This window comes from Epinephelus lanceolatus, chromosome 5 (genome assembly GCF_041903045.1).
Source record: "Epinephelus lanceolatus isolate andai-2023 chromosome 5, ASM4190304v1, whole genome shotgun sequence".
NCBI lineage: Eukaryota > Metazoa > Chordata > Actinopteri > Perciformes > Serranidae > Epinephelus > Epinephelus lanceolatus.
The window spans coordinates 26483242-26555330 of record NC_135738.1 but is presented as its reverse complement, the minus strand read 5'-3'; the positions used below and the strand labels follow the sequence as shown (position 1 = coordinate 26555330).

The 72089-nt window shown below is 42.5% G+C and overlaps 3 protein-coding genes across 6 annotated transcripts in view; 2 read left to right on the top strand and 1 right to left on the bottom strand.

Annotated features, from left to right (window-relative positions):
* Positions 1-17897: 17897 nt before the first annotated feature.
* LOC117262499 (genetic suppressor element 1-like) lies at positions 17898-67937 on the top strand. 4 transcript variants are annotated; one of them, XM_033635498.2, is made up of 16 exons: positions 17898-18016; positions 48272-48451; positions 51025-51224; positions 54140-54306; positions 54430-54633; positions 56656-56814; positions 57716-57999; positions 59920-60229; positions 60322-60929; positions 61057-61169; positions 61262-61541; positions 63375-63488; positions 63580-63960; positions 64167-64466; positions 64826-64929; positions 66038-67937. In XM_033635498.2, the coding sequence occupies exons 1-16, from the start codon at positions 17980-17982 to the stop codon at positions 66173-66175; spliced, it is 3579 nt and encodes a 1192-aa protein (XP_033491389.1). In that variant the 5' UTR covers positions 17898-17979; the 3' UTR covers positions 66176-67937. The 4 variants fall into 4 exon arrangements, with proteins under 4 accessions (XP_033491389.1, XP_033491391.1, XP_033491392.1 ...); XM_033635500.2 differs by lacking the exon at positions 17898-18016 and adding an exon at positions 36663-36794; XM_033635501.2 differs by lacking the exon at positions 17898-18016 and adding an exon at positions 37734-37860.
* A 2389-nt stretch (positions 67938-70326) lies between these two features.
* LOC117261633 (dynein light chain roadblock-type 2) lies at positions 70327-71441 on the bottom strand. The gene is made up of 4 exons (XM_033634025.2): positions 71370-71441; positions 71004-71079; positions 70730-70897; positions 70327-70597 (listed from the first exon to the last, which is right to left on the bottom strand). Exons 1-4 carry the CDS (start codon positions 71385-71387, stop codon positions 70554-70556), a joined length of 306 nt encoding a protein of 101 aa, XP_033489916.1. The 5' UTR covers positions 71388-71441; the 3' UTR covers positions 70327-70553.
* Positions 71442-71451: 10 nt separating this feature from the next.
* The window catches only part of psmd7 (proteasome 26S subunit, non-ATPase 7), a 5237-nt gene continuing 4599 nt past the window's right edge, over positions 71452-72089 (top strand). The window contains exons 1-2 of the mRNA XM_033634023.2: positions 71452-71618; positions 72040-72089. The exon at positions 72040-72089 is cut by the window's right edge and continues 42 nt beyond it. Coding sequence (XP_033489914.1) covers positions 71545-71618; positions 72040-72089 — 124 coding nt within the window. The 5' untranslated portion in view covers positions 71452-71544. The remainder of the gene's footprint in view (positions 71619-72039) is intronic.

Sequence of the window (72089 nt, the reverse complement as noted above, 5' to 3'; positions counted from 1 at the left end):
ATTTTGTGTCTCTGGTTGTGTTTTGTCTGTGGTTGTCCCTTTTTGTTGTCATTTTGTGGTTGTTTTGTGTCTCACTGAGGTAATTTTCTTTCTCTTTGAGGTAATTTTCTGTCTTTTTTGGTTGTTTTGTGTCTGTGGTTGGCCTTTTGTTGTTATTTTGTGCCTGTTTTGTATCTCTTTGCAGTAATTTTTTGCCTCTTTGTTAATTTTGTGTCTCTTTGTGGTCGTTTTGTGCCTTTTTGGTTGTTTTGTGTCTGCGGTTGCCCCTTTTTGTAGTTATTTTTTGTCTCTTTGCAGTTCCTTTGTATCTCTTTGTGATCTTTTCTGTCTCTTTGTGGTTGTTTTGTGGCTTTTTGAGGTAATTTTGTGCCTTTTCACTGTTTTGTGTCTGTGATTGCCCCTTTTAGTTGATATTTTATGGCTGTTTTGTGTCTCTTTGCGGTAATTTTGTGTCTCTGTAGTAATTTTGTGTCGTTTTGTGGTTATTTTGTTTCTCATTGAGGGAATTTTGGGTCTCTTTAAGTTACCTTTGTGTCTCTTTGGTTGTTTTGTGTCTGCGGTTGCCCCTTTTTGTAGTTATTTTTTGTCTTTTTGCAGTTCCTCTGCATCTCCTTGTGTTCTTTTGTTTCGATTTGTGGTTGTTTTGTGTCTTGACACTATGGGCCCCTGGGCTTGTGCCTAGTAGGCCTGTAGGTCAGCACACTGTAGCTCTCTTAAGTGTACATTAGCACATCCACAAGTGACGTATTAATCTAATGCTCTTCTTCAGACTTAGCTGTATGTACAAAGACACCATTGTTAAATACATTTGCTCTGGTCACATGATTGTGATGTGATGGTCCCAGTGAAAAGCAAAAAGTTTTGCCAGGATTATCACATGACAGTCATGTGACCGTCACATGAATTTGCATGATATATTTAAAGGGTAAATCTTTGGGTGTAGATATCTGTCTAGAAAAGTCCCTGAACAGTAGAAACTGTCACATTTTGTCATCATGGTTAACATATGCAATGTTTTACACTCTCTCTCTTTCTCTTTCTCTTTCTCTCTCACACAGACACACACACACACTCTGGAGATAGTTACTATTGTGTGACTGTGACCTCCTATCATTGTGTTCAGAGTTAGTGAGGTATGACTGGTCATCGTTCATACGGTGCACACACTCTGACTGACTGAACTCACATGACATGTCAAACAGAGCGTAGTGTGTGTGTGTGTGTGTGTGTGTGTGTGTGTGTGTGTGTGTGTGTGGCGTCTCTTTCTCTGTGTGTCAGGATGATTGTTACTCACAGGAGACATATGCTTTTCAATTCATCACACTGAGGTGAATATGTCTTTTACAGGACACATTGTTGAAGTATGTGTGTGTGTTTAACAGGTGTTGTCCCTGCTGCTAAAAGGGCTCCATCTGGGCGTGTGGCTGGGAAGTCCCCGGCTCTGACCTTTGACCTCATCTGTAAACCGGGTCGGCAGGTGCTAAGCGCAGGGCAAAGGTCAGGAGGTCAACCACTGCACAGTCGAACACAATAACATTATCGAACCCTCTCATACCACAGGAGCATGGCAGTCCATACACTTTTCTATCTATCTGAAGTGTGTGTGTACTCACTGTGTGTTCCAGTGCATGTTTGTGAATAAGTGTGGGTGTGTATGTGTGTGTTTGAGCAGAGTGGAGTAATCCCTTTAAATCTCTTTAGCTGTTCTGATCCATACTTCAGAGCACGGGGGCAGTATGGACAGCAGCTGTCTGTCAGGGATGTGTGACCCCGGCAGCAGCGAGGGTTCACAGGGAGTTGACGTAACACCGGCTGACCTCTGACCCCAGCTCAGAGGATGTCACACACACTGTTTACTGTAGAGCTAAAGCAGACCTCCTGTTACTCTGTACAATCCCTCCAACTCTCCCCTGTGTGTGTGTGCAAGTGTTTGTGTGTGTACTCCTCTTGTGGGCATGACACTGAAGTGAAAAGACAAGTGTCACTGAATCATTATGTCAAGGGAGAGGGAGCCAGAGAGACAGTTGGGAGGAGACAAACAAGACAAATGAGGAGTGATGAGTGAGATGTGGGTTGAGGTGTAGAGGTGTTGATGTGTGTGTGTGTGTGTGTGTGTGTGTGTGTGTGTAAGAGTGAAAGAGCAAAAAAAAAAAAACAAGGAGCAAGGAGGGAGGGAAGATGGAGATGGAGGCACAGAAGATGGAGGAGGGGTGAAAGAAGGCAATATGCAAGGGACAGAAAGAAAGGAGACATCCTGACCTAAAATGAAGGTTGATTGAAATGAAGGTATTTTCAGATTTTTTGAGGTGGGGTTGAATGTGATACTTATCCATAGTCAGTGCGTTAGATACAGAAGATGTTTGCCTTTGCGCCAGGCACTCATTCCAATGGGAAAGCCATTAATGGCTTCAGTGCCTCATCTACGCTGTAGTCAGAGCCACCAGACTCCATTGACAAAAGCATTAATTTTAACTGTTGCTTCGATCAGTGAGATCGTTTGTGTTATTGTGCGACTTTGGTGAACCCAAACTAAGCCTTTTAAACACCAGAGACACATAGTAACTCAATGAAAATACCTGTTCAAGGCAGTGGTAAACCAGCAGCTCCTGTGTTCAGTGATGTTAAATCATTGGTTTTCTCAGTGGAGTCTGGCCTGGCCGTTGGAAGGTGCTGTCTGACAGTAAGGTAAAGCAGTGAAAATATTCTAAATATAGCTTATACCTAAACTCTAAACTCTAGCCTGCTTCTCTAAACTGGGGGAGTGCTGACCACCGATTTATTTCACTCTTGAAAAACTTGCTGAGATCTACAAACACTGCCAGATCTCTCCAGCAGTGTTTGATGCGGTAAGAAACAGAAGCAGTCAGATGTAAACAAGCTCACAGTTTATCCAGATTATTTAAACCACTAGCTCCCGCCTTTTTTATTTTGACAATGTTGTTGTGAACCAGCAGCTTATGGGAGGATGCTTGCTTCAGGTATTTGATCTCTCTTTCTATTGATCCTCCCAACACAAATAAACCTTGTTACAAGTTTGAAAAGACAGTCAGGGAAAAGAGAGCACACTAGAGTAGTTCCAGTAAAAATGGAACTAAACAGAAACTTCCTCTACCTGGTCTGTATGCCATTGCAGTTACTTGATGAGTTAAAAGAAAAATACAAATAGGCCTCTCAGCAACACGCAGTTCGTGTCCTCACACAGATTTCATGTACTGCTGAATGCTGAAAGATGGTAATGACGTAATGAAAAACCTGCAAACATTGTAAAATAATATAATAATATAATATAGTTATATTTGGTAGTGGTGGTTCCCTGATATTTATATCAGTGACCTAAGCCACTTTCTCCGTGCCTGAATTGTGGGTAATCCCACATTTACAGAGGACAGCTATCTGTGGCAAGCATGGGCGGATTATGAGTCAACAGGCCCCTGGGCATGGAGACGCAAAACGCCCCACCACCTCTCCTACATAGAAGCAAGACACACAGACTTTGTGGTGGTTTTGTCTTTTGTTGGTGTTGTTTTGAGTCTCTTTCCAGTTGTTATGGATATATTTGTGGTTTTGTGTCCCCCTGTGATCATTTTGTGTCTGTCAGAGGTTTTTCTTTTGTGTCATTTTGTGTCTATTTGAGGTCAGTTTGTTGTTTTTGTCATTTTGTGTCTGTTTTAGGCCATTTTTTGTAGTTTCATCTCTTTTTGTAGTCATTTTTTGTGTCTTTAAGGTCTCTTTGAGTTAATTTTGAGGGTTTTTTGTTGTTTTGTCCTTCTTTAAGGTAATTTTAGGGTCTGTTCGACATCATTTTATGTCTCTTTGAGGTCATTTTGTATTTCTTTTGTTATTTTGTGTCACTTTGTAGTCATTTTGTGTGCCTTTGGGGTGTTTTTGTGTCTCTTTGATTTTATAGGGATTTTTTTTGTTGTTGTTTTGTCTCTATTTGAGGTCATTTTGGATCTCTTCAACAGATCAGATTATTTTGTAGGTTTTTTTGTGTGTTTCCCTTTGTAGTCGTTTTGTGTGCCCTTGAGGTTTTTTAGAGTTATTATTTGTGACTCTTCACAGTTGTTTTGTGTCTGTTTGAGAACAATTTACGTCTCCTTCAGGTCATTTTGTGTTTCTAATAATTTTTTCTTTTTTTTTTTTTGTGCTCATTTTTTGGTTTCCGTTGTTTTATTTTATTTTTTTATTTTTCATTTTTGTCTGTTTGTGGCCATTTAGAATCTCTTCCTGGTAGACGTGTGTTAATTTGAGTGACAATTTTGCAGGTAAAGGCCAGGGGAGGGGGTCCTGGTAGGCCCAGTCAGTAATAAGTCATAAGTAATAAGATAAGATAAGATAAGATAAGATAAGATAAGAAAAGACTGAATTTTATGTCTGCTGAGGGAGATTGCTATGCAGCAGTTGCAATATAAAGTCCATCTATGATGGCAAGTACAGCAGGTCAAAGTTGATCCTGGAAGTCTGTGATAAATGTAATTACCTAGCTTGCCTTAATTCTCTCTTTCCAGGAGCTTCTGTTTCAGACCTGTATGCTCATCTGAATGCTTGTGCTTCTTGACTTGTTTTCAGTGAGTCGTGTATCCAGATCTCAGCTGCTAACCTGGTGAGTATACGTTGTCATTGTTACAGACAGCAGTGACGGACAAAACTATGACAATATAACCCAAGCTGTAATAAAATAATTCTCCTTTAAAACACGAGCGCTTGTGTGTATTTGTGTACGTTAGTTCAATACCTACAACATGGGTCAGTGTCTCCCAGTGTGCTGTGGATCAATGGCTGCCAGTGGGATAGAGCGCTTCATTAAGTGCTTTTTCATGTCCCATGCTGCAGCTCAGTAATGTGCTGCTGTCATCCAAACATACAGAAAAAAAATGGGCCTGAAGACATACAGTGACACATATGCAAATACACACACACAAACACACACTCTCAGTCATCATGTCTCCTTTTCTCTCCTCCCTCAGTGTGTTGCTCAGTGTGTGAACTCTCAGTTACAACACAGAGCCTTGTTTCTGTGCTGCATAAATTGATGCATTCTTGTAATTTTTTTTCCCCCAATACAGCTCTGCTCCACTTGTGTGTATTCTACCAGTGCTACACTGTTGTTGTTGTTGTTGTAGTGTGCCTTATCAGTGCTAAGCCTTTCCCCCCTCTCCTCCTCTCTCTTCATTTGCTTTCCTCTAGGGCTGATGTGATTTAAGGCTGTGCTTGAAGACTGAGGACTGGGCCGTTATCTGCCCGTTATTGATGCGAGCTGTAACTCTCACTGTCCACACTCTACAGGCAGACGGAAAGAGAGGCAGCTCACTGCTGCTTTAGAGGGATGGGCGGGCGGATGAAAAGAAACAGTGGAGAGATAATGCCAACAGATTGATGACTTTCCCTGTAATGCTCAGACTTCAGACGGCGTGGCTTTTTCATGGATGTATGTAAAAACAACAGAGTGCACGTTATAGAAATTTCAGTTCTCCCATTATTTCCTCCACCCTGAGCTCTGCCCTCTCTTTTCCCTACAACCCTCCCTCCTCTGTCCTTCCTATGTCATTTCCTTTCACCCCCTCCCTGCCCCCCCCATCTCCATCTGTACATTATGTAGATGTCAATAATTTAGCACGAGATTCAAGAATTCAGTGCTTAACAACAGGTTACGATCTTTGCTATAAAAGCCATAAAATATGCGTTTGTGAATAAAATATGATTCTGTCTCTTTTCAAAGCAGCTGAAACCTGTCAAGATTGCCATTTGTTTTCTGACAGTATCGCGGTGAAGTGACAGTTCAAAAGCGGGGGTTTGTCTTTATCTTGGCAGGTTTTCAATCTTTGCTCTATTTCTGCACACCGCAGAGCATTATTTTGTATCCATTGTTTTGTAGACCGTCTTTCATCTCCAGGGCTTTGTTGTTTTCTCACTCTCTCGCCGTCTCTCGCTCCTCTCCCCCTCTTACATCGTGACTTCTTCTTCTTTTTTTTTCTTTCCTACTCTTTTACAGTTTCATCTTGTATTGTACAGTAACAGTAACACTGGGCTTGAAGCACATAAACAGCTAACACATCCCACTATAAGTGCCCCTCCAACCTCCAGTCACCTGCCTCACACAAACCACCACAGCTCCAAATTCACTTCCTTCTCCTTTTTCCGCATCCTTCCTTCCTTCCTTTGCTTTTCCTCCCCTCCGTCTCCTCCTTCTTGTCCTCCTCCTCCTCCTCCTACCCCCTCTACCCCACAGGCCTGGAGATCTTTCCTTTGTTCCTGACATCTGTTTTGTTGGGTGATTAATTGAGATGAGCATGTGGGGTGAAGGCCTGTAGAGGGGGAGCTCAGACCCCCCAGGTAATGTGCATGTGTGAGTGTGTCCGTGGACGTGTGTGTGAAGGTGTGTATGTGTGTGTGTGTGTGTGTTGGCAGTGGAGCTTGAATAATCCTTGATCTGGTTAGTTAGTGCAGACTGCCAGGGTTTCCCAAAGAGCCTTGGAATATGAAACATCTGAATATCTGTTATCTTGATAAAATGTTTCCCCTCAATAGAAAAATCTCCTCAGTATTTCCTCAGCGTTTTAATTCAGCACTGGTGCAAGATATTAAGTGACAGCTGACTGACAAGTGACAGCACCGGTTACACACAGCAGCATGTCAGATATCCCAGGAGGCAGAGCTGTGATTTTCAGAAAGTCATGATTCAGTGTAACGACCATAATGCATCAGTCTAACACATCTGTCTGAAACCTACATCAGATACACGCTGGTAAGTAGAGTGACCTTCAAAGGGATTCTCAGCAAATAACTGATCTACAAACACAGTGGAGATGTCTTCACACTGATAATTAAGACATAAGTTAAAAAATAATGCATTAAAAAACAACAACAGGAAATATAAAATGATGGCACACAGTTGGCACAAATAACACCTTTTCTTATTAACCATAATAAGCACATCATTTGACTGGTTACATTCTGCCTTTACTTCTTTTTTCTTTATAATAAAAAAATATTTTCAACTAGGGTAGTGATAAAAACACTAATTAAAGCAAGTTTGAACAATGAGAAATAATAGTTATGTGTTCCCAAAGTCAAGATATCATCTTAACTCTGATAATGCAGGTCCATGCGGGTGTTAGATACTCAAGAAAAAACGCTGGGAAACAGAGACAGAGGTTACATATGACCATTTGCAATTAGTAGGTCTTATTTTTATTGTTGATTAATCCGCTCATTATTTTCTCAATAATAAATTAATAAAATATTGAACATAGGGAGAAAATGATCCAAAGATCTAATGCTAATGGTTGGTCGGTCTGCAGCAGGGGTTTCACCTACAGTTCCAGCAATGCAGGTCAACTTAATGTGTTCATCAGTGAGTGATCCTCACAGTCAGAACATGCTCGAGCATTAATAGGCATGATGGCATGGAGCGTATGAGCATCAGAGTAAGAGAAAATTAAAAGGCAAAAGCCATCCGGGGTGCAGTACAGAAAAAAAAAGACATAATATGAACTTTACAATGTGCACATACCCTATTATTTTATATTTTTGTTATCTGTTATTATTGTTTGTTTGCTAGGTTGTTTATTTGTGTTGATTTCTCATTAGCTCTTGTTCTTGTTTGTTATGAATACCTGGTGAAGCTTGCCTGCGGTTCTGACTGTGCTAGGTCTGGTGCTGCTGAAGGTCAATTTTCACAATAGCTGCTGAATTTCTATAAATTAACTGATTGATGGTGTTTTTTCTGTTTAATAAAAATGAGTAAAAAAAACAATAAACATAGTTTTTTTTCCCTGTTAAAGGTGTTTCTTGGGAGAGTTTTTCCTTTTCCTTATAGAGTCCTAAGGACAGAGGGATGTCGTATGCTGTAAAGCCCTCTGAGGCAAATTGTGATTTGTGATATCGGGCTTTATAAATAAAATTGATTGAAACTGATTGAGTAAGGAAATTAAAAAAAAGAGTAATTGATAAATCAAGGCAGCTCTTGTGATTACATCACTTATGACCTGGGGATACAATTGAAAGCTCTGGAAAACACTAATGAGTTTAGAATATCTTATTACTATAATATCAATTGTGTCTGATGCCTCACCATAAATCTTCCCTTTTACTATAGATGCATTACTGAACGGGCCTACAGGGCACAGACCCAGGAGTCCAAAGTGTCAGGGGTCCCCCTTCATGTCCCATGCAGACTGTCACTTTAAGAGACACGTACAGACCTGGAAGAGACTCAAAATGACTATAAAGAAACGACTGCAAAGAGATACTAAATGACTACATAAAGACACAAAACAACTACAAAGAGACACAAAATAATATAAAAGAGATAGAAAACAACTACATGGAGTCACAAAACCACTACATAGAGACACAAGATTACAGAGACACAAGACAACTACAAAGAGATACAAAACGACTACAAAAAGACACAAAATTACTACAATGAGGCACAAAGCAACTACATAGAGACACAAAATGACAACAGAGACAAAGCAAAGAGATACATAGGACTACAAAGAGATACAGAATGACTACATAGAGACACAAAACAACTACAAAGAGACACAAAAAAATAAAAGAGATAGAAAACAACTACATGGATTCACAAAGCCACTACAAAGAGACACAAGACTACAGAGATACAAGATGACTACAAAAGAGATACAAAACAACTACAAAAAGATACAAAATGACAACATGGAGACACAAAACAACTACAAGGAGATACAAAAAAACTACAAAGAGATACAAAATAACTACAATGAGACACAAAACAACTACATAGAGACACAAAATGACTACACAGAGATACAAAATGACTACATAGAGACACAAGACTACAAAGAGATACAAGATGACCACATGGAGACATAAAAAGACTACACAGAGATACAAAAGGACTACAAAATGACTACAAAGAGACACAAAAAGACTACACAGAGACACAAAAAGGCAAAAAGACTACAAAGAGATACAAAATAACTACAAAGAGATACAAAAAGACTACAGAGAGATACAAAATGACTACATAGAGACATAAAACAACTACAAAGAGACACAAAATGACTACAAAGAGATACAAAAAGACTATAAAATGACTACAAAGAGACACAAAAAGACTACATAGAGACACAAAAAGAGAAAAAGACTACATAGAGACACAAAACAACTACAAAGAGACACAAAAAAATAAAAGAGATAGAAAACAACTACATGGATTCACAAAGCCACTACAAAGAGACACAAGACTACAGAGATACAAGACGACTACAAAAGAGATACAAAACAACTACAAAAAGATACAAAATGACAACATGGAGACACAAAACAACTACAAGGAGATACAAAAAAACTACAAAGAGATACAAAACAACTACAACGAGACACAAAACAACTACATAGAGACACAAAATGACTACACAGAGATACAAAATGACTACATAGAGACACAAGACTACAAAGAAATACAAGATGACTACATAGAGACATGAAAAGACTACACAGAGATACAAAAAGACTACAAAATGACTACAAAGAGACACAAAAAGACTACAAAAAGATACAAAATGACCACAGAGACACAAAAAGACTACATAGAGACACAAAAAGGCAAAAAGACTACAAAGAGATACAAAATAACTACATAGAGACATAAAACAACTACAAAGAGACACAAAATGTCTACACAGAGATACAAAAGACTATAAAATGACTACAAAGAGACACAAAAAGACTACAAAAAGATACAAAATGACCACAGAGACACAAAAAGACTACATAGAGACACAAAAAGACAAAAAGACTACAAAGAGATACAAAATAACTACAAAGAGATAAAAAAAAGACTACAAAGAGATACAAAATGACTACATAGAGACATAAAACAACTACAAAGAGACACAAAAAAAATAAGAGACACAAAACAACTACACAGAGACACAAAATGACTACAGAGATACAAAAAGACTATAAAATGACTACAAAGAGACACAAAAAGACTACAAAAAGACACAAAATGACCACAAAGAGACACAAAAAGACTACATAGAGACACAAAAAGACAAAAAGACTACAAAGAGATACAAAATAACTACAAAGAGATAAAAAAGACTACAAAGAGATACAAAATGACTACATAGAGACATAAAACAACTACAAAGAGACACAAAAAAATAAGAGACACAAAACAACTACACAGAGACACAAAATGACTAGAGATACAAAGACTATAAAATGACTACAAAGAGACACAAAAAGACTACAAAGAGATACAAAACAACTACAAAGAGACACAAAACAACTACATAGAGATAAAAAAAGACTATAAAATGACTACATAGAGACACAAAAAGACTTAAAAGAGACACAAAATGACTACACACACACAAAACAACTACAAAGAGACACAAAACAACTACATAGAGATAAAAAAAGACTATAAAATGACTACATAGAGACACAAAAAGACTGAAAAGAGACACAAAACGACTACACAGACAAAATGACTACAAAGAGACAAAAAACAACAATAAAAAAAGATCATAACAAAGATAAAGTTTGTGTGTCTTGGTCCTATGTAGCAGAGGTGGTGGGACCCTCTGCATGTCTGTGCCCAGGGGCCCATTGTCTCATAATCTGCCCATGCTTTTTATATCTCATATCTCTTGTATCTTTAGGAGCAATACAACACACATTCTTAAATTTGTTATTACTGTAAAATAAAAAACTATTTGCAGCACCTTTATCCTGTCAGTTGACTAATGTGACTACAAATTATAAAACACAAAATTCATTAAAGACAAATGTGCCATGTTTTGCAACAAGAGCGTGCTACTTCTTTCTCGTCAGTATCATCTATTCCCCCCTCCCTTCTTATGCCACTTTGTGCTCACACTTCCTGCAAATGATCCTCAAAAGAATTAGATGTGAGTGTCGGATGTATTAATGAAGTCATTTAGAGATTCTGATTGAATTTCTTGAGACAAAATTTCATGATTTGGGAAGAAGGTATCAGAGCAAAAAGGCCTGAGGCTTAGTCTGTATCTGATGTAGTGATTTATGATCCTTTGAGGTCACAAAGCATCACAAGGGACAGACGCAGGTTTAGAGGTTTAAAGGGCGGGTCAGAGGTCAGGGGTCACCTCGATGGTCAGGGCAGGGCAGGGAAATGTGCTGAGAGAAGTTCAAAACTCTCCTGTGGAGCTCTGGTCATGTGATCCTGGTCGTGGGGGTGTATTTTGTTTCCCAGGGGAGCGTAATCGATGTGGCACCACGGATGGTGGCACAGTGAGGGTGGGACCTGACTGACCCAGAAGGGCTGTAGGATGGAGGAGGAGATACATACAGGGATAATCACTAGATATCACCATCTGGGTAGACAGAGCGGGGCCAAACAAAGCACACACTGCAACACATGTCGCTCACACTCACACACAAACAAACACACACACACACACACACACACACACACACACACACACACACACACTAAAGACCAATATCACAGCAGCAGGCTAATTTCCCACTCAGCATGTGTGTCAGTGTGTGTGTCTGTCATACTTGCAATGGACAGATGGACAGGATAGACAAATGGATAGGTAGATAGACAGATAGATAGATAGATAGATAGATAGATAGATAGATAGATAGATAGATAGATAGATGAAAATAGGTACCAACATTGTCTGATTCACTCCAAATGTCTGCACTGAACACAATTCCACATAAGCTTGAGACCATTGCAGGATCACTGTTACGGCTCAACGTCAAATGTCAAATGACTGGAGGGGCCACAGCAAGTTAAGACATGTCTATAGAACAACAAGACAGAGACAGAGACGAACATATGGTGTGCAAATTATTAGACAGCAGAGATTACAGGATTAAAAGTCAAATGCAGTTACTAATACCAACTAACTTTATTAAAACCATGAAGATTTTAATATATAATAGCAAGTGCTGTGAATGGCGATGTGTCGTAAAATATGGAAAGGATAGACTACCTCAGGAACTTGCTTCATTTCTTAGAAGCTAGCCTGAACTTGACGTCAGGACTTCAGCTCTCTATAGCCCATTTTATGCTGCCTATTCAAGGTGGGAACTTATTATTGTTATTCTGCCTTGTTGCTCTGTATATGTGTATGTGTAAGGTACAATCCTGGAATGGGGGACAGCATTTTCTTGCAGCAGAGGTACTAACAGCGCTGAATCGACTTTTGCGTAAAAGGAACAGGACCATGGACAAAATGGGCGTAATGTTTTGACGATATGTTATGAGTGGAGCCCACCACTGGGAGATTTATTAAGCAGCTAGCAGCAGTTAGCAGCTAACTCAAAGAAGAAGTACAGAAACCAAAAATTTCCACAAATTGGGAAGACAATGAGGTTCCATTGTTACTGTTTAGAAAGCACTGCCCAACACTGTTATGTTAGATGTCACGCCCGTCACGTACCTTTTACTTCCAGAATGCTAGCATGCTATCTAAAATCACACACAGAGATGCCTGTGCCAGAAAAACAAACACATGAAAATCAGCGGGAGCTATCTGAAATGACAGATCCAATGTTCAGGAAGAATTTAATAGATGTGTACTTTGATCTTTTGGTTTGGCCCATGTCCCATCCACTAACATGGTGGGGGAGGGGTCTATGACCTATACTGCAGCCAGCCACCAGGAGGCAATTAGGACGGTTTGGCTTCACTTTTGGGGAGCTGTCATATCGTCCATCTTTATATACAGTCTATAAAATTACCCAGGTCAATGTTCAATACTCCAGTGCACCTTAAAAAGAAAAGAAGAGAGCATGTTTTAGTGTCTCAGGAAGGTATTAGGCAACCGCGAGATGTCAGAACCAAAACACCATTCTTACAAAAGATATTTACTCATTTGTTGTTCTGATAACGATGGTGATGGAGAGCGCTGTCTGTCACACCAGGGGAGCAAAGAAGTCTTTATCCAAAATGGAAGCATTTATTATTTGTCTGAACTTACTTATTCAGTTCGTTCTCCTGTATGTAGACAGACAGACAGACAGACAGACAGACAGACAATTTGAATTTCAGAAATGACCTTATTAAAAATCAATTAGTTATGTTTCTCTTCATATCATTCAAAAACATTCAGTCGTACCATCTAGAGGACGTTTTATGTTAATTTTTTCCCATGAACAGAAACATCAAGCATAAAAATATCTGACTGTATGTGTATGTAGACATATGCCGACACACATACACATGCTTCATGCCCATGAACACTCACAGAAACACACACACACACACACACACACACACTCACAGGACCGCTTGTCACAGCAGCAGGCTAATTTCCCATTCAGTACGTGTGTGACTGTGCTCTGCTCATACTTGCAAACGGACAGATGGACACGAGAGAGAGAGACAGAAAGAGAGGGAGTTTGGAGGGGTGGAGAAGTACAGTGAAGCCCTGTGGCTCAGGCCCATTAACAGTCTTGATTTATGCTGCTCTGCATGCTGTGGTGGGACAGCGTCAGCTTGTGTGTGTGTGTGTGTGTGTGTGTGTGTGTGTGTGTGTGTGTGTGTGTGTGTGTGTATGTGTGCTGATTCAGGGCTTCAGCAGGCCACACTCTGGTAATACATGTCTATGTGAGCATGCATGAATGGCGTGTTTAGGATAGTTTCGTGGCCAGACAGGCACCAGACAGCCTGAGTCCAGAGTTTAGCTTGAGGGTTGGAGTTAGTTTTTTTGTGGGAGTGGGGAAACACAGTGACAACTCCCACCCATTTCATCCTCATTTGCTTGCTTACATATGGAGGCTGACACCAACACACACTGTGCACTACACAGACAAAGACACACAGACCAAACCAATCTAAATCCGCCATAGCAATCCAAACCTCAATAAGACTGCAGTTTAGGGAGTTATTACTGAATGTCTGAGGCTGTGTCATAACTTTGGAGGAGACAGGCCTGTGATTGCACTGCCTTTTGGATCATTTGTAAGTGTTTCTGTAACAGACTAATGCCGATGGTGGTGTGGATTCGGTTTCATGTCCCGACAATTCCTGTCCTAGCAATTTTAACTTCTTTTCTCTCTCTCTCTCTCTCTCTCTCTCTCTCTCTCTCTCTCTCTCTCTCTCTCTCTCGAGGTCACAGTGAACCCATCAGTGTCCAATTAAATCCCTGATGGTATGGAAGACACTGAGAGGCTGATGAAGAGGAGAGGAGGAAATGATGAGAAGGATTGGTTGAAAGAAGCGTCCTCGGGTTTCTCTATACAATATGTGCATAATGACTTCCGCTGACAATTATCTTTGATCCAACACAAGCCTACCCCTACCCCTCCACCCTCTCCACATCCCACCATCCATCCCCGTCACTTTATCCTCTGCTCTGCCCATCCTCGATTCACCATCTTTTAATCTTTTCCTCTCTGGCGATGATGCCCGTCCTCTGTCGTCTCTTTAAACGTCTTTTCTGAAACTGCCTCGGTGACTTCAGGAGTGACAAATATATTTACTATTTCTCTCGTCAACACATGCTCATGCACACACACACACACACACACACACACACACACACACACACACACACACACACATATATATATTTATATACATACATCCCCTCCTATGTGAGTGGATATAGAGTGACTGGGTAATGAGGCTCACTCACTCGGGGTCAGTGACCTCACCAGGGCTGAGATGAGGATTGGAGGGGGTGTAGAGAAAACAAGAGGGGAGGGAAAAGCAGGAATCATAGCACAGAGGAGGAGGGCTTTCTCATTTTTTTCCCATCATTTCTCTCCCTTTATTTGTCATCTTCTCTGTGTTCCTTGTCAGCAGCTAGAGTGCTGCATGGACGCAGGGGAGAGCAGGGGGAAGTAGCAGAGAGAGAAAATGTTTAAGTGCTGATGGCAGCCCCTGGTTGCTGCTGGGACCGGGGTGTCAGCTCTTATTCTGCCACAGCATGCATCTGACAGGCAAATGATAGAGAAAGAGCCAGGCAGGAGAGGAGAGAAGGGGGGGGGGGGGTGAGAGAGGGGGGTGGGGAGGTTGTTTCTTGTGTGTGTGTGATGGCGTCTGTTTTGAAGACAGAACACGAGCCCCGATGAGGAAAAGGAGGGCTGTGTGGGATGGTTAAAGCTGGTATTTCATTGACCGCATCTCTTTTTTTCCCGCTCCTCTGTCACTCCTCGGTGATAGATTGAGTTATACTGATCCCTGGGTGACAGGCACTCCCTCATGTTTCCCTGGCGATGAGGTCAGAGGTGGGCGCTCGTTATTGGCTGCTGTCTGTAATCATCGCACATCGTGCTGTGTGTTTGTTGGCCCTCCTCCTCCTCCTCCTCTCTTGACCCCGGCGACCTGGCTGTGTGCATCAGAGCGTGACCCCCCGGGGCCAAAGGGTCTTGACTGTCTCGACCCCAGAGGTCAGGGGCCTGTGCAGAGTGCTGGCGGGTTGTCTTTGTGTGTGTATGTGTGTTAACAGCTTGAGCAGATCACACAGAAAAGAGGACACATATAATAGTTTGATGATTCAGACTCAGGAGCGAATGCAAGAAAATCACAAAAAACAAGTTGTTGTTTTTTTATGACACACACACTCACCCGCTTCAACTCCCCCTCTCCCCCTCTCCCCCTCACCCTCCCCACCACCACCTCTCCATCCTCTTTGCTGTTTCCTCAGTGTTCTTTATCTCTCCTCTCCAGTCTGCCCCCACTGTCAGTTTGTGGTTCGCTGATGTTTCACAACTGCTCCCACAGTCTGTGTGTGTATGTGTGTGTGTGTTTGTAAGGCTTTGCACGCCTGTACACATCTTTGTGTCGCACGTGTGTTTATGTTTATACCCGTGTGTGTATGTATTGTATACAGTGTGTCTTGCAGCAGTCTCTCTGCATTGATTCAGCTGTGACAGACGGGGTTATAGATAGCTCTTAGACCCCTCGTGATCAATCTTATCACAAGCACTCTTCCCCCTTCACAACTCAGAGAGAAGATGGAGAGAGGTAAAGAAAAGAGAGGAGAAGAGTTGTAAATAAAATGAAGCAGAAGAGGAAGTAGTGCGGATGTAGAGAGTAAATGGGAAGAGAGGGGTGAAATAACTGAGGCAAAAAATCTGTCTGCGTCCTTTTACATTCTTATCCTTGAATGTGTGTGCACATGCACTGAAACAGACACTGTGTGGCTTTGTGGTTGCATGCACACCATATGTGTGAGAGAGGAAGTGACAGAGAGAAATGAGGGCTACTGTGTGGAGATGGAGACAGTGATAGAGCAGCCAGGTTCCCTCTGGGCCGCCATGGACATAGAGAGACAGAAACCACGAGCGGCTAAAAGACGTTCCAAAACGGCACTGTTGACTTTCTACCACCAACGAGCAACACACCATAGAACCACCTCAAATAATTGCTCCTAATGGCAATCCCCTGTGATGCAGCTTGGTTTGGTGCTGTGTGTGTGTGTGTGTGTGTGTGTGTGTGTGTGTGTGTGTGTGTGTGTGTGTGTGTGGGCAGTGGTTCCTGGCTCCAGCTCTAACGTGGCTGTGATAGAATTGGGTCTCAGTGACAGTAGATGGGACGTTAGCTCGCCAAGAGTGGACAGTAATTGATGGAAAGCCCGGCTAACGTGATGTGTCAGACATATGAGGCCTGTCTAATCAATGGGAGCATGTGACCGGTTTTGGGGCTATGTGATTGTGTGTGTGTGGATGATACAGTTATGCTGGTCACATCACGGTATGCACCAGCGTGTCTGCGATCCAAAGCAGCAGACTGTTGATTTTCAGGACTGGAGGCTGGAAAGAGGAGAGGAGGAAAAAGAGAGGAAAAGAGGAGGAGATCTGAATGAAGCAGATGCTTAAGGGCAGGTTTTAACCCCCCCTCTTCCCTTCCTCCTCACTCCACACACACATCCACGCACACACTTTTTTCCTCCCCTTCACTCTCCCTTCCTCTCTCTCCCATGATGAATCAGCTGTCACTCAGGCACCAGTCCAATCTACTGATAATGAGAACTGCATCAACACCCTCTCGCCTCTCTTCCTCCCTCTTTCTCCTTCTCTCAATCTCTTTTTACTCACACATACACACACACACACGTACACACACACACACGCCAACTAAATCATCCTTCCTCCTCTCTTCATATTTCACACAAACGCACACACAGACACGTGTGCGCGACACACTCACATAAACTCATTCATCTCTCCCTCACTCATCCGTCTTATGATTCTCCTCCCCTCTTTTTTCCTTCCTTCCTCCATCCCTCCCTCTTTTCTCCCCTCCTCCTCCTCCTCCCTCCTCCTTCCTCCTCCTCTGTGCTCGCTGAGCTGAGCAGTCAGTGGTGGGACTGAGGCAAAGGAGGGAGGATAAAGCAAGAATAGAGACAGAAAAGAGAACAGAGGCACAGAAAAACAGATCATTATACAGCAAACGAGCAAGAGGCCGCTGAATGAATAACAAGGAAGGGATTACAAAGCGCAGGACTAAAAAAAGGAGAGGACGCCGGCTGAAGACTCTCTCTCTACTCTCTCTTTCTCTCACTCCCTCCCCCCCTCTCCCTATCCTTCCTGTCACCCTCCCAACTCTCTCAGAGGCTCTCCCTCTCAGGCGAGCTCCTCAGTAAAAGATGGCATGAGCACACTGTCACCTATCCTCAGCGTGTGGAGCATTTCTTCTCCTCCTCGTTTCCTCTCTTTCTATCACTTTCCCCTCTGCATCCTCTTCCTCCTCTCTGTTCTTCTCTGATCCCTCCACCTCTTTGCTCCACACGGGTTCAGTCCAGAGGGTGAAGAGGAGGGGAGGGAGGTAGACAGAGGCTGACCTCTCCCCTCCTCCCTCCTCGCACCTGCAGGGCCCAAAGAGAGCCGGAGCAGGGAGCCGTCTGATGACTTACACCAACAACGAGCTCCTTAACCCAGCCGACCACAGCCCGATCCCCTTGCCCGCCCCCACCCTGCCTCCCGTGAGCCAGACCCTTCTTCTGTGAGTTGGTGGAGGAGTGATCCAGGACGATGTTTGGATTAAAGACTCCACACTTCTACCTCCCAGGTAAGACCACTTTTATTCAGTATCTAAGTCCATCTGTGCTGTCACACTGTATCAGACTGTGTGCTGGTCACATGGCTGCACAGAGTGAATCTCCCTTTCATTCAATCATTGCCTCAAGGCATAATTAAGAGCTTGATTGATGTCACATTGATTTACAATCTTCTTTCAGATAAGGAGAGTTACCCTGTGTTTCTGTGATTGTCACAGATACTGCAGCCACTGTGATGAATTATATTCTTGTCATAAAATTCATCATTTTGGTCACTCTAAAATGAAAATTTCCCAGCAACTGTTATTGCTAATATTTCTTACAGGAACATTTTTATTTGCTCGCTCAAAATAAGCATGCATTTAGTTGTGTATTTTCTTTTTGCTGCTATTGTGAATCTACAATTTGGACATTTTCTAGATTGCAATATCTGTAGACACCATTATATCTTGAATTTGTTTTGCCAGTTTTCTGGAAGTTGTTGCAAAACGTATGGATCTTTTGTTAATTTGGATGTATGCTTTAAGCAGTGACCACAATTCCAACTTATAAGAAAAAGAAACCGAGCTGAAATGATAAGTCGATTTCTATATTTGAGCAGTTAAGCCACAGAAAAGAAAAGGCAACTATTTTGATAATGGATTCATCATAATTTTTTAAAACAATAAATGCAAATGCTGGTTTTCTCAGTCTTCAGTTCAAGTCTTAAAGACCAGACAGTTAATTGAGTCATGAAGACAAAAATCTACCGTTTAATCAATAATTTTAAAAAAGTGAAGTGCAGCCCTGAACATGAAATAATTGTCGGGTGTCATCACGATCAAGGGTGATCTTTAACAGTGGGGTTTTCTCTGCTTGACTGTCTGGCTTATCTCTCCTCTGCTTTGGAGCTTTTGCTGCCTCCCATTAGCCAAACAGCCTGAGCTTCTTGCGTCTGTAGTCTTTCAGGCGAGTGTGTGACATACAAGAGAGTGCAGCCAGTGTCAGCGTGGAGGCAGGTGTGAGGTTACCTGAGAAAGGTGCTTAAACATGCCTGATGGCAGGATGACAGAACGACACCGAAAAGAGAAAGGAGGGGGGAGGGAGAGGTCAGTGAGAAGGCAGTGTATTATGAGGAGAAGGTGAAAGAAAAGGTGTGTGAAGTGGGATTCTTTTTTTCATTTAGACAGTGAAGGAAATGATGCGAATGATAATGTTTGAAACAGAGCACTTCTCGCATGAAGGCAGAGCTTCGCAACGTGTCTTTCCCCCGACCCCTAACCCTGATCTCTGACCTTTTAGTTGTCTGGGCCAGACTGTGGTAAATGATTAAAAACCCAGCTGTGGCAAAAGGTGAAAAGTGGGGGAGGGAGGGGGTGAGAGGAGTGAGATGGAGAGAGAAGCAGGGAGGGATTGATGGGGGGAATTAGAGGGTGGAGGGCAGATTAAACAATGTTCTTTGCCTTGTGAATCTTTCATGCTGGTTTTTGAATTATACATCTGCTTTCATAAATGATTGAATCACAGTGATTATGTGGTGCTTTGTCATTGTTTGTATGTTTGTGTGTGTGTTTTCTATTTGCGTGTGCGTGTGGATGAGAGAGGAAGAAAATCTCTCTGTGCATGCGTGTAAATGGGTTTTTGTCATAGCTGGCACCTTTATGTGTGTGTGTGTGGTTGCGTGCACCTGTCTGTTCTGTTTGTGGCTAGAAAGGTGTGTGTGTGTGTGTGTGTGTGTGTGTGTGTGTGTGTGTGTGTGTGTGTGTGCGCTCTCATCATTCACACACTGGAAGATGCCCCAGCCCCCCTCCTGGTCCTAACTGCCGTTGCTGTGGAGACAGTGTCAGCCACACGCTCGCTCCTCAATGATCATTTGACAATGTAGGGGGTGAGGGGTAAAGGATGTGTGTGTGTGTGTGTGTGTGTGTGTGTGTGTGTAGCGATTACTGTGTGATTAGTCAGGGTAGAAGGAGTGGAGCAGAGTAAGGATGAGACAGGAATGGAGATTAGAGGCAACAATACAAAATCAGGTTAATGATACATATTATCTATATAAAAATCTTTCATAAAACCATCAGCGGGAAAAGAAAAAAGTGTGAGATAGGAGACATGAAAGAGTGTGTGTGTGTGTGTGTGTGTGTGTGTGTGTGTGCTACATTTACGCATTGTTACCCAGAGCACACCATGACCTTAACACGGTATCATAAGGAAAAGAAAGTGGCATTTTGCTATCTCCTACTCTCTGGACCCCCCGGTGATGTGCACCACACACATTACAGCAGTTTACCGTTTCCTCTCGGTGACTTGTCAGTCAGAAATTGTATTTTTTAAAATCAGAATGTTTTCCCAGGAGGAGGTGCATCAAGGCTGCTGGGAGTTTGCAAGTTATTAAATAAACAAAAACATTTTTACCGTGTTTAAAGGATAAAGCTGGCAATATTTTGTATTTTTTCTTGTTGTCAACAAATCCCACGAAAAGACCAAAACCAAACCTGCCTTGGTTTGTCTTTCAATACAATTTCAACCTATTTGTGGCACTGAGCCACAGACATTGAAGACGTCAATCTTTAAAAACGAGTCACAAATATACACTCTTAGATATAAATGTCCTAACTAGAAATGTAGGTTATAGGGTTCTTCAGCTTGTCCCCATAAGACAAGGGTCGGCAACCTGTAGCTCTGGAGGTGCATATGGCTTCTTTAGTCCCTTTCCAGTGGCTCCCTGTGGCTTTGACCAAAAAATATAAAAATTAATTAAGTTTTTTTTTTTAAAAAAAAAAAAAAAAAACATTTTCATTTTCAATTTTCATTGTTGTAGGTTGTCTAAATTTTTCCTCTGAATTTTAGGCTACCTTCATTTTAAAGCTCAAATATATTTTGCAGCTCCTGGCAGATTATTTATTTATTTATTTTGATAGTAAAGTTTGCTGAACCCTGCCAAAGGTGAAGCCATTTTGATTCCTGGTAGATCCTCTTACAAAGGTTCCACCTGAAACCCTATCAGAGGCTTCTAGAAACCTCTAAAAACAGTAATGGACTACATTACCTACAGATCTAATCATGATTTTTAGTTTAACAGGTCAGCCTGGGGTCAAAGGAACAACATCCAGCAGCGTTGAGCTTCCTGAAGATGCTGAAGGACCGGGGCTGATGTGGTCCAGTGCAACCCACAACACCCATGGTTCACAGTCATGTTTTTAGAGGGTAAAGTTTCGTAAAATCACAACTACAGCCTTTATTATTTCAATGGGGCTGTAGAGCTGGGAACAGAAACTCTGTTCCAATTATAACTGAATACAAAATGCCAAGTAGCAGGTATTGTAAAAAAAAAAAACAATAAAAAAGAAGAAAGTATTTCCGCGGACCATGTGGTATAATAACACTACCACTACTACTACTGATAATAATAATAATAATAATAATAATAATAATAATAATAATAATAATAATAATAATGCATTTTATTTATAGGCGCCTTTCAGAGTACTCAGAACACCTCACAAGACACAATTAAAAAAATGAGCAACAATTTATCCATAGATCATAAAATCAAACAATTCTGTAATATACAATAAAAATAATAAAATGATTAGACAAAAATCATAATATAAATATTAGGTATAAAATCATCATCATAATGTCATCATCAGTGCAGGTCACTGTATGTGTGTCTCCATTAAATCAGACCGAATATGCCAGCTTGAGAAGGTGTGTTTTCAGACGGGATTTGAAAGTGGAAAGGGAGTCAACATGGTGAATGTCATGGGGGAGAGAGCTCCAGTGGTCGGGGGCAGAATGGCTGAAGAACAGCTATTGTATCGTCTCTAATAATCCATTAGAAACTTCTTCCCTTAGTGGAACCCTTTCGTCTTAAAAATTTCTCTGTATAGGACCTCAGTCCTTCAGGAGGAACCTTTATTTCTAATTTTAAAAAGTAAGTAATTTGCTAAAACAGCTTGACACTGTGGTTGTTAACAAAAGTTCTCAAAGGTGGAGTAAATAGTGTATTTCTGGGGACTATTTTCTGCTGTAGATTAACACACAGTTGGGCCCCTAGTGAGCATTTACAGCAGCAGGACGACTGATTCAGAACAGTGGTCTTCATTATAAAGGAACATGTCACCTAGACAAAAAGAGAAATAAGGAATAAATCACCAGATTTGTCCTTTAATGTTGTACACAGGGGTCCAGCAGGCTGAGATAGTTCATCTCCAGCCCTCACAATGTCATCAGGTCAAACCAAGCTCAAATGTCTGCATAAAGACTGAACACTGTGACATTTGTGTTTCTGTCCATGTATGCATTCACTCACGCGCGCACACACATTATCCACGGCGAGTCAATAGGGTGAGAGAGCCGGGTCGTTGACGTGTGTATTAGCCTGCCATATTTATTGGCTGCTGTGGTATTTTCGGGGGTTGGGTAGCTGTGTTCGACTTGACCTCTGCATTGATTTCCATGATATGTGTTAGAGTTACAAGGACACTGTGGCTTGTGATTTATGGCAGATGTCACATGAACACACACACACATGCACAACACACACACTTCTCACTCAGCCTCAGGCTGCTGTACTGTGAGCGCGGCATTTGATAACTTCACTCTAAATATTTTTCCTGCATTGCACAGCAGCGGCAGCAGTTCTACGTACAACAAATAAATACTCGTTTCTCGGGCTGCAGAAGAGTAATGACTTCAGCAGAAAATGCTTGTGAATGTTCAGGGAGCTGCTGAAGTGTCATTGAGGAAAAAGGGGGAAAAGATAAAATACAGTTGAGAACAGTATAAAATAACTCATAAAAATCAACACAATCAGTCGTTGATGATATCCAGGATGGTTAATTGATTTGTGTAAACTAGTCCTAAAAGCCTGTGCTGACTGAGAATACCTCTGTGGTGCATCAGCATCCTTTAATTTGACTCTCTTGTTTCCCTTTTTTCCTGCTTCCTTTCACTTCTCACCTCCTTGTCTTTCATATTACCTTGGTTAAGATGCCAGGTGGGCTCTGCCTTGTACGTCAGCCTCTGTGCTGTGGTGGAGCCAGAATTCAATCTCCGCTTCTGTGTCTTTATTTTAAGTAGGGCACGAGGTATTGTGTGCATATGTATATGTTTTTAGTGGGTGGAGAAGCCGCTGGCACGCTAACACGTGTGTGTGTGTGTGTGTTTGGCCATATTTCCATTCTGTATGTTTGTGGAGTCTTTGTGTGTTCATGCAGGGGGGGCTGAGATGGGTGCTGCCTCAAAGGAAGCTGCTGTCAGGCTCTCTTGTGCTGTTAATTGTGTGTATGTGTGTGCGTCTGCATCTGTGTGCTCACTAGCGTGTGCCGATGAAAACAGGGTCGCGGTGCTCCACCTCAAGGGCACTGTTATTAATGAGATGAATAAAAGACCATGACAACAGCTTGATAACACAAAGGAGATAAAAACCACACACACAAACATCATGTGGGAGCTGGGCGACTTTCTCTTGCCAAGGAAAAAAAAAAAAAAAGTAGAATAAAAGTGCAAAACAACCATAATGTATTTTTTATGTTTCCTGTCCTCCAGAGAGAGTGAAAATAAACCCGGAGAAAGGGTGTAAAAGAAAAGGGATGAATAAAACAACGTGTTTGGTAATGTCTCAACCAGAAAACAAACAAGTGAGCAAGTAAGCAAGCCGCCCTAATTGGTCAAAGAGCTGGTGTCACTAATGAGCTCTTAATTAACAGAGGATTCACTTAAAGCACATGTACACCCTGCAACACACACACACTCGCACACATACATGGGCGCACATACAGGCAAACATGCCTGCTCTGTGATGTTTACATTCATTTAGAACAAGCAAAAAGCTTTGATGTGAGATCTCACATGCAAACACACACACACATACACACACACGCACACACACACACACACACACACACACACACAGAGGCGTGCATGCAGCCTGCCTGCTCACTCAGCGAGGGAGATTGGGATAAATGCCAGCAGATTTTGACCCGAGGTGATAACGACAACTCCTGGTAGCTCACACTCGCACACACTTTCCAGAGCACACACACACACACACACATACACACACACACATGACATGCACATGCTCAGAATACACACATACACCAGCACACAGAGTAAAACTGTAATAAGCAGCGCGGTGTATGATAACGAGCAGATGGCAGGAGGATTAGCCAAATGAAAATACAGCAGCTAAAATTTGCCAGCATTAATATCTTTTACAGGGAGGTGGACTCCTTAACACACACACACTTTTACACACACACAGAAAAACACATATATACACACACACATAGGCAAACACATATACATCTGCAGGACTGAATTACACTGGGGAGAGAGAGCGTACTCAGATACTCCTCTGCCCCCGCTGGTCCTGCACCATCTGCATGTTCATGAACCATGTCAAAACATAATTGATTGAATGTGTCAGTGTGTACGTATGTGTGCATGTGGTGTGTGTATGCAGTGCGTGTGTGTGTGTGTGTGTGCGGGGAGGGGCCTCTACAGAGAGCTGGTTAACAGCAGTTAGATGGCAGTTACTGCCAAACAGGGCATGTATGCTTCATAATGCAGATGTGTGTTTGCACATGCCTCGCTTGTGAGGGGCCACAGCGCTCCAGCCGGGAGGGATGTGGTCCTCTCTCTCTAACACACACACACACACACACACACACACGCACAGACACACACAATCAATGATGTCATCTCAGTGAAGAGCCTGTTGATCACCCATGGGCATGGGTCTGTCTGCCACCTGGCTGCACCATGTTAGCAGGTTCTCAGTGAACTTGCACATGTGACTGCACACACACACACACACACACACACACACACACACATGGTGACCCACAGCCTCATTAACCCTTCTCCCCTCTGTATATTCTGTCTCAGCAGTGCATCTTGTTCTTTTAACAAGCAGGCACCATAAATACAGTCTGACTTCAAAGGGTCACTTCACACAAATAAAAAACAAAGCATATATATTTTCTTATTTCCCCCGAGCATTGACTGGCCATGCAGATATTTTCCATTTTGTGTACTTTGTGAGATATCCCTCCCTGAAATTTAAGCTGTCACTCCAGTATAATGGAAGTGAGTTTTGTTGTTGGTGCTCACAACACTGAGAAATTACATTTGTAAAGCTCAGCTCCTTTGAGAAACAACAGTCTGGATAATCCCCAGACCTCACTTTAGAATAGCGGGGACAATACCGCAAAGTTTGAATTTGTACCAAGTTACACCACTGCATCATGGATAGGCTGATTCTGAATACATCTCATTACCATTAGCCAAACATTAAAGGGATAATTTGCCAATCACCTTTGTGTCATAACAGTGTGGGCAGAATGTGTCAATAAACTGTGGTAAACTTCACTCCATCTAACAAGCACCCAGATCTCCCTGCTCATCTTTCAGCTCAAATCTGGATTTTCGTTGGCTGTAGGGCTGTTTCTCAAGCTAGATGGTACTGCCTCATTTGCAGACACAGAGTAGAGGCAGATCAAGACCAAACTCAGATCAAAGTGTAAAACTAAGCAGTGCTGATCAAATATAAACTCAGATTCTGTAACTGTATTGCCTATTTCTTAACTTAAATGTCTTCAGAAACATATTTTAGTGCACTGTTTGGCTGTAGTCGTAGAATTCTTGAACAAGAAATGAGCACCATACTGTTTCCTGAAGGCTATTTGAAAATGGAGGATGAAAAACCTGAGATCAAACAGTAAATCTAAGCAGTGTTGATCATATATAAAACTTTTCTTACTGTGGTGCCTATTTCTTGCTTATTTAGTGCACTGTTTAACTGTAATTCGAGATTGCTTGTTACCAGCCGGCCACCATATTGTTCCTGCGTCAGAACCAGGCCCCCAGAAATACCATTGAGCCTTGCTTCCAGTTTTTCCCAGTGGTCACTTAGGGTATTGCAGCAAAAAAAATCTCGCAGCCCAAGAAGCATTTTCTGCTTCGGCCACTATTGTAAAAGACATGTTTGTAAAACAGGACTGAAAATAAAGTTAATTATGACACTTTCTCTTATGAATTCTTGAGCCATGGTGGTTTTATATTTGTAAAACATTCCTCAAGCTGAGAAATGACATTTTTAATATCTACGATGTCATCACGATGTAAAGTCTATGGGTTGCATACCATGGACGGAAACTAGAAACTTAAATGGTGTGTGTACCAGGTGAGAATGAATTGGTGCCATCTTGGCATCACTTATCTAGTTAGTATTACACATCCATAGTCAAAATGGCTAAGCTGGCCACCAGTGGGAGCTTTCACTGGTCCAGTTTGGTGCAGTGCATTCTGGTAGTTGTAGGTTTTCTACCTCTTGAGTAAAAGCGAATGCCCCAGCCTTTTTTCTCTGTTTTCTCTGGTCGTGTAGCAACAATTTCAAAAGTAATCATGTCTTTCTACTGACTGCCTTGTTTTATGAAAAGCAGTTACTAATGATAATTCATAAAAATGTGTCTGAACTAACAAGGTGATGTGCACACATGTACACAACAGAGAGGCTAAGATGAGAGTGTTAATGTGCCCAAAACTTGATCTAACATGAGACAGACAGATTTGGGGTATTGCTCCTATTGACACATCAGTCCTCAAAAAAAGACTTAGTATCGGTAGTAAGTTATTGTAAGATGAGATTTATTTTTAATTATTTTGCATTTACATAGTTTAATGTTAACTACATTCATATGTTGTTTAAATATTTTATTTTGCTCTTTACGTTAAATTTGGAACTATTTAACATCATGAACCTCACATGCAGGTAATGAGAGTTATGATTAAGTTTGGTGGAGTGATATAAGATGTGAGATTCTACTATTGTTGTCGATGTTCAGTTGTCCTCTGTTTCTATTTTTGGACATTAAAGTGAATTAAGTTACACAGAGAAGCTGTCCCTGTGCTCTTACTTCACCCACAGCCCTTTGATAGTTAATTCAGTAACTAGAAAGTTTAAGACATTAGTTTTCCTTTATAAGATTTGGTTTTAATGAAAACTCATCTTCATCATTTGGCAGGGCTTTGGGTGAACTGAGATATTTATGTCACTCCTGATCTGGTGTCTGACATTTAGACATTTTGTGGACTTCAAGAACAAAAAATACAATTTCCCTTATTCTCTTGCACACATACATATGTACCCTCTGACACACACACACACACACCAACAGTAGACGAACACACACGCGGTTACAGGGCACGTGTTTGCTCATGTGTGATCTCTTGCCACCTTGTTCCGCTTCCGGCTGTATTTGCATAATCTGCATTATGATGCCGGCTTTAATTGCCCACACCCAGGTAAGGGATCATGTGGTTAAGTGGGAGATCATAATTATGTAAATAATTGGCCTGACCACAGCAAGCTGCTACTCTCTGCCACCCATCTGGAGAGAGAGAGCGAGAGGAGGAGGAGGAGGAGGAGTAACATCATGAGAGAGGACACAAATAGAGGAGAGAGAGGAGGAAGGGAGGGATGAACAAATGAGGACAGGAAGGTGGAGGAGAGAAGATACAGTGTGGAAGGAGTAAGGAGATGAGGAAGAGGAGGAGAATTAGAAAAATGCAGGAATGTAGAGCAAAAAGAAGAAATATATGATTTTCTATATTTTTGATTTGCTGCAGATTTCACCTACAAGTTCCTCTGTTTTAATGTAACGCTTGATTCAGCTCCCTCTTTTGTAGTTGCCCCCATGAGAAAATGACATCCTCAGCTCCAGAAAATCAATGAATTTAAAAACATAGACAGCTTTCTGCTCATAAAAAACACAGCTCAACTTAAAGGATAAGACTGACAATACTTTATATTTTTCTAACGTCAAACGATTACATGAAAACACAGAAAACAAGCAATGAATTGATCCTCCTAACAAGTATTGCCTCTGTGAGTGTAATTTAGCTTATTCCTCTGTGCCACAGAGCTGCAGTGTCGTCCAGAAACTATTAAAAACACATCAATGAGCCACACTGGGTGACATGTTCCTTAATGAACGTGAGCATTTTAAGTTGATTTTAAACTGATCCCACACACACCATCCTACTATTGTGAACACTCACTGGAGCACAGGACATGTATTAATCTACAGTTTAAAATAGACCGAAGTACTCCTCTTTATTCCTGTTTACTCCCGCTGTTTTAGGAAATTAGTTTATGCTAAAAGAATAAAATAAAACTATGTTTGGGACCTATTTTTGAAGATTTACATTATCAGTGGGAATAATGGGGCTTGGGACTGAGTGCCACAAGCAGGCTGGAGAAGTCGAACTGTGTTGAGGGACAGACTTACATTGATTTTGGTGTTTTCATGGAAACAGTTGACAATAACGAACACATAGAATAATGCCAGCATTATCTTGGGGGCAGTGGTGGTCTAAATGTCAGAGAAGCAGTTTGATCACTCCTTGTCTCCACTGAGCTGCCTGTGAGCAAAGCCTTTAACTCGCCCACTGCTCGGTGGCCACCAGGACAGACTGGGGTTGTACTGGGCAGCCTTTAGCTGTGACTGTGGGAGGATCCCCCCCCCCCAAAGAAATAATTGTTTTTTATTTGTTCCAACATCTCCCAGAAGTGGAAGAACAAGAAACGCATTTTATATGTGTTTCCTCAGGCTTGTGTCACAACTAGGAAAACTGATCACAGGTGTGATAAAGACAACGTAAATCATGTGGTCATGAGCTCTTCTTATGTTATTACAATCACATCTTAAAGGAGCAGTATGTATGATTTAGTGGCATCTAGTGGTGAGGTTTGCAGATTGCAGCCAGCTGAAACTTCTCCTGTGTGCCAAATGTCAACTCCTGACCAGGATTCCTTTAGTGTTCATTGTTCAGGAGGTTTTTACCCAGAGCCGAATTATCAGCAGAGGTCTCTACCTCTGCAAAACGAACCACGTGATTAAAACCAGTAAGAACACAGAATCAGTTTCATGTTTAAAAAATCAGGGTTTCTCCAATGCTGTTTGGCTCAGCGCAGATGGGTCACTGGCCCAGCACTTGCTAACATGTGCTCCCCTTTCTTCTCTGATAACTTAAGATCCAGATGTTCAGAAGGGTTTTAGCTGGAGCCAAATTATCCACAGAGGTCTCCTCCTCTCCGAAACAAATGAACCAGGTGGTTTAAACATGTAAAAACACAGAATAAAGCAGTTTCAGGTTAAAAATCAGTGTTTCTCTTGCACTGTTTGGCTCATCACAGAGGGACTGCTAACTACAGTGGACAATGGAAAAACGTGAAAATGTAAATGGCCCTATCTGAAGTCAGTGTTTGGTTTGTCCATTCTGGGTTACTGTAGAAACACGGTGGTGCAACATGGAAATCTCCTTATATAAGGACCATCTCTCTATTTGAATATAAATGGCTCATTCTCAAGGTAATGAAAACACAACAATTATTATTTTCAGGGGATTATACACTAAAGAAAACATACTTATTATATTATATTCCATTTCTGCCATGACATCCCCCTTAATTCCATAAACTAGACCTTTAAGTATTAGAAACGTGTAATTTAGAAGAACAAACAGAGAGGCTTTGATATAGATAGTGTATGAATGAGAAAAAATTTAAAGCAGCTGTGCGGAACTTTTTACCATTTATAAAACTGTCCCTATTTCGTATTACCCCCCCTTGAACATCCGCATATTTATTTGAACCCAACAGCGACAAAAAAGCCTTTCTCTATATGGCTATTTAGCGTAGCCTCAGTCGGGTCAGACACAGCGGAAGTCAGCAAACCAGAATACGGAGGCGGAAGTAAGTCTACACGCCTGCAGCGGCCCGCAGCCATTAAACCACAGAAGAAGAAGGAGCTGTGTTTACAAGTAGGATTTAAGAAACAGGCTAAATGACATGTTGTAGGGAGTAGTCTCTTGTACAGTAGGTGGTGGTATGCACCTGGAAGTTGTTTGCGATCTGCCAATAAATTGAGAGAAGAAGAAGAGCCGTGTTTACAGAGAGTGTTCTTCGAGTAAGTGGTACGCAACAGGCATTGCTGAACACATAACAGTTTTACCAGATGTATCTATAAGGACTTGGTTGTACTTTCGATGTCATAGTGGATAAAGAAGGAGCACCATCTAAAAGAAAAAGAACAGAAGAACAGAAGAAGGCTAAACAGGACAGTGATAGGGCTCGAGCCCAAACGCCTCGGTCGGGCATTCACCAAGTGGAGAGAGCTAAGAGATTTGAAAGGTTTTAAAACTGATCCCGAGTTGGCGCTTTTCCTAATCGACAGGTATGTAATTTTTGTTTTTATTTAGAGAATATACCGCAACTTGTTAGATGTTGTTTCACTTAAATATATGACGACATGGAAGTTATAAGCAAGCTAAATGTAACGTTAGCTGATGTGAACCGCTTTTGTCTAGTAACGTTACAACAAACGCCACAAAATTATCTGTGACTGCGACCATGTACACAAACACACAGCAGGCAGTTGTCCTCAGTTTATAAGAAATTCAGAGCTACACCAGAACATTTATGATTTTCCTCTCACTCTCCAAAACAAATGCACGCGGTAATTGCCAGTTGCAGTCGAGATTTTACGAATGAAGCCGAATGCCAGCTGCAGTCAGAATTTTACGACACCAGGCTGTGGGTGTCATACTGCTTCGACCAAAGGGGGCACTATAATCAACGAAAACGTAAAGTTCCGCACAGCTACTTTAAAAAATATACAATGTAATCTGAAAAAAACCCCACATATAAACCAATTTAGTAAAAAACTACCAACAATGGCATAGAAAAGATTTATATTACATTGCAAAAAGGCTTTAAGTTTCGAACAAATTTTAACATGTAAAACTCCATCAGCAGATGAAGCCCATAATGTGATCAAAAGCTCCAGTATAAGTGCCCTGGACCCTGAGGTGGAATTGTCAACTGCTGTTTTTCAAGGTCAAGAAGTCCTTTAAGTGTTTAAATTGATATTTAAATTTCTGGACAAATGTACAAACTTCATATGATCGAAAGCACCAGAACGTCATGTTTGTCATGTTTCCTTAAATTACTAAATACCTCTCCTGTAACCTTTAACCTCACCCCTAAGTCTTAACTCTCAAAATGTCCCCTTTAAGACATCAGATCCTGTGAAATGTCTTTATTTGGGAAGATTACACACAAACACACACACACACACACAAGTACACACACACACACACACACACACACACACACACACTGTAACCGCTGCACAGATGGTAAAGGCAGCAGCCCCTTCACACAGACAAAGGGAAGGTAATTCTCTCTGCAGGACGTGAACAGAGCTGGAGCTGGAAAAGAGCAGCACACATCAACACTCCCCTCCCTGTTTCCTCGTCTCAGCCCCAGGCCAACAAACATCACAGGAGTAAACTGACAATGTGTGTGTGCGCGTGTTTGTGTGTGCACGAAATGTGTGTGTTAGTGAGAGGGTGTGTGTGTGTGTGTGTGTGTGTGCACCCTTCTGAAATAGGCTTGAGGAGGAGAGACAGGAAAAATAAGAGAAGAGAGGGAGAAAATGAAAGAGAGATAAAATGAAAAAGAGAGGGAGAGTGTGGAGAGGGAGGAGGTAATAAACAGGATTAGTGCTTATCTTTACAGCACTGTGTGTGTGTGTGTTTGTGTGTGTGTGAGTGTGTGTGTGCGTGCGCGTGTTTTGCCCAAGGAAAGAGTGACTGACTCCAGCATTACCTTTGCCAATGTGTCTCCATCCCCAGGTATCTCTTCTCTCTGGACTCCCTCTGCTTTGTGTGTGCTGGTACACAATGTTCTCTATGTGTGTGTGTGTGTGTGTGTGTGCGTGTGTGTGTGTGTGTGTGTGTGTGTGTGGGCATGCACGCGCCATTATTAAAACCACAGTTACTCTGGTTTTAGTCTGTGTACTTTGAGGGTGTGAGTTTATGTGTGTGTGCAGAGGTGAAAGTAAATACATGTGCTTACAGTATGTGTGCTGCTGAGCCAGTAGTGATTCTGTGCCGCTGTGCATGTGTGTATGTATGTGCACGCCGTTTTGCATGCTGATTGTGAACATACCACTGTATAGTATGCAAGAGTGTGTATGTGTGTGTGTGTGTGTGTGTGTGTGTGTGCAGCTGCCTGAGGATAAAAAGCATACTCACCTCCTTGTTGCCTTTGCAGTTTGTCTTCACTCTCTGAATTGCCAATAAATCTTGCCATAGAGTGTGTGTGTGTGTGTGTGTGTGTGTGTGTGTGTGTGTGTGTGTGTATGCAGATGTACATGAGTGCGTGTGTGTGTGCGTTTTTGTGTGTGCATGCTCAGAAGGTGGGTTTAGTTGCCATTATAATGCTTGTCCAGCCACGTAGCGCCATTACATGTGACAGTGTTTCTGTTTGTAATCTCCTACCTGACCAGAGCTAACAGGCTGCTACAGCGTCTCACTTTCACTGGATGGGGAAGGAGGAATACATTTAAATAATCAGCGGTTTGGGTTCATGGCTGATATTATGCCTCGCTGCTTTTGTAAATGAGCATCTGTGTGCGTGTGTGAATGTGTGTTTATGTGCATCTGTTTTTGAAGACATCTGCGGATGTCTTGGTGGATTGTTCTTGCAGCAGTATCCCCAGCACTATAGTCTTCTTCACTGGAGATGAATAGACAGAGAGAAAGAAAGCAGGAGACGGAGAAAAGCCGTGCATGTGCTCGTGTGTTTGCATGTGGCTGCGTCTGCATACAAATGTGTGTATGCTTGCGTGTGTGATGGATAGAGGGCTTTATGAGAGAGGAATAGGCTAATGACCAGCTCTCCAGAGGCAGTAAGATTCCTGGAGCTATTACTGCCGGAGTTCATAATGGCCTCTGTGCTTGGCCTCTTTTACACGCTACTTAATGGGGGATCCTACAGTCCACCGCCAAGTATAACCCACCCAGAGAATACACACCGCTGTGTGCTTTGACCCCTACACTGCAAGCACACACACAGAAACACACACACACACGCACGCACACACACACACACACACAGCAGCACACGTTCAATCAGGTTTATCTTCTCTTTCATGCACCTGCAGTTACACACACAAGCTCATGTGTTCATTTTACAGTTTATCTTACTGTCTCTCTCTCACACATACACACACACACACACACACACACACGCTTTACAACCTGTATAGGTCACAAAGGATGGAGGTGAGACACCCACCTCAGAGAAAACTGAGAGTGTCTGCCTGCAGTACACAGCCAAACCATAAATCATGTCAGGCTACACTAGTCTCTGCAGACACACACACACACACACACACACTCGTTCACTCCCCCTCTTTTCTCTTGTGTAGGTTTGAGTACAAGAGAGAGGGATTTGGGGATTATAGGGGAGCCTCACTTTTCTCTTTTCTTTTTTTCGCTTGCTTCAGTCCTTGTTGTTTCCATAGAGAGAAAAGTAGGGAAGCAGGGGGCCGCTAATCTGCGCACACATGTACGTGTGTGTGTGTGTGTGTGTGTGTGTGCGTGTGTGTGTGTGTGTGTCCATTAGGGTGCATGCATGCCTGTGTGTGTGTGTGTGTGTGTGTGTGTGTGTGTGTGTGTGTGTGTGTGCGTCTTTCATCAGTGAATGGATCTCAGGGAAAGACTTGAAGGAGACAGTCTATTCATTGAGGAAAACATCAAGGCTGTTTGGTGCTACTGTGCGTCTGGCATCTTAGAAATGCAAGAGGAAGGGAGGAAAGAGAGAGAGGGGGAGAAATAGAAAGTGAGAGGGAGGAGGAAGATGGACAAGGTAGAAATCTGCACTCGGAAGCGCAAATCGATGCAAAACAGCTGTTAAATAGCTGCAAAGTGGAGCAGCTGCTTGGGAGATGAGGAGAGAGGGATGGGGAGATGAAGGGAGGAACGATCAAGAAAAAGAGAGACAGGGAGACAGACAGAGAGGCCCAGGGGAGATGTTGAAATATTAGACTAAATGAAGCAGGCTGAGTGAGCCTATAGCGTATGATGACAGACGAATGTTAATAAACACATTTATTACTCGCTACTTCATACAGTGTGTTTGTTACTTTGGTGAATAGCAGAGGGATTCATGTAGAAAATCAGTAAACTCATCATGAGTATCCTCCTTACATAATGGTAAGGGTAATAGAATATAAACTAAATGAAGTCAAATTCAACTTTAGCTCTAAGGTAACTTTGTCTACAGTACAATTCATATATTTTATATCTGCAATGACTGTGTGTAATCTGAAAGGTGCCGCTCTTAGTGAACCCACAAACAATTCTCACCCGACTCATCACTTCCCCTCAGATGCACAGAGTGTTTTAACATTTTTCAGCTCATTGTTTTGGTTTTCCAGTCGGCAGCAGTACTGTTTCAGTCTCACAACTCTTATCAGTGTCATTTCCAGCCACTGCAGGTAAATGTTTAAAGTGAAAAAGGCTCTCATAAACCCGCTGCAGCCCCAAACAGCAGACAGACAAGGTTAACAGCTAGCTGGTGAACATATGGAGCATTTAGCAGCTTAAGCACCTGATATATTTTTTTCGGGGCTGAAAGAAGAATGCCTATTGGACTTACATAGAGAAGGGAATTGAGAGCCGGTTCCAAATTGTCCAATCCAATGGAATCGCATGCCTCCAAGCTCCTTTGGTTAATGCCGGCATGTTTGTCTGACAGCTGCACATCACAAAACAATGTCAAACTCCTGCATTGTCACTGCTGGAAACTTGCAACTAGAAGGAGTCATGGCAGAGAGGAAGAAACGCTCCAAAGCGTGGCTTCACTCCAGGAACAAAGATGACAACAGTGCTGCTTGTAGTGTCTGTAAAATGATCATTTCAAGTAGCGGTTGAAACACCAGCAGTATGTTGACACATCTTTCTAAGCAACATGGGCTTTAATACCAGGAATGCCATGTATTTGACATTCTACACACGACCACCGCTTCCCAACAGTGCAGCACGCCCATTACTGAGGGCAAATATCTATCTATTAACATTGGCATCACACTGAGTCACATGTGTATTTTTGCTACACTCTCTACTTTTTTTTCCACACTGTGTTGGAGAGGCAGCTGCTTTGATACTGAAAACCTGTTTAAGCCTACTTTTTCCACACAGAAAATTGATCAGGAATCAATATGGCGATCAGTAAAGAATCGGGCTAATAGGCAGAATCAATAATGGCATTCATCAGGCCACCAGAAACCTAGTGTAATTGGTCTGGCCTGACACTTCAGTTTGCTACAAGCTCTGCGTTGTGTTCATGGATGATGAGGAAGGAGGGGAGGAAAACTTCTGCCTTGCTGACCAGGGGGATTTATTCTCTGTGCAAAACACATCAAAATCAGCACAGCAACTTTTCATGACCAGCTTTCCACAAACACACCTCTCCTCATGAAGTCCAAAAAGGAAATGACAGCCCTGAAATGTTGGCCACACAACAAAAATCGAATTTACCAAAATAAAACTCCCTCAAAATAAATACAGAAACAAGTATGAATACATAAAGAAAGCAATGACAAAATATGAACAAATACGAAAGATGGACTTGGTGAAATACAAACCTAGTACAATTACACATCGGTTACAATAGCTCTACTTGCTCAGTTGGGCAAATGTCAAAAACGAATCAAAACGAGAGGGTGGATCTGACCGAGAACCTGAGGACACCATCCACAGATGGTCAGTCACTCAGAGCAGCCACGCCCTTACACATGTGTAACTTTTTTATTATTTTTTTTAAAGATTATTTTTGTAGGGTTTTTGCCTTTAATGGACAGGACAGTGAGTGAAATGGGGAGACAGAGAGAGAATGGGGACTGACATGCAGCAAAGGGCCGCAAGCCAGGAACCGAACCTGCTGCAGCGAGGCAATGCCTCTGTACTATCCACTACACTACCAACGCCCCACATATGTGCAACTTTAAGCCTTAATAAAATGTAAAAGGGTTAGTCATATATAAATTCAACCCTGTACAGTTTTCATGAATGTTATAATTAGCTATAGAGACCAAAACCATTTTTGTACCAGGCTGTGACATGTTTATTTCTGCTGTTAAGTTAATTCTAACATGGAATTGACTGGAGCCAGCCTCAAGTGGCCGTTCAAGGAACTGCAGTTTTTGGCACTTACACATTGGCTCCATTATTCAGCTCCAGAGGTTGCCACTTAGGGTTTTTAGTTGCTAAAAATACAAGCAGCAGCTCAAACATGATGCCCCATTATAAAGGACACTATCCTCAGACTTAACACCTGGACCATCTGCAACATTAAAACCCTGCTGTTGATATTTGCAGCACGTCATTGCTACCATTGTGTAAGTCAAGATTTGGTTATTTTTCCACTGATGATGATAATAATATTAGTATGTAAAGTGGTGAGTTATTGACAGCAGCAGCAGCAGCAGCAGCAGTAGATCAATACCAGCAGTATAATCATGATGAGTTAAATTAGCCAGTCAGTACTCCTGTGTACTGTGTGAGCGTACAGCAGCAGGAGGAGCTGACTTGAACAGATCTGATTGTCTCCGGTGGACAGTAAACATGTCCAGGCTGTGAAGTATCAGCAGTCTGGGGCCACATCTTCCTTCTCTCCATCCCTCCATCTCTCCAGGGAGCATCAGTGGAGCAGGTGCTCGCCCTCCTCCTCCTCCCTCCCTCCCCTTCCCCTCCCCTCTCATACCCCGCCTCTCTCCCTCTCTCTGAGGACAGTTAACGTGTTGTCCTTCTCCTTCCCACATCACCACATCGGTGTGTTGTAGTGGTGTCGGGGAGATCACACAGTGAATTGCTGCGCGCAGAGCCTCTGTAATTTATCCACCTAAAGGATGCGCAAAACCCGAGGATTGTCTTTTCTTTGGTGAGGCGGTAAGTTGTCTGTTTTCTGTTGTTTTACTACAAAACGTCCCGGGGTTTGCTTTGTTGTGCACTGGTGTGAAATAATAAGGTCGTTCGTTTGTGCGTATCCAGCCTACTGCTTTTAAAGTTACCATTAAGATGAATTAAATCATCTGAATTATTTCTTGGATGTCGTCTGCGTTGCTGAGAGGTGACTTTATCTGATAACCAGGACTTTCCTTATTAATTAAAAAAAACACTTAAAATGTCTCATTATCTCCGCTATATGTGTTTCCCTGTGTTATAGCATCAGTTTGATGTGTGTGGGCAGTTGTGTGCTCACTTTGTACATCTTATCTTTTATTGTCTAGATGGGCTGCTGGAGGAAGTGAATTTCCACTTTTGTTGGAGGCTATTTTTAGATAAACTGCTGTAGACTATAACACTCACAGTGTACACTGTGTGATTGAATCAGTCGAAAATATGTAATCAGACAAACTGGTTCAGCTTGACGGACAGTATGAAGGCAGCAGGAGGAAACTGCTTCTGGTTTCCTGTTTCAAAATAAATTGTTATCAGCGTTTGTCACGGTAACTTAACCAGAGATAGTTTTGTCATAATAATTCAATCACAATTAAATACAATTCCTTTTTAAAAATAGTTTTACATCGCGTGTTTCCATGTAGCGAACATCGCATGCTCTTATTTTGAAGTTAGAATTCCGCACTTCCGGTTTCGCTCTGCTAATGGTGTGTGCCTTGACGCAGCCGCAGAAGGTGAGGCAGGTTGTGAAGGTGTTTGTGGTTCCTTGTTATGTTATCTTTCTTGTCAAACTCGTCGGTGATCACACACCGCTCCTGTTTGCTCCTGGTAAACTCAACTGACAAGGAAGACAGACCTGAAACACAGCGGTGTGTCACCTAGTTTTCTTGTGGTGGTTTTGTCACACACACAGCACCCATGGGAGTCAGAGGAGTCGCTCTTTAATCCGGGGACCTTTAACAGCGACTGTATTGTTTGGCTGAGATAGATGCTGCCGGGCGCATTAGCAGCAGTCAAGCGGATCACGTCGCTTTTGTGTGTACACAGCCCGCAGGTGGAGTTCAACACACACACACACACACACACACACACACACACACACACACACACGCTCCATGCGCCATGTGCTGCTCCTGACCTGCCGTAGACCAGCTGCTCAGCAGGGGTTACTGAGTAAACCTCCAATCTCTTTAATTACCTCCTTCTCATATAGATACTGTAAACCCAGACTGCACTGCTCAAACACACCATGGCTTCAGATTCACCCCAGTCTTTTTTAGTTATATAAATTATTAAAACTATGTGTATTGGTGAATTAATTGTTAAAAGCTAATAAACGTTAATCACCATAATATTCATCTATGGCAGTGATACTCAACTTACTAGGGTACAGGGTGGCCCACCAACCATTTTCTAATTAACAATGAAAATAAATTGATTCACACTGGGGTTGTTTTGTACTTTAAATTTAAATAAGGAGCATAAGAAAGCATGAAAATAGAGCATGTCTAATAAGAAAGAGTGCAAGGAGAGGATCCCTCGGACTCCATGACAGAGGTCTTGGTGAAACCCTGAATGTCCTTAAATGCTAGAAATGCCCTTGTGTGCACCTGACCTGTGTGGGCTGGTGTGACTGGGTTTGCCTCTTGGTGAAGATGAATGAGGACCACAGACTGTATATAATAATGGATGTAGCTGCCGTGACCTTCGAAACCTCTGGTTGGACATTTTGGCCATCACCCGGTGATTTTTTTGGAGCCAGAAGTGACCATATTTGGACAAAAGAGTATAGCTGTGGAGGAACAAGGGGTGGATCTTACTCATAGATTGCAACAACGCCTCGCAGACAGACTGTCACTCAAGTGGCCCCGCCCTTAAATATGCAGAACTTTGAGCCTTAATAAAATGTAAACGGGTGAGTTAATGAAAAAATTCACCCCTGTACAGTTGTCATGAGTGAGGAGATTAGCTTTAGAGATCAAAACCATTTTTTGTACCAGACTGTAGACTTGTTTATTTGGGCATTTTAACATGGGGGTCTATGGGGATTTACTGAGGGAGCCAGCCACAAGTGGCCATTCGATGAACTGCAGTTTTTGGTACTCCTGCGTTGGCATCAGTATTCAGCCCCGCAGGTTGCTGCTTGGTGAGGACAGAAAAGGTCTCGAGGTTGAAATCAGGCAATTCATTTGTTATATATACCAATAATATCACTGTAGTTTGTTTATTATTTGGCACCTGGCCTCCTGTCATTTTGCAAAAGGGGCCCCTGTGTGAAACAAGTTGAGTATCCTTGCTCTGTAGTGTGTGTTTTTGGTAGACTACTCAGTGTATCTAATTATCTAATCCTACTTCTTATCTCCTGTAGTTTCAATATCATTAGAGGTGAAACTATTGTACAGCCCATTGATGTAACCCTAACCACAGAAAATTAATTGGCAACTATTTTGATCATCAATGAATTTATTTAAAGGTAATTTCCAGCCTTTCTAACAGGAGGATGAAATATAATTGTATTTGGACCTGAAATTGATTTTGGACTGTTGGTCAGACAAAACAAGACAATGGAAGATGTCACCTTGGCACCTACTAATAACATTTTTTTCTGTTTTTTTTTCTGTTTAGTGTACCATTAGTTAATTGTTTAAAGCTGGAGTGTGGCACTTTTGTCTCCCCCTTCTGGCAGTGAGAGCAATTACATGAACACTGTTGGCGCATACTTATGACATATACCTTCAGGTGAGCTCACTGTATCCCTCCTCCCACAGGAGCGCTCTCTTTAATCTTTTTTATGACTTTAATCCTTCCACTAAGTGCTTAGTATCGTTTTTTACCCAGAGCATCCACTCCAGAAACTTTTCTTGGACGCTTTTGAGGATTTTCCACCATAGTTTCTGCCATACTCCTAGCTGCTGCTGCTCTGTCACTATGCTCTCTCCCCACCATCCTGCCCCCTTTGCCCCTGGCTGGCTTCACAAAATGCACAATTCCGGTGCAGGTCCCACCCACCCTGAGCAAACTTTCATGCTCTTTAAACTATGTCAGCTGCTCTGGGCATCTGATAGTGATACAGATGGGTTTACATGGGTTGGAGTTGATGGGAAAGCTGAATGTGTTCCTCTAAGTGATGCCCCACACATCACTATAATTATGTCACTTCAGTGACATCATCACTATTCACGAGCTTGTAGTGAGACCAGGCTGGGTGATGATGGCTAAATCAGCATTGTGTGAACTCATTTGGGATTGAATGTAACAGACATTCATTTACATGTTAAAGTCCGTCAGTCCAGCTTTAATTGAGAAGTTAATACTCTCTTGAGCTTGGAAACAACATTTGACTAAACACTATCCCCAAAGGACCATTTAATATCTGTTCTGGAGCGTCATATCGCATCGTGTTTGCCAGTTGTCATTGAATTGTACTTTAGCAACTTCTGTAGGTGGAGTTCATTGGTGACCTTAAACAATAGTTTAGAAAACAGTGTGACCAAATATTTCAGTCCATCAGAAATATAATTGCCAATGAAAGTAATTATTAGTTGGACCTTTAAGTAGTCCTGTTCTGTCCAAGACTGTATCGTGTAGTATATAGTGTAAAATGCATTCCTGAAACTAAATCTGTATATACTGTACTGCAGACTGAATCTATACTGCAAAGTCCTCATCTTCCACATACTGAGAAAAAAAGAGTTGGACGGGCACAACATGGTGACACAAAGCAAATTATTTTGTTACAGCGCCGACAGCTGACACAGAGGACGGAGGTGATGACAGGAATAAATCAGCTGCCAAGGCTGCTTTCCTCATTGCTCCAGTCTAATCTATTCAGTGGTAATATACGAGGAAATAATCCATAAAATCTGTAAACTTAATTTCCTCAGAGACAACAGGATCAGCCCCTCTTCTGATTTGCTGACCCAAACCTCACCTTGAATGTTACTCTTTTAACACCAACGTCTTTGTTTACTACAGCGATAGTTGTTTTGCAGCACACACCTCAGTTACACCCTGCACTTTATACTTAACCAGCACCTGCCTGTCAGGCCGCTCTACGTGCATCTGCTGGTCTGTTTGTTTTCGTACACCTTTGTGCAACGAGAGTGTGTCTCTGTGTGTTCTCCCCCTTCGTGTTTGTTCAGATGGTTGAGGTCTAGCCACCTTGGTGTCTGCACCTGGTGAGCAGAGCCGGCCTCGGGCCAGAAGAGGGGGAGCTGTGGCTGTCAACTGTTTTGACACGACCCTCTGTATACACCTCCACCACCAACGCTGAACACACAGACACACACACAAAACCTGCGGGCAAGAGTCAGACGCAGCCAGGAGCTGAAACAAACTGAGACAGAGTAAGATTGGTTTGCCTCAGATTGTTTTATCTTTTTGCATCATCTCAGTATCAGAGAGAGGCGAGACTGAGCCACACGCTGCAGAAAAGATCGATGACTCGGAGGAGAAAAACAGAAATGCAGTCGACGTGATGGGAGAAGCTGCTGAGTGAATGGTAGGAGACTGAGAAAGAGATAGCGAGGAGGAAATGACAAGGCAAAGAAACGATAACGCGGACAGATAGAGAAAAGAGTGAAAGTCCCAAAACAGCTGCTATTTATATCTTCTTTCTGTATCTGACAGACAGTGACAAGATGCTCGTAGACAAGTGCACTGATTAGAGACATGGAGAAGGGGTCACTGGGAGAGGAAAAGTGCCCTGCAGCCAGGAGGAGGTGCAAGCAAAGGGCCCGAGTTCAGGGGAGGGGAGACGAGAACAAAACAGATGAAGAGTTTTCCAACGTAGCCATCCTGTTTGCTGACAGCCCACATTTCTGCTCTAAGCTGTGGTGGTGATAATTTATAGACCTTTCACTAACATCTCGACTCTGTTATGATTGCACAGTAAACATGGCGCTGCTCTAGCGGACACACTGTTTAATATAAAACAGAGTAATGACTGCTACACTTCCCATACTCTCTCCGTCTTTTCCTGCTGCTTGCTGCTAATTCTCTGCTCCAGTGTGTCTTTGGATGTTGCTTCCTGTTTGTTTTTTTCGCTGGAGGTGTTGGTTATTACAGTATGTGGTTTTTCTGCTCCATTTATCCCGGGACCATAAATGCGTGCTGGCTGTTTGGTCCCTAGGGGTCACATGCATACGTTTTGTGACGCACAATGCCTGGATCTTGAGTCAGCTAATTCTGCATGAGCCCGTCTTTGCCATGGATTTGCACAGACAGCTTGCATATGTGTGTTTTTTGGGTTGTCGGGTCTCGTGTGATTTTTCTGACGTTTATGTTAATTTGCGTGCCTATTCTTGTGTCCGTGAGTGTGTGAGATGCCGGAGTGGGGGAGTGTGTGCGTTGTTTATGGATTGTAAGGAAGTGTTAAGTGTTTCTGTGCGAGCTGCAGAGTGACTGGAGCTAGTAAAGCCATTTAGCAGCCCCTGGAGTAACCCTGGAGACTGCTGTGTTGACGCCACTCTGACTGCTATTACAGACAAGTTTAAGAGGCTGTAAAACATTTGGCTACTTCTCCTCTGCCTCTCTTTCCCTCTCTCCTTGTGTGTGTGCTCGTCAGAGGAATTTGAAAAAGTCTGCCAGCTATTGTAACAGCAACAGTAGCTGTTGTTGTGATTAGTATCAGCTGTAGGAGCCCAAATAATAATGTCTTAAAACTTAAATAGAGTGTATATTGTGTTAAGAGACTGTGTGTGTGTGTGTGTGTGTGTGTGAGTGTGTGTGTGTGTGTGTGTGTGTGCATGCACGCTCATTATTGGTCTATTGCGAGGTAACTGTTTGTAAACACAAATGAGGAGAGTCAATTTAATGTCTAAGTGTTAACACAGTAGCTGACACAAGAACACACACACTCAGACATGCCAACGTGATGAGAGTTAATGAGTAGGTAGTGTGTTACAACCTCTTCTTCCATCCTAATGACCCATCTCTGCTCTCTCTCACTCACACACAGACACACACGCATTGTGCTTTTTTAATGAGCTGACGGGGCAGAGCAGGTCCCCCCCTGCTGTCCTCACTGTTCCCCTGTGTAGTTGGTGTTTGTCTGTTTTTGTGTGTGTCAGATAGAGAGGGAGTGAAAGTGAAAGAGAGCGAGCAAGAGACACAAAAAAGGTGTCAAAGACACAGGCCTCAACATGTCCGATATCACTTACATCATGTAGAGTAGAGTGGGATTGTGTGCGTGTGTGTGTGTCTGTGTGCGTGTGTGTGTGGATGAATGGAGTCACACCCCCGGATTTCCATTTCCATTTTGGCAAAGCTGGTAGTTTTATTATTAGTTTGTGGCATACGTCGGGATATTTTTAGTCATGGCTGGTTGATGACTCTTTGGACGGGAGCGTCAGTTGGTTGATGCACGTCTGGTCAGCTGGTCCAACACTTTGATTCTGAGAAACATTAAATATGTAATTTGATGAATTGCAAAGAAATTTGTTGAAGATATTTCTGGTTCCCAGAGGATGAATTGTGACTGATTGACTTTCATTTAGTGACACCAGCAGGTCAAATTTTAAACTTGGTCATCACTTCATCATCAGACAGGATACTTTAGAACTAAAATACACACAGGTGTAGATTTTGGGATGGACGCAGCAGACACACCCACCTCAATACATAGAACATGTGCATTTGTCCCCCCAATAAAAACGTGAAAGCAATAGATGACATTAACTTTGACAAAAATAAAAGACACTTAAATACACCATAAATTGATGCAGAAAAGGCACACATTACCACTATACAGGAAATTAAGTGTTTGATGCTCAAATTTTTGAGTGTGTGGCTGTGTTGCAGGTCAGCAGGTTTGTAGTCTACCATATGAATGCTAACATGCTAGCATTAGTATGCTAACAAGTTTAATATATTAAGTCATATATTAAGTGTTTGCATTATTTCTACATTCAGCTCAAAGCACAGCAGAGGCTGACGGGAGCAAATCTATGTTTCCAGCACATATTAAGACTGGGGACACTTACAATAAGGTGATCGTTGTGAGCCCAAAGAGACCATCTGAGAACCAACAATATAAGAGACTCTGCAAAAACAGGCTGCATACGCACCAACTTAAGAAAAATGTAAAAGATCTTAATGAATAATTGGGATATGTCACATAGAAAGATATGGTGCAATTTTAAATAGTCAAAAGGATGTCTAAAAAGGATGTTCACTAAAAAAAGATGAGATGAGATTGTTTTTATTGCATTACAGGACTCTCTGTAATGCAATAAAAATATTTGTTTCTTAAAAGAAAACCACGCCTCCCACATGACCATTATTATATCAATTACTCACCTAGTGTTATGTTGAATTCTTGAAGAAAAAGTTGTTTTTCTTGCATGAACAAAGAATCCAAAACCACCAAATATTGTTGATGAATTTAAGTCATTGGGGACCACGTTTAACAGCAGCAAAACTATATTTAAACATCTGTTTACAAGTCGTGCAGTATGATCCAAGTCTCATATATCTAGTCACATGCTCAGTGCTTCCCAAACACATTGCATCATCTTGCGTTTAGTCCTTTCTAATGGGGACTGAAAGTGAAATTAATCTCTGCTCCCACTTTCAGTGCTGGTCAGAAACAATGCTTGCCATTTTTGGATTCTTTGGTCTAAGGAGGCATGCAAGAAAAACAAAATTTTCTGAATTAATCTAACTCAACATGGGTGAGAAATTGATAAACAAATGGTCATTTGGGGGCGGTGAAGTATTATCAACCCAAACCCAAAATATAAGGTAAAGTGATTCCAATTTGTTTTAGTACCATTTTAATTTTTAACATGAGCATAAGCTGTCAGAATTGTAAGCATATTTAGATGTCTCCTTGGATAACACCGTGTGTCACAATTATTTTTTACCACAGTAATCGTGACATTAAATTTTCATATCGTCCCACGCCTATTTAAATCCTTGAAAGAGTTTTATGTTTTCTGCAGTGTATCTCCCCCTGCTTCGATATGTTGAAATCACCAACCTACAGCTCACAGCCTCCTGATGTTTTCCTCCTTGACACCTACGCCTTCAAATTTTGTGCAAGACAGTTCTCTTGCCTTCAGACATTGATATCTCTACTGTGGCTGAACAGATTTTTAGTGTTCAAATTGCATTTGAAACGTCCCTCCTCCCTTGTGCTCTTAGAAAGATAGCCCTTACCAGTCTCAAAGAGAAATATTTGGACATTTGTTAATCTTTTAAATCGCTAGGAAGACAGATGTAAAGCGTGTCTTATTATATTACAGGAATTTAGAGCTGGGGAACATATGTACTGTCAGAATGACGCCATCATTTTTATAGCAACGTTAATGTGTTTGTATATTTGTAGTAATGTCAGTAGCTCATATATAACATGCTAAATGTAATCATGTCAGTATGTTTACACTCAAAGTGAAGTTAAGTAGAAACTGCTGAACGTGACGTGACAATGTCAAACCTGGCGTGTCCGAGATGTCCTTTAATGACTAATTTAGAAAGGATAAACCCTTGAGATTATGGTAAAGACATGGCCTTTCCAGTGGCACCATCCTCCGCCCAAACTTACATTCTTCTGCTCCAATATTGATGAATATCAAAGTCGTCTCTCCATTTAACCTCCGTCCAACAGTTCTCTGGTGCACAATGAGTATCACAGCCTCATGAGGCTGCTGGCATGTCCTTCGACTCGTGTTTATTTATTCAGACATCACTTTAAAAAAAGATTCCTAAAGGGAGTTAAATGTCTTAATTTGTATTTAGGGCTGTTGTGTGTTTCACCCTCCAACCTCCTGCTGTCCGGGGCAGCAGAGGTCAGAGGTGAAGGGTGACAGGTCACTGTCAGAAACTTCCCCTCCCCCACCTCACCCCTGTCCCCAAAGCAGACAGAGCTGACTAGCAGGGAGACAGAGTGATGGATGGAGGGTTAACACTACCCGCTGCCACACACACACATACACACACAGAGCTCAAAACCACACACACACCCTCCCCGTCATCACCCTAAACCCTCCTCCTCTTTCTACTCCCCCCTCCCTCCATCCCCCCAACCACCCTCCTGGGAGTGTGAGCCAAAAGGAGGAAGGATGAAGAATGAAGAGAGAAAAGAAAACGACAGAGAGCACAGTTTGAGAGGGAGAGAAGGGACAGCTAAGGAGAGAAAATGGGAAGATAAAAAGAGTGACAGAGACGAGAGAAGAGAGGAGGAGGAGGAGGAGGCAGGATGGAGAGGGTGATAGATGGGGAGGGAAGGGAAGGGGAGGTGGGGGCGCGGTGGATGGAGAGGAGGAGGGGGGAAGTGGATAGAAAAGAGGTCACGTGACCACGTAGCAGCTGCAAGGCTGGGAGGGAGAGAGAGAGAAAGAGTCTCACAGAGGAGCAGAAAGACGACGAGCAGGAGGAGAACAGTGAGCGGGAGGGTGAGTGTGTCTGTTTGCATGTTTGAATTATGCTCACATGCATATGTTAGTATGTTTGTGTTTGTGAATGACATGAGTAAATATCACAGGAATAGCCCGTGACAAAAGATTGTAGGGGAAAAAAGAGAGGAAGAAAGAAAGAAAAAAAGAAAGAAACAGAGAGGAGATTATTTGTGTTGGCTTTTGTTAAATAAGCTCCAGTATGCTGAGATAAACGAGACGCACACAGAGAGAGGGAGAGGAAGGAAGGACTGAGTGAGTGGAGAGGAAGGAGGGAGAGAAAGAGTCGATAGAAACTGTCTTATCATCTCTCCCTTGACTGCTGGGCTCAGCAGAGACAGAGATATAGACACACACACACACACACACATTCACACACACAGCCTGTCAGGATCTGAGCTTTTACTCTCTTCATCTCTCTTTCCCTCTCTGTCTGTGTGTTTCACTTTCAATTTGCTTTATCGGCATGACATGTAAATACGTAAGTGTAGCCAAAGAATTAAAGCAAAATAGTGGGTGAAAGAAAGGAAATAAAACGTAAGTTAACTATAAAAAGGTAAGAGAAGAACAGTGAACATTAAAGAAACACATACATCTTGTGTAGCCTTTTGTCTTCTGATGTTTAAACACATCATGCATGTGAGAAGCATGTTAGCTGTGTACATTACACACACTAGACGTGTCATTCAGAGCACTGTGATGTAGGCTGACACACTCTTGTCTGTGTTGCTTTGTGGCAGCTGGTAACAACCTGGAGTAGCTCTTTCAACACTTTGATTACGTTTAACTGATTATTGGTTTTAAATTTTCAAAACATGCAGGAAAAATGTGCATGTACATTGCTCTGATGGATCTCCACTTCATGTCCACTTACTTTAAGATTTGGCTCCTGTTCATTTCCTCTCCCTCTCTGTGTTTTCCCTCACTCCTGCCTTCATATATCTTCCACTCTCACTCTGTTTGTCGCTCTGCAGCTTCCTCTGCCTGTCTTTGCTCACATGTGTGAAAGCTGGCAGGTAGAAGGCAGACGTCTCATCTGGCGTCTGCGAATGATACGAGATTTATGATACTTTGAATTAACAAAACTCAGAGAGCTGACCGCCCCTTTTTAGATCGCCTCTTCAAAAAAAAAATCTTTCATGCGATGAGCAGAGCATTCGATAATGGTGTTCAATGTGCACGTATGAATTTTTCATGAGTGTGTTTACTGCTTTGGCTGTTTGTTTGCTCTTCCTGTGGCATGTGTGTATCCATGTTTGAAAGGTGGTTGTGTGTGTGTGGTGGTAATGAGGTCATTGCTGTAGCAGGCAGGGGGGCTGCTGGCTAATTCCAGCTGTAATTAACATTAGTGGGTCAGTAAGAGGGTAGAGGGTGAAGACAAAGGTTATGCTAACCACGTTTGCTCTTAGTGTGTCCACTGTTCAGTAGATCGATGGGTTTCCTGGTTATCTGTGTGCGTGCGTGTGTGTGGCTGTGTGTGTTTACTTGTGTGTGCTTTCATCTTTGAGGGTGTAAAACTGCAGTGATACTTAATAATGTTTGCGTGTAGATACTCCCGAGGTCTTAAGATGTGTTGGCTGGCTCCCTTGAGGAAATGGACATGTGTGCACTCATGTGTGTGATTTGCTATTAGGGTCACCGCTCTATTTGACACAGCTCTACTCCCTCCACTCTTGTCTCTTGTGGAGCTGACCCATGCGTATGTGCTCACTATGATGTCCAGACACAAAGGCACACGCACACGCACACGCACACGCACACACACACACACACACACACACACACACACGCCCATTCTCTTTGAGCACTTGTGTACGAGTCTCATTCATTCAAGATAAATGAGATACCAACTGTGTTCAAAACCTGATGCATGTTGTTACAAAATCATCCAAAGATTTTTTTTAAAGAAAGAGGTGTTAATTGAATTCCCCAGTTGACAAAAGAATCACACACTTTTTTCTAATAGGATTGTCCCGTGTTTTATCGAGGTATATCAAACGATAAATGTCATGGTGAAATTTCTCCATATATCAAAGCTCCTCCAACATTTCCTCCGGCTCTCCTCCTCAGGTATGAACCATGAGTCCAATAAATCACCATCATTAGGAATGATCTCCACGGCAACTCGCACCACGGCTACTGTCAGTCCCCTCAGCCCACTAACCAATGGGAACGCAGTTGCCCAATCTGCAAACTCCGGATTCGCTGCTGCCCTGCGTAAACTGGCCAAACAGGCCGAGGATCCCAGAGGTGAGTGGTGATCTTACTTCTTTAAAACCCAGAGCTGCACACAAACACACACACACTCAGACACACACGTACAATAAACTCCTCTTTGTTGTCCACACTCCAAAAAAACACCTCTGCTCCTGCTGTCTGGTTGTTTCAACAACCTTTAATGTGTCCGTATGTTTTTGTTGTTTGTCAACTCTGAACAGAGAAACTGAGCTGTAAAACTAAGTCTTAAGGGAAAGTTCAACATTTTAGGTGATATACTTACAGTATTTCCTTTTCATGTGGGGAAACCTCAGTTGGTCATTTTTACACTTTGTTTTGTGGACAGATTAAAGGGACAGTTCACCCCAAAGTCAAAAATACATATTTTTCCTCTTACTTGTACTTCATCAGTTTAGATTGTTTTGGTGTCAGTTGCGGAGTGTTGGACATATCGGCCACAGAGATGTCTGCCTTCTCTCCAGTTTAATTAAACTAAATGGCACTCGGCTTCTGGTGCTCAAAGTGCCAAAAACACTGTTGTAAAACTCAACAGCAACATCTCTTTCCAGAGATCATGACCCGGTTACTCAGGGAAATCCACAGACCTTGTTGTGAGCAGTTTCATGAACTATTTTCTTTCTACCAAACTACACCCACCAACTGCATCACTGGGCAGAAGGAAGTGTGCATCTACTCATGCACAAGATTCTCGTGCTTGTGACAGCATGAGATGTAAACATTAATGGCATCCATCTGGGCTTAGCTATAACTTTATCTAGCTCAGTGGTGCTAGGTGAGATAGCAGTAGATGCACACTTCCTTCTGTGCTGTGATTTAATTGGTGGGTGAAGTTCAGGAAAGCAGAGAGTGAAGACATCTCTAAAGCTGATATCTCCAACACTTGGCAACTCACACCAAAACAACCTAGAACAGTTTGTCGGTGAAGATTCTCAGTCATCCAGGTCATGGTAATAGTAAGTGCTATATCGTAGGCAACTGGACTTGCTTGCGTTTCTTGAAGACGTTTCGCCTCTCATCCAAGAAGCTTCTTCACAATCTAGAACAGTGTTTCCCAACTGGTCCAGCCACGGGGTCCAGATTTCTCACTGGTCATTAGTTTGAGGTCCCACAGTTTAATACATTCAGTGTCATACTTGCGTTTGGACATGTCATCAAGCTAGTTTGCTGTCTCTATTAAATAGCTGTCTGTTAGTCAGTCACTCTACAGCAGGAAACATCACTTCAAAATAAAAACTCTGTGCCGGAAATTCACTGTACTAAAATAAATTTGACACGTTTGCGAGTCACTTGTGGTCCATTCAGAATGGAACCCGTGACCCACCAGTTGGGAACCACTAATGTAGATGATAAATAGTAATGCCCCTTTAAACAAACCAGATATAACATGTTAATCAGTGAGCTGTTGCGGTGCTAGCTAACCTCTGTTTCCATTTTTTACGCTAAACTAGGCTAACTGTCTCTTGGCCACAAATTCCTATTTAGGTACAGATGTGAGAGTGGCGTCAGGCATCTCAGCTTACTCTCCGCTGGCAGGCAAATAAGTGTACTTCCCAAAATGTTGAACTATTCCTTTAAGATGTAAACGAGGTGTTAATGACAGAAAATTGCACATTGTATTGCAACACAGTGGCAATAATTGTGCAAGCAGATCATTTCACAGACCAAGGTTGTGTTTTGTGGATTAATGTAAAACGTTTTACTGCCTGGGAGCTCGCTGGTTGTGCGTGTGTGTGTGTATAAGTGTGTGTGTATGTGTGTCCTCACTCAGCTCATTGGTGTCCTAATGAAGGTGTTGAATAAGAGCTGACCTATCCTGACCTCTCCCTCTCTGTCTCTTCCTTCATCCGTTTCCATTCATCTCCTAATAATGAGAATCTAATTACAGCCAATTATAACAAGCTCTCTCTCTCTCTCTCTCTCTCCCGCTCTCTCTTCATCATCATCTAGTTTTCTTCCTCTCGCTCTGTCCCTGTAGCTCTTTCTCTACCTTCTAGCTCTACATGAGCTCATTCATTCCCACCTTCTCTACATCTCATTACTTCTTCCCTCTTTCTATCTCTGAGTGTGTTTCTGTGTGTCAGCTGGTTGCTGAGTGTTACAGTAATAGAGTAATGGTAGTGTGAATGTTACAGACAACACACACACACACATATTCTCTCTTTATCACATTTAACACCTCCCCCTTCGCCGTGTCACACCCCAGCCTCTTTTTAACACCTTCATTTATGACATCCTTCTTTCGTTCTCTCTATATCTGATTTTTGTGGGTTTTTTCATCAGCGTGCGCACACACACACACACACACTTTCATTTTGTACAATTTTCCACATCTCTTCTACCTTGTGTACCTTTTTACACTTCCCTTTATTTCTGTCACATTTATCTGGAATGCTTTTCATCAGAATGATTGAATCACTGTTCACCTTGTCACAGGCCAGCACACTGACAAAAAAAAGTTTCTCTTACGTGCGCCATCTGCATTATGTCGCAGGGGGATTGTTTGATCCTGAAAATCTTTTTAATCTGCCGTCTGATAGCTGCAGTTTGTTCCTGCTGTCATTAACCCCTGTCTCTCCCCGCCTCAGGTTCTGCCCTCAGCGGTGAGTCGTCTCCAGTCTCTTCCCCGGCCACCAGCCACAGCTCGCCAGTCACCACCCCGAAGCGGGGCTCATTAGGGCCCCTCCTGGGCCAGACCCGGGGACACGGTGTCCCCAGCACCCCTCCAGTTGTCACCATTGCCCCCACCAAGACCAGCAACGGCCTGTGGAGGGCCGACGGACGACAGGTAAGACACGTCATTTATCAAATGGTCGTACACGCTGGTGTTCCAGACAAATTTGAGACAAGACATCTGCTGCTCTCGCTCTGTGTATCTGTACTTTTTGTTCCCCTGTCTTGCTGGTTTCTCCATTTCTCATTTCTCTCTCTCCTTCTCGTGCTCTCTCTCAGCACAGATGAGTCGTCTGTCTCTTTCTGTCTCCTTTATCCGTCTTCCTGCTGCTCCCTCCATTAAAGAAATAGTCCCAGTGCTTGTCAACATCAAACTGTCAAAACCAGCCATGTCTCCGTTTCTTTCTTTTCCTTCTAACCGACCACTCTCTTTTTCCATGTCTTGTCTCATTCTTTCATTTTCATGCTTTCACCCCTCCGCCTCATTCCCTCTTCCTCTCACTAATCAGTCCATGTCTTTTTCTGCAACACATGAGGGGTTTGTAAAGAAACACTGGAGGCTGCCGAGACTGGCACCTATTGTGTTCAGCTTCCTGCAGTGTTTGTGTGCGTGTGTGCGCGCATATGTGTGTGTGTACTTGACCCTTCGCCACAAAAGGCTTAGGATGTGAAGAGGGACCAGTGTATGTGTGTGTCTGCGTGCGTCTATGGCTGTGTTTGCTTGTGGGTGTGCAAGCAAATTTAAGGTGGGGCGAGGAACCAGGCCCCTCACACAATGCAGGGGTTAGCCCCCACAGTAGCCACTTCCCCCTGGATCAGAGCTGCCTTTCTCCCCCTTCACAAAGACCACTCTGTGGCTCTGCCTGCCTGGGGCTCCCATTCAGACATTCAGAGAGAAAGAAGGAGGGAGGGAGGCAGGAAAACAGAGAATAGGATGTTAAGAAAGGAGGGGAGGGAGAGGAAGAATGAGCAGGAGAGCGACAGAGAGAGGGCTCTAAAGCTTTGTGTGGATTCAGTGTTTGTCCTTACTGTATGCAGCTTGTCCTAGAACGGGATGATTTAAGCTAAAGAAACAGACTGTTTGTGTGTGTTTATTGCTGCATCTGTGAAGGCCGCTGGCTGTCTGCGGGGTCAGAGGTCAAGGAATGCGATGGCTGGTCTCCAGACCCTCTGTGTGTCGTCTTCCCTTCTCATTTTGAACCAGTGAAGATTACTGAATTAGACTGAGAGAGACGGTCTATCGCTGGTTTGAATCTGCTTTCCATGAGTGACACATTCAAAACTATTCAAACATATTCAAAGCGCAGATATTTCACTGCAGGTCAAGTGTTGTACAAAACTCAGGTAGCAGATTGGGTGTTGCTGGGAGAAATCATTTGTTTTTGGTTTGTCTGTGGTCGGTCTGACCTGTATTGATGTCTGTTGCTGTAGCAACAAGATTTGACACATTATATGTGAAACATATGTTTTCTTCAGGTGTCCAAAGTAAAACTGCAATAAATTATAGATTAACTGATTCACTGTATTAAATTAATCACCAACTAATCTGATGATCATTTAACTGATTTGAATAATTTTCAATAAACACAAAGGTAAAAATTCTCTGTTTCCAGCTTCTTCATATTTTGTGGTTTCTGTACTTCTCTATGCAAAGGCGTGGGTTTTGTTTCAACATGAGGGTCCATATGACACATGGGGTTTGGGGTGTCCTCCATCAGAAAATTTTGAGCATCTAACTCCTAATTTCCTGCACTCTGGTGAATTATTTGCACCAATTTGTGCCTTTTCTGCATCGATTTATGGTCGAAATGTCTTAAATTTTGTCAAAATAAAAGTCCTGTGCTGCAAAACAAGATATGTAAGGGCGTGATCTTGGACTTCCACAGTGACTAATGAATCCACGGTATTCATTAGTTGCAGCTCTGGTCCAGACTGATTCCTGCGACCTGGCCCTCGATAAGCAGATGAAAATGGGTGGATGGACCATCATCAGGTCAAACTTTTAATTCCACCCAAACTTTGTTTTTTGACCAAATACCTGCAATATAATGCCATTACCATCAGCTTCAGCTGGACTTTGTGTAAAAGTGCTAATAGTAATCAGTCAGTATTTTTATTTTACCACACACCTCTTGTGCAACACAGAATGAGAGAGTGTTTGTCTGGGATCAAACTGCAACATAAATAAATAACACTATATACAAGATTCAAGAACACAAACATCTAGATGGCACAACACAATCATTGAGCCTGCATACCTGAGATGTATACAGTGCAAGTTACAATACTTAAAAACAAAGCAGTAGTATTAAATTGTAAAAAAATGTTACTATGCTAAGATGATGAACACGAAAAATCTCCTGCACAGTAACATTTTCACCTGCATGTTAGTATTCTGAGGTCAGCATGTCACACTCTGCGAGTACAGCCTCTCAGAGCTGCTAGCATGGCTGTAAACTCTTTCTATTTTTTGGCATTTTGCCTCTTCAGTTGAAATTTTCAGAGAGAGAGTAGAAAAATGACACATGACATATTAAGCACCCTGGGACAGAGCCAAGCCCAGAGCACAGCCACATGGTATGCATCCCTGCCAACTGTGTCACTATTTGTTTTTAATTTATATGCGAGTTTGGGAAACATCTTTTTGTAATTTTGATTTTTTTTCCATGACTGCTTTTGTCATGGTGGTGATTTGAAGGTTGGAATTGTTCTCTGAGCAATCAAGGACTTTGTGGCAACCAAATCCTCTGAGTGGGAAGCTCTTAGAGAGAGTGAGAGCAATGAAGGAGAGAGCAGTTGGCCAGATATTAGGATCATCTTTCCACTTTGATCTTGACCTGTTATGACATATTAGACCCACTTTTTCCACTCCTCTGAGCCTCTGGCTGCAGCTAGAGGGGGTTTTACCCTGTCTCATTTTCCTCTCCTCTTTTCCTGAACTTTTTCTGCTCAGTTTCAACGTCGCACACACTCTAACCCCATGAATATACAAAGTAATGTCTGCTCTCACACTGTCTGTCTCTCTGTCAGGTTGAGCAGAGTGTTCAGGGACACAGCAGAGAGCGGGTGGGTGCTGAGAACACCCAGCCCCAACAGGATAAGAGGACTCCGCCCACGCCTTCACCTCACCCCCTGGCTCACGCGTTTGGCCTCACCCCCAACTCTGTCATGCAGGACCCCAGAATACAGAGCCTTAGGTAAGAGCAATGCACTCATAGTTCGACCGTATGTATTCATGACCTTTAAAAAAATCTTCATACATCTATTTGGAAGCACATAAACAGTTTAAGATTAATGGTGTGTGTGCACTCTTTCTGCAGTTTGCCTGGGCAGATGCATCCTGCGGTTCCCTCCGGTGCCGTCCCAGAGGAGTACCTAAGAGCACTGCGGCCCTTCGCCACCTCAGATGACCTCCGATTGACGTCTCTACCCCTGAGTCTGGACCCTGCTGCTGCTGCCCACGCTGCAGCTGCTGCTGCTTACTATCATCCTGCCTACCTGCACCACCCACTGTCCTTACCAAGGTAATAACACCACCCTAAACTCCCAATCCTTAACCTCTCAGACTCATGTTATCTTGTCACCCACAAAGTTTTGTTTGGATTCTAATAAAGACATTTGGGTGCAGCTGTAAGAATCATGTCTTTGGTTTGAATATTTCTTTCATTAGGAGTATATTGTAGCGTAGATAAAAATAGTTAAAGCAAATTACTTATAATACAATCAACTGAAGTTCTTGAGGGGAGATTTAAGGGGAATTTTGGAAACACTGCTAAAAGCTAAACTATGCTGCTCTATGGATTTACCAAAATAACACTGCCAGTGATAAGCACACCATCTTTTCACATGACTAAAACACCACCATACCTTTACCTTGTAGGCAGACTCCACCGCCGTCCCTGTGTTCCCTTCCCATTTCACTTTTTAATAGAGTGCATTGATTTTTCAAGAGATTGTTTAGTCAGCGTACATATTAAATCCATTACCATATACAGTAAGCAGCAAGGTCAGGAAACAACAAGAATACAGCTGAAGGTGCTTTTTTAAAATGGGTCTGCAGTTAATTAAACTTCTCATTAATTAATTCATTCAAATCTTGAAAGTCATTGAGTTTGCTCTCATTTGTAGTGGTTTCAAGTTAAAGGTCCAGTGTGTAATATTTAGGGGAATTTAGTGACATCTAGTGGTGAACACTGCAGATTGCAATCGGCTGAAACTTCTCCCAGTTATAATTTCTTCAGTGTTCATTGTTGAGGTTTTCAACGGGAGCAGAATTATCCAGAGATCGCTATTTATGTCTAAAACAAACGGACCAGGTGGATAAAACCAATAAAAACACTGAATAGAGCAGTTTCATATTACAAATCAGTGTTTCTCCTACACTGTTCAGCATGTCTCAGATGTCCCACTTGCCCAGCTCATGCTTATATGTGCTCACCTTTTTCCTCTGATAACTTAATGTGTAATCACTTCATTTCTGATACATATGTTAAGGAGGTTTTTAACATAAGCCAAATTATCCGCAGAGGTCTCTTCCTCTCTAAAACAAATGGACCTAGCAATTAAACTGGTAAAAAAAAAAAAAAAAAAACAGTAAATAAAGAATTGTCATGTAAAAAAAAAATTCTGATGCTCGAGTCATGGAGTCATGGAGGGGCTGCTAATGACAATGGCTGATGCGAAAACTCAAAAAAGCAGCCCTTTCTAGAGCCCGTGTTTGGTTTGTCTGTTCTGGGCTACTGTAGAAACATGGTGATGAAAAATGGTGATCTCCATAGACGAGGACCTGCTACCTATGTAGATATAAACAGCTCATTATAAGGTAATGAAAACATGGCAATTCTTATTTTCAGGTGATTATTCACTAAAGGAAACATACTTATTATATTATATTTTATATCCACCAATATATAGGACCTTTAAACAAATCAAAAGAGAACAAAACTCAATACAAATTGCATACTAAGGTGAGGTGCTTTGAGAACATCATCTTGAATTGTCTTGAGGTTATGAAAATGTTGATCTTGACACTGCATTGTAGATAATTCCATGTGTTTGGTGCACAAAAACTAACGCCAGTGTCCAAGTTCGGAGTAAACCTGTGGGACTTGAAAGCATAAGACAGTACAATAAAATGCTTTCTTTTTTTATGCTTGTATTGAAGTTCACTCTGTACTCACTGTATGGGCTGCTCAAAATTAAAGAGAGTTTAAAACAGTTCAAAGTTTTATCAAAAGCATCCATGAAAAGTTATGTCCAAGTTATGTTGTCATCTCTACTTTATGTTAGACTGCAGTGCTGGATAATGAAAAATGATCCATGCTGCTAAGAACCAGAAGTGCTCCTGTAAACACTCAATTTCATTGTCTAACCTGCATTTGTGTATTTTTATGTACCCTATAATACCTGCCACAATACCTTCATACACACATCATCCTCTTCATCATCTTCATTGCTGCAATGTTACCTTTACATATCAGATATTTTCCACCTTTTTCACACTTGGCCTGTGACTGGTTTACCCCCGGTCCATCTGTCTGTCGCAGGATGGAGGAGTCCCTGTGTCTTTCTGCGCTGCGGTCGCAGTTCTACTCTGTGCCTGCAGGGGGCGCCTTCCCACCTCTTCACCCCTCTGCCCTCCACTTGCACCTGCCTGGAGGCCGCTACCCCGGAGAACTGAGCCACACAGCAGCACTGGCTGAAAGGTAACACACACACACACACACACACACACGCACACAAATGCATGCGCACGCACACACTCCCTGTCCCTCTCTCTCTTCCTCTCTCTCTCCCCCTCCTCTGTCTGCAGGGCTGTGTAATCTCTCTCTGCAGGGTAGGCACAGGTTGCTGAGTGTGTGATATTTTTAGCACACACCCCACAGTGCTCCTCCTATACACTCATCACACACACTGCCCTTCACACACACACACTACACACCCATACACATGCATATGCAGAGCAAGTGCACACATTAAATCTCACACATAAGGAGGTCTCTCTTTCTTTCTCTCCATTTTCTCTCAGCACTTTGAGCTGCTTTCTCAGTTTCACAATACACATTGTTTCCCTGTGGCATAATGCACGGGGGAAATGTTTGTGTTTGAAATGGATGGTATTTATCGTCTGGTTCTGTAATGGCTCCTGCGTATCCTGTAGGTTTGTTTGTGTGCTATTGATTGCTGCTGAATGTGTTCTGTTGTGTGTGTGTGTGTGTGTGTGTGTGTGTGTGTGTGTGTGTGTGTGTGCGCATGTCTATGTGTGTGCGAGTGTGTCCTTTTCCTGTGGATACCTATTAAGTGTTCATCTGCTCTTGCTCAGTCATGCTGTGTATGGATTATTTTCCTCATGGTAAGTGGAGAGAGAGTGAGTGTGTGTGTGTGTGTGTGTGTGTGTGTGTGCGCAAATTTGCGTGTGTTTCTGCGAGTGTGTGTATGTTTGAAATGTTTGTGCGAGGTTCACCAGTGTGTGGTTAATATCTGCCTCATGTTGGGTGTTGCATCTCTCACCTTCTCCCCCTGTGTATGTGTGTGTGTGTGTGTGTGTGTGTGTGTGTGTGCGTGTGTGTGTGTGTGTGTGTGCATACTTGTAAACCTCCCCCACAGGCTACAGATGGAGAATGAGCTCCGCCAGCGAGAGAGAGAGCAAGAGCGTGAACGAGAGAAAGAAAGGGAGCGCGAGGCAGGGCTGGAGCGCGAGCGGGAGAGGGAGAGAGAGAGGGAGGAGGAGCGGGAGAGAGAGCTGGACAGACAGAAGGAGAGGCAGAGGGAGAGACAGCAGCAGATGGTCAGAGCGGCCGAGAGTCACTACCTGGCTGAGCTGCAGGCTCGGAGGGCACCACCGGAGGACAGGGCCAGGCCAGGGGAGAGGCTGACCCCGAACAGACTGGGTACCTACACACGAACACACACAAACCACACGCGTGCACTCATGCATGTGTGTCGCACATGCACAACCAGAGACCTAGAGCTGAAGAAACTTGTAATAATATTCTGTGTTAAAATCCAACATGAAGGAGGAAACAAAGTTAAACTTCTGGTCTAAGTTACCCAAATAAGGTTTGCTGAGTACAGATGACTAAGTTAAAGGTCCAGTGTGTAGGATTTATAGGGATATATTAGCAGAAATGGCATACATTAGGATAAGTATGTTTTTCCTAAGTGTTTCGTCACCTGAAAATACGAATTGATCTCTGTAGCAGGTCCTCGTCTACAGAGATCGCCACAGTGCCCCGCTGTGTTTCTACAGTAGCCCAGAACAGACAAACCAAACGCTGGCTCCAGATAGGAACATTCATGTTTTCATGTTGGCCACTGTAGTTAGTAGCCCCTCCATCATGGGCCAAACATCATCAGAAAAACACAGATTTTTTAAATGAAACTACTTTATTTAGTGTTTTTACTGGTTTAAATCACCGGGTCAGTTTGTTCTGTAGAGGAAGTGAACTCTGCGGATAATTCGGCTCCTGGTAAAAACTTTTTGATTGTCTGGATCTTAAGTTATCAAGTGCTAGGCCCGTCTGAGAAACACTGATTTGTAAAATGAAACTGCTTTATTCAGTGTTCATACCAGTTGTAATCACCTGATCCATTTGTTTTGGAGAGGGAGAGACCTATGCGGAAAATTCAGCTCCAGGTAAAAACCTCTTAAACAATGAACACTGAAGGAATTCTAACCTGGAGTTTGCGCCTGGTGCAGGAGAAGTTTCACCTGGTTGCAGTCCTCCCCGCTAGATGCCATTAAATCCTGCACACTGCTCCTTTAATATTTTACTCAATGGAAATCAAAGAGGAGGAGAGAAACTCTTCAGTAGTTAACTTTTTTTAACAGATATAAATCATAACCTTTTTTGTCTTGCTGCTGTGAGGCCTCAGGATGCTGATGTTGGTTAGAATCTGGTATGAATATTTATGTCCCCCAAAGGGCGATTACTTATGATTATGGTGATGCCCTGACTTCTCCTCTAGCATAGCCATCGAGGCAGAATTTCCATTTGTACACAAGAAAAATTACAATCTTCTGGGCAAATCTGCTCTCCGGAGCTGGTGTCACCCTCAGGCCGAAATGTCATCTCTGCACACAAGATAGTATCTCATAATCTAAACCAAGGCAGACTGTTGTGAGATTTGCTGAATGTGTGCTAAATGTTGAACACTTGTGCTTGAAATGACCCTGTGACCTTTATCATAGTGGGTCAGTGTGTGAAGTATACTACGTATCAATCTTGAGTAATGAATAATGTGCCTTTTGTGTTCCTTTGGGTGCCTTCCTTGTCCCAGTTTGACTTTCACACTATAGTTAACAGATAAAGACAGTTGTTCATAGCACAGTAGTCAGTCATGCAGAAACAGTAAATGCACTTGATATGGCTCAGGGCCATATTTAAACTTGTCACATGATGTTGCTCTCCGTAAGATGAACTGTGTCAGATAGATAGTGCCACCTTTAAGAGAATATTCAGGGGCACCCGCTAGCTCACCTGGGAGAGCAGGCACCCCATGTGCAAAGACTGTTGGTTCGAATCCACCTGAAATATGGCACAGTCCAATCTGTTGGATTTCCTTATGTATCACAAATAAACTTACCAAGTGTATGCATTGAAATTTAAAGAAATCACAACGCTGCATGCACATTTCTTCTTGAACTCATACTTAAAATATTATTGGTGATCCATCATTTTGTCACCCTCATCAGAACTGCAGTACAAGACGCTGAGTGATGTCTGAATAAATCTCATCCAAATGTCTACACACATGAATTGTGCTATCTGTCTAGGAACTAACTCATGCGTCCAAAACTGTTTTTCCAGATAAAACCAAGGACTCAGAGCACCCGGTTTTCCCAGCACCCAAACCTCTGTCCCTGCAGCCTGGCCTTCACTCCCCCAGGGGCTCTATCCCACATCCTGTGCCCAGCTTGGTGCCTTCTCACTTGGGGAAGCATCACGCTGCTTCTGGGGGACTCCATGGAGCTCTGGCAGCTGCCATAATGACTCAGAGGGCAAGTGAGGCGGTGTGGTTAACACGGCAACGGGGGCAAGGCCAGGAGAGGGAGGGTGCACTGGAGATGGGCCTCAGGTCACCTGGGAAAGGGGTGGAGCTGAGGAGAGACAGTCACAGGTGCACATGCCTAAAGATTTAGAAAACGATTTAGTGTGGGGAGACTTTGTATCTAAATGGAATTTTAATTTGCTTTTGCTTCTCCTCAACAGAACCAATTCAGTCCATCACAACCCGGGCAGCAAAGATGCACCCCCTTGCCTCGGCGCTCCACCTCCCCTTATCTCCCCTAAAGGTCCCCATCATCCTCCTGCCCCTCCAACCACACTCTGGAACCCAGCCTCCCTTGTCGACACCCCTGCAGACTCCCGTAGAAAACTCAACCCTCCTACGCCGCCAAGTCGGCCACCACCAGGACTGACCAGAGCCGAGAGACCTCCCCTGAGCTGGGGGGAGAAGCTGGAAGAAGGAGGCAGGAGGAGGGCGGAGGGCACAGAGAGGTATACCTCACTGAGGGCAGCTAGTTTACAAGAAGCAGGTTCCTGGAACAAAGCAGAGCAGGACAGAGCCATGCAGAGCCTCTATCACCGGCATCACATCAGTAACCTCCACCAGAAATCCTGTGCGCCTCCATCTATTCCTGGTGCCTGCGCTGACCTGCTGGGACAGTGTCAGGCAGCTTCTCTGTCTCCAGTGAGGGAGCGACAGAGTCAGCCGCCTGACAGCATGCTGGTGTATGACGAGGTTCTCCAGCAGCACCGCCGGCTGCTCAGCAAACTGGACCTGGAGGAGAAGAGGAGGAGGGAGGCCAGAGAAGGAGGTGAGCAGGATGAGGTGGGAGGAGGGGGGATACATGAGCAGGAGGGGATGTGGTGGGCAGAAGAGATGACTACATACTGCTGCAATGTGTTTATGATTAAAGATCTCTGTTTCTCTCCTCCCACCAGGTTATTACTATGACCTGGACGAGTCATATGATGAGAGTGACGAGGAGGAGGTGAAAGCCCATCTGAGGAGAGTGACAGAACAGCCCCCACTCAAACTGGACACATCCTCCGAGGTGCATAAACATGACAGACTTCATATATACACGCAAGCTTTGAAAATGTTTGTACGAGTGATATTAACCTGCCCAAATGTCTCTCTCTAAAGAAGGTGGATTTTCTGCGTGTGTGTGGTCTGACCACGCTGGCCCACCGCGATGAGCTTCTGGCGCGAAAGAGGAGGAAGAGGAGGAGGATGATGAGAGAGCGCAGCCTCTCTCCGCCAGCCGTGCGGGGCAAGAGGAAGGCCTCATCACCTTCAACACCTACAGCTCCCTTAACTACCCCGTACTCTGCCGAGCAGATGGACAGCACCCCCGAACTGGACGAGAAAAAAGACTTCCTCCTTATGTTCAACCTGTCCCATGTCAGCCCACAGCAGAGGAGAGGTAACAGCCTGTTCAGTATCCACACACATCCTACATGCTACTCTGCTCTCCTCACAGTTGTTCTGGTGATTCCCCGTGGAAAAAAACAACCCTCGTTTTCTCTCAGTTTTGCTTTTTACCGCGGCTGTAGGAGGGGTGAGAAGAAAATAAAGTTAGGAGGCATCTCGAGAGGAGGTTTACTTTCTCTAGCAAGAGTAGATTTGAATTCACAGCCTGTTTATATATAGTATCTGTCAAAAATGTATGAATTTCTTTAAAAGCCTATTAAACTACTGTATTGTTAATGTAAAAATGTAGTCTGCTTTCCATTACTTATTTTTTAAAGGTTCTGTATGTGACATTCAGAGCATCAATACAGCAGCAAACCACTATTTGCTATGTAAAGATAAAATGAAGTAACAGTGTCCTAAGCAGAGAGTGAAGGTCCGTTCCCTTTGTGCGTGTTGTAATCTGAGCTTCTCTCTGATGTTGTGGTAGTTTAAGTTTAAGTTTAAGTTTATTCACTTTATTAATCCCCCTGAGGGGAAATTCAATGTTTTCACTCTGGTAGGTGGTATGGCCACGCATGTGAGTCCTTGTGAGTGTTTCCTGCTGGCTTGCTTATTACCACTGCTCTGCACTTGGCTCATAGGGGATGTTGTTGTACAAGCGTAGCGCCTACCCTCTAGTTTCTCCCTCGGGTTAACAGTAAGGATTGCACTAGAGGGCCGCTACAAAGTCCCTTCTGTAAACTTCCATTACATTTTTACACAGAATCAAACAACATTAGCATCATTCTACACCAGTGTGTGATTGTACACTGCATCGCGTTTTTGCGAATTCAAAAGAGGCATGACGAGCATGACATATGTCTGTAGCACTTTCTAAACAGTAACAATAGCATTAATGTGTCAATAACAATCATTTACCCCCCCTGTTATATGGATCTCATCTCCTCTGCTCAGAGGGTAAGGAGCTCCCAAATCTCATTGTTTTCCCAAGTGACAGACACTGTTTTTCTTCTTTGAGGTAGCTGCTAACTGCTAACAACTACTTACATGCTTAACACGTTGTTAAAATGTCACACCTATACCACCCATGATGCCATCTTGCAGGCTGTCTTGTTTATACAGAAACTGTTACAACCTCCTGTGGTGGGTTAAAGGCAAGAACACTCTTTCCCCCCTTCCTGTGATCATACCTTATATACAGAACGGTGAGGCAGCACAGTGGCATGATATTCCCACCCTTAACAGGCAGTGTAAAAGGGACTAATGTTATAGTTTATCCATTTTGTTCTTTTATTTAAAAAAAAAACAAAACGTGAAAATCTGATTTTAAAAAAATCATAATAGAAAAATCAAAGTGAAAACTGGATTTTATAATATGGTTTGCAGGGCGAACTCTCTGATGTTTAAATGTTTATTGTTCATTACTTGCTCAGAGGGAGGCTGGTGCATAATCAGCAGCTCATTTGCACTCTCTCTCAATGTTTCTCTTAATTTCCTGTGACCGGAAGCGTTTTTCTAATCTGTCAACAGCGCAGGAGGACCTAGTCTACTATAAACTATGGTTACCAGCTTTTGGATACAGACGTAATATCTGGGTGAAAACCTTATAAAGCTCCTCTGGAGAAAAACAGACAAACTATTTTTAGGCAAAAGCTGGTAAAAAAACAGGACCTGAAAAGGATTAACCTTTCTTAAATGTGTGTGGCCATACTCTGTGATGGTCATGACCTCAAGTTACCCATTCGTTGACCCTTTTCCGTTAGTTCCTTGTGCCAGTCAATATTTTAAGCCCTATTTTCAAATATGAATGACAGGTGTTCTCATTCTGTCTTTTTCTCTGTAGATAAGGAGAGGACAGAGGAGCTGCTGAAGGCCATTCAAAGGAAGACTGTGACATTAGACACACTCAGATATAATCCTTTACCTCCCTGTAGCAGTCCTCCTGCTCCCTCAACTGGTGAGACACTTACGCAAATACACACATACATTTATATGCATGTTAAAGTGATAAAAACTTCTGCTAAGGAGCTGTACAAATTTGTTTTCAGGTGACTCTTCATCAGCCCCTCTACCGAGTCAATCAAATGGACATCTGTACCCAGACTCTCCCAGCCCCTCCCCTCCCTACTCACACAAACCCAAAAATCTTCCCCATAATGAAACATTCAAACCCTCAAAGGACACCCACATGGCCCGCATCCCTCCATCCTTTGCTCCCCATCATGAAAAGGCTGAATATATGGAGGCTCAGCCAAACAGGAAGCTCCAGGGCCTCCAGAACGGTGTGGTCGCTTCTCCTCAGAAAAAGGAGCCCAATCCTGTGCAGAACGGGCGGAATCGGCCCTGGGAGAGGTTTACACCCGAGGCCTTTGCTCAGCACTTCCACCAGGCCGTGCTGCAGTCCACACACAACACACTGCAGAACAAAGGTGAGCCACTCACTCCCATGGGTGCACAACCATTAGGCTTTAATTGTGACTTTTAAAATGACAATGTTCTGCCACCTAGTGGTGTATATATGTAATATCCTAGCATTTAAAATGTACAGTACTAGTAACCATATTGGCTCCTGATGAGGTACTAAAAATGGCTGCAAAGACTGACAGCCCTTTTTGTCTCACTCTTTTCTTTTAAGGAGTCTCAAATTGTGTCCCTGAGGCCGGTACGAAGGCCGAGCGCTCATTGCCTCACAACAACCCTCAACTGAAAATTTCAACTCTTAATCATGCCCCTCAGCATGTACACATCAACGGCCATCACTTCCATTCCCCTGTAGCCAGCAGGGACGCTCCAGGGCCACGGGAAAACCTGTCCGATGAGGACGAGGAAGAGTCTGGTCAGGAGGAGGAAGATGAGGAGGAGGAGACAGAAGAAGCTCCAAGGAAGTGGCAGGGCATTGAAGCTATTTTTGAGGCCTATCAGGAGTATGTTGATGGTGAGTCAGTGAATATTTCAGGGATTTTATAGATGTTTATGCTCAATTATGTGCCCTCAGCAAACACTGACGTGCTTCATTTATTGCTGAAGTGCTGTAACCTTAGAAAAAAAGACGCAAATCAATGATTATTTTTCAGCATTAATAGAAGTTAAGCAATAATACAAGCCTTGTATTGTTGCTCTAAGAGCAGTGGTGAAAAATGTAGAAGTTGTGATGCAAACAAAGAAAAATTCATTCATCAGGGGCCCCACACTGTACTGACTATACTACACTCTCAGATTGTTTGTGTAAAGGAGATATTAGGATGGATGTAATTTCCTCTCATTTGTGGTTTCTGTGTGTTTCTCTCTGTACAGAATGGAGTATAGAGAGGCAGGTCCTTCACGGTCAGTGTAAAAGACTCGAAGCACAGAACTACAATCTGACCAGAACTGCAGAGCAGCTCTCTCTCACAATGGGGGTAAGTTCCTGAGACCATGTCTGCACATAGATTTGTGCAAACTCTCTTAGAAGTAAAGTTTCTAATTAGACCCATGTAGGGTTCTTTGGCTTATCCCAATAGGAGAGCCCTAGAAGCCTTTCAGAGGGGTCTACCCAAAACTCAACATAAAGGGTTATACCTAGAACTATCTGTGACTACCTCTTGCTCTCTTTTGGGGTTTTATACAGAACCTTTCTACCTTTTAAGGATGCTAACACAAATCCACCCAGGATGTTCTACTGAGAACCGTTTTATATTCCAAGGGTTTCATCTAGAGCCCACCCAAGGTGGCTCAAAAAGTAGTAATAGACTACATGACCCATAGTAGTAATAGATATCTCTTCCACTAATCATGGTTTAAGTAAGTCTGGGGCTAAAGGAACAACATTCAGTAGCCACAGGCTTCATGAGGCTCCTAAAAGGCTAGTACTGATGTGGTCCAGCACAACCAACACTGGATCCCAACCAGGTTTTTTTATGGGTTGGAGATTTAATAAAATCACTACTACTACAGCCTTTACGATGTCATGGGTGCAGTAGGGTTGGGCTTTGAAACTTGGTTCCCAAATTAGAACCAAATACAAAATGCCAATTACCGGTTACCCCTTTTAAAGAAAAAAAGAAAATCAGCAGACCATGTGGTATTCTATGTTGTAAAATTATGGTAAAGATATTAACTACGGCAGAATAAAAGTAAAATCAATTGATTTCGGGTACTACAGTTAAGAATACCGTGTAAAACATGGGTAAACATTTGAGGGTAAGGATCTATTACCACTCGAACTTTCAGCAATCATTGAAGAACTCTTTCTTCCAAAAAAGGTTCTTTGGATGAAACCCTTATTCTTACAAATAACCCTTTAAGAACATTTTCTTAGAAAAGGGATCCTCAGAAGCAGATGTTCTGGGTAGAACCCCAGCCCTTCATGAACAAACCTTTTTGAACCCTTATTTTTAAGACTCTACTTCGCTCTGTTCATGTCAGTGTTCCCATGTTCAGTTTGTACGTATTGTTTGTAAGTGATGCAGCTTGGTGTAGAAAGTCTCAGCTCTGTAATGAGAGTTGTGTCTGTCCTTCATTTGTCAGGAGCTGGTGAGTCAGAGGCAGAAAGTGAGAGAGGAGAGGGAGAGACTGCAGGCCCAGCTTGAGCACTTCAGGAGGTGTTTGACGCTACCGAACATTCACTGGGGCAGGGGGCAAGTCAACGGGCACACACCGAGGTGACCTCTGACTCCAGCTCCCCGACGGATGCGCCTCTGACAGCGAAGGAACAGTAACAAGAACAAGACAGACTGGAGCCAGACCACTCTCTGAAGCACTTGAAGCACTTGAAGGAGCCAATCCTTGTCTTGTTACACGCTCTGGCCAATCAGTTGTGTTACCTGTGTGGTTCCAGATTCAACTGATTACCTGCCGTGTTTGCCACGGTAACTATGGTGACCATGAAGTCTGGGCATTCCTGCTCTGTCTCATTCTGCCCATGGACAATATCAACACTGTGTAGGTCAAACAGCATCTTTCGCAGCTAACCGCTCCCACTAGTCCCCGAGTTAGCTTTAAGGACTCTCCACCATGTAATTCATATCATGTACGTTTCTGCATAAACTATATCGATCCACACTAATGGGACACATCACTCGGCACAAACCTGTAGCCTCTGTGGACAGCAATGAGAAGAGAGTAAGCATGCAGGGGTCACTCGGTTAATACTCAGAGAATGAAAATTGAGTCAAGGAATCAAAGCACACCTCAGGCCTTAAACTTGATAGGATGCACTTGAAGTGGAATTGGAGTGAATACTTGACCGTCCTCTGTGTGGTGTAATGTTGTAGTGTCTACTTAGCAACGTATCTGACAGATGAAGCAGTTTGTGTGCGGGTAAAGCTCCTGCAGAGGATAGGAAACACCTAAAAAGATATTATCTATATAATGGCAAATGATATCAATGAAGTTTTTTGAGGTTTAATAAATTTTCCATTGGTAATGTCTCTTGTGATAGATGAAGAATTTTGTATGTTTTATTGTTTTAACCATTATTTGTGGGAAGCCATATGTTTTGTTTGAATTGCTGCTGGTCAGAATAAAAACTGTTTTAGAAAATGAAGGACGTTAGGACAGTTGTATTTGAAAAAAAAAATGTTATGTGATGTCAAAATGTTTGGACCAAGATGCACTGGGGGTGGAAGACAACATGGCAAATGTCAGTTTTTGTCTCATGAAGATTACTCAAGATGGTTTATCCCAGAGTCTGTGTCCCTCCACATGCCTATAAATGTTGATAAAACTTGAACAGAATAAAAGTTGTGATATTTTGTGATATTTAAGGCCTTTTGCAGCACTCTACACACGTTCTTAATAATTGGCATCACTTGAGTGAAACAACAGTACTTTCAGACACATTGTCCGACATTGCATTTGTTTTCGCCCCTCTGAAGGTGATTTCATGTGGCATTATTTTGAAAAGCAAGGTTAAGTGATTTTGTCAAGGAAACGAAAAAGCCAAATTATTATTCAGCTCCATTTCAGGACTGTCAAAACTGATAAATGATATCTTTACACTTGATATTTGCAGAGTACTTGAAACAAATCTCTAATTGTTTATGGATGACATAAACATCAGAATGACACTAGCCTTCTGTGGATAACAATAAACGACACGTTCTCTTTTGATGAGATTTATTTTTGTTCCAGGCAGATAAAACAAATGTCACTAATTCGTAATTTCTGCCCCCCTTTCCCTCTGAATATTAAAATCCCAGGAGCCCGTTCCTACAAGCACAAGCTACAGTAGCAATCTCCCAAAATCGCCTGACCTTCCTGCGTCACCTGTTCGGTCTCCTCCACAAACTCGCTGTGAAATCCTGCATATTTGTTTCAATCAGTTGTCATGTAATGTATTATTTGGGCTGTATAATTGTGATGAATTATTTATTAACATATATTGCTGTACATTCTGATGGAAATTTACATTAAAATATTTGTAAAATGTCTTTTGTTAGTCATTGTCATTTATCTGAGGAGAGACTGGGTTTTCACTTCTGATAGGTGTTTATTTCACTCTCATTTCATGTTTCCTGAGGCACTCTGGCAAATATACCATGTCTGTCTTCTTTGGTTTAAAATCGCTCCAAAATCTTCAGTGGGTTTAAACTGGGTTGCGTCACATCATTTTTATACATATCAAACCATTCAGTGACCTCCTATGTCATGTGAATGGGGTCACTGTCATCCTACAAAAGACTCATGCTCATCAAGATAGACATGATTCAACATTTAATAAAAGTAATTAAGTACATTTACCAAGTACTATACTTATGGTAGAACTCTGAGGCATTTGCACCTTGCCTGAGCTCTCCCCTTTTATGCTAGTTCATACATGCTTACTACAATACGTTCATTTGACAACTATAGTTACTTTGCAAATTAAGGGTCCATTGTAAAGGATTTAGGGGGATTTATTGGCAGTCATGGAATACCAATGTCAGTGTCAAGGTTGACACTTTCACTACCCAAGGGCAATTTAAGAAAGCAATTCTTCTTAGCGTGCAATATTTATTACGTTTTGTCCTCTTTTGATGTTTAAAGGTCCAGTGTGTAGGATATAGAAGGATAATGGCAGAAATATAATACAATAAGTCTGTTTTCTTTAGTGTAAAATCCCCTGAAAATAAGAATTGCCGTGTTTCCATTAACTTAAAATGAGCCCTTCATATCTACATAAGAAGTGGGTCCTCTTCTACAGCTTCCACCATGTTGCACTGCCATGTTTCTACAGTAGCCCAGGGACAAACCAAACACTGGGTCTGGATAGGGCCTCTCACATTTTTTGTTACCTGAAGGCCACTGGAGGCTCTCTACATGTTTGGAGAGGGAGGGGTATTTAATTGGCTGCGATCTGCAACAACACCACTAGATGGCACTAAATCTTGCACACTGCTCCTTTAATGGTTCTGCACACCCACACAGGTTTTATCAGTTGACCTGGCTGATGGGACCTCTAGTCAGGGACATGTTCAATCTCAAAACGGTGTGCACCATTTTGCTACAGTTTACAGTCTGGAGGACATATTTCCTTGAAACCGTGTGCAATGGGCTTGGAGGTATGTTTTCTCTCATTTGGTGGGTGGGTCAGAGGAGTTACCCAATCAATGCGTACATAAACAAATGTCTGGTAGAATTTTACTTACTGTACTTATATTTTTTTGTTTTTATGTCAATGTAATGGCAACGTAAACATATGTTTCCAATGCCAATAAAGCCCCTTTGAATTGAATTTAATGAAACCTTGCAGTATTTGAAGGCAGTGAGCCTGGGTAACACAACAGCATGTTCAATGCACCAATGTTTGAATACGTTTCGCCATGTTTTCTGGGATTGCAGCCAAGGTGTATGTTGGGTTGAGCTATGCAATGAATTACACGACTTCACCAAATGCTACACATGTAAGAATGATAAGTGGGTATGTTTCCCCATCCCCAAAGGTCCAACAAAATCAACAACAGGGTTTTAACAGTGGAGTATTTTTACTCTGATCATTTAAGCACACTTTTTCTGACAATACTTTTTTTAAAGTACTTTTAATATTTTATATGCAGGACTTAAGAGTATTTTTTCACTGTGAAGTTACTACTTTTTCACTTACAGTCACCTTGTGTTGATTTCCAGGGTGTCTGGTCTCTAAGGGGACAAATGGACTCAAATCATGTCAAAAAGTATAACTGAGTGTACAGAGCCACTGGGACCCCACACTGGATAAAGCATTCAGGCATGCGCTGATTCCCTGGACTTGGATGTAGATTCCACTTTAGTCATTGTTCCTGATCAGTTCAGTCACAAGGATTGCTTAGTTTAAGTTAAAGTTTATTTACTTTATTAATCCCCCTGAGGGGAAATTCAATGTTTTCACTCTTGCTTGTCAATTACACACAGGTCCGAAAGACACACACATGCACAAACAGGATCTATACATACACAAAGTGGAGAGATGTCAGAGTGAGAGGGCTGCCCTTGGTCAGGCGCCCCGAGCGGTTGGGGGGTTCGGTGCCTTGCTCAAGGGCACCTCGGCAGTGGCCAGGAGGTGAACTGGCACCTCTCCAGCCACCAGTCCATGCTCCATATTTGGTCCGGACGGGGACTCGACCCTCCGGTTCCCAACCCAAGTCCCTATGGACTGAGCTACTGCCGCGTAAGACTACTGAGCAGTCTTTGTTATGGAAGCCCCCGTGGGCCAGTTATGATCTCTCATTTAAAGTCACTTCGATCTTTTACTTTTACCATCTACATATACAGTCCTAATCAAAGATAGCTCAGCATTTGTATACCTTACCTTTATATATCATAGTTTATTTCTTATTGTATGACACAGTACACCTCTATGGAAGCATCCACATTTATTCAGGTTTTTCAATCAGAATAAGGAGGGTAAAACAAACAATTTATCATAAAGATAAAGATTAAGGCAATATACTTGAGTTCCAAGTGAAAAAAGGGGGATTAGGCAGTACATGATGCAACAACACAGTGGGGGAAAAAAATAATTTGCCTGGATAGAGCACCACCATGTGACAAAACAAAGGCTGACTCTCATGGAAATGTCCAGCAGCTATTCACATGGGTTCTGAATGACTATCAGCAGAAAATCGTTCTCTGCAGAAACATAAAAGAAGAGAAGACGGGGCACACAAATGAAATACAAATAGTAGAGCCTCCTCTGAGTTAAAGCTGTGATATTAAATGTTTGCTTCAGTGATCATCATTAAGTAGCTACTACATACTCACCTGGTGCCACCAAGATCTCATGTTTCTTGGAGCGCACGCGGAGGAAGGTGAGGTCATTCTGAGGGTCGATATCCCTCACTGTGCTCCTGGCCTTCATCGTGAGTTGGCGAAGAAGTCCTGCATATTGAACCGTTGTGGAGTTATCTAAAGTTGTTCTGATGGGAATACCTGAAAAGATAAAGCTTTTAGTACCTACCTTCTCGGTCAGGCAATACTGTAAACCTAATGTACTACAGAAAACTGTTGTGCTGGAGATTTATAGTTTTTGGCTTACCCTCTGCATTTACCACAATTGTTCCAATCACACCTTTATGGGCTTCAATCCTCTTCAGTGTCTCCTCAATTTCAGTCTGCAGAATAAAATGTGGGTGGATATTTAATAAAACACCCACTTGTGAAATATTTGACAGAGTGAGCTTAGTAAACAGCAACTTTAATGATGTTTGATTGAATTTCAGTTAACAGCAGCAAGGTTAGTGCCAGTAAGGTGAGTTACTTGTAAAAGTTAACATAGCTAATTGATGCAATGTCGGTGTTTTCCTTTAATTACATTTAGATAAAAAATAATACGTTTATCATTCAGAGGCATAATGGCATATACGTTTAAGAAAACGCTTCCGAAACAAAACAGTGAACTTACGTGCTCAGTTCCTGCCATTTTGTCTGTGAACGGCTGCCCGAGACAGCTCCTCAGCCTTTTCTTCGCGTCTCTCCGTTGCCAAGAGAAACGGAAGAGACGTCAGACGCAAGCGGAAGTGCAGCGTAGCCGTCATTGTGTAGAGGTTTGCTGTGAGCTGTTTATCTCTACTGCAAAAATGCCGGAGTTAGCGGTGGAAAATGTGGTTGTTCACCCTCTGGTGTTGCTCAGTGTGGTCGATCATTTTAACAGGTCAGTGGATTTAATCTCTGTTTTCAGTCTTTACAAAGGTTCGAAGTTAAAATGTCCAGAAGCGTAGCGTTGCGGCTAAGCTAAGCTAATGTTAGCCCTGCTGAGTCAGAGCCCCGTTTAGAATGAATGCAGACATGACCGAGCTAGTTAGCTCATTGAAAACAGTTTTGTTCTTTACCTAGGGATGTCAGAAAATAATATTTGCTAATCTGTTAAGTCAGTCAATAATATAGTAGAATTTTGAACTCGCTAGCATGTACACACAACTGTTGTAATCGTGTTATTCATTTCATTAGCTAAGTTAAACCTAAGGTAGCAACCTAGCTAACACATCAGTCCATGTTTATGACTCATCGCGTTCACTTTTGATAAAACTGTAGTAAACTAACAATTTCTATCCATCTGACCATTCAATCTACAGGATAGGAAAAGTTGGCAATCAGAAACGAGTGGTTGGTGTCCTCCTGGGAT

What these genes read in the sequence shown, in the direction of transcription:
- LOC117262499 (XM_033635498.2), top strand. Translation starts at nt 17,980, where the DNA reads ATGTTTGGATTAAAGACTCCACACTTCTACCTCCCAG. An exon ending in CCCAGAATACAGAGCCTTAG is followed by an intron (nt 54,307 to 54,429) that starts GTAAGAGCAATG and finishes CTCTTTCTGCAG; the next exon opens with TTTGCCTGGGCAGATGCATC. An exon ending in GAGGGAGGCCAGAGAAGGAG is followed by an intron (nt 60,930 to 61,056) that starts GTGAGCAGGATG and finishes TCCTCCCACCAG; the next exon opens with GTTATTACTATGACCTGGAC.
- LOC117261633 (XM_033634025.2), bottom strand. An exon ending in AATTGTGGTAAATGCAGAGG is followed by an intron (nt 70,898 to 71,003) that starts GTAAGCCAAAAA and finishes TTATCTTTTCAG; the next exon opens with GTATTCCCATCAGAACAACT. An exon ending in TGAGATCTTGGTGGCACCAG is followed by an intron (nt 70,598 to 70,729) that starts GTGAGTATGTAG and finishes ATGTTTCTGCAG; the next exon opens with AGAACGATTTTCTGCTGATA.